Source organism: Rhinopithecus roxellana, chromosome 20, assembly GCF_007565055.1.
Source record: "Rhinopithecus roxellana isolate Shanxi Qingling chromosome 20, ASM756505v1, whole genome shotgun sequence".
In the NCBI taxonomy this organism is placed as follows: Eukaryota; Metazoa; Chordata; class Mammalia; order Primates; family Cercopithecidae; genus Rhinopithecus; species Rhinopithecus roxellana.
Window position 1 is genome coordinate 48,655,852 of NC_044568.1, and position 72,089 is coordinate 48,727,940.

Here is a 72,089-nt window from a genome sequence, read left to right on the forward strand (position 1 = left end):
GGAAGGAAGGAAGAGGGAGGGAGGGAAGGAAGGAAGGAAAGAAGGAAGGAAGGAAGGAAGGGGAAGGGAGGGAGGGATGGAGAGGGAAGGAAGGAAGGGGAAGGGAGGGAGGAGGGAGGGGGAGGGAGGGAAGGAAGGAAGGAAGGAAGGGGAAGGGAGGGATGGAGGGGGGAGGGAGGGAAGGAAGGAAGGAAAGAAGGAAGGAAGGGAAGGAAGGAAGGAAAGAAGGAAGGAAGGGAAGGAAGGAAGGAAGGAAGGGGAAGGGAGGGACGGAGGGGGGAGGGAGGGAGGGAAGGAAGGAAGGAAAGAAGGAAGGAAGGGAAGGAAGGAAGGAAAGAAGGAAGGAAAGAAGGAAGGAAGGGAAGAAGGAAGGAAGGAAGGGGGGAGGGAGGGGGAGGGAGGGAGGGAAGGAAGGAAGGAAGGGGGAGGGAGGAAGGGTAGGGAGGGGGAGGGAGGAAAGATGGAAGGAAGGAAGGAAGGAAGGAAGGAAGGAAGGGAAGGGAGGGAGGGAGGGACGGAGGGGGGAGGGAGAGAAGGAAGGAAGGAAGGAAGGGGAAGGGAGGGAGGGAAAGATGGAAGGAAGGAAGGACGGAAGGAAGGAAGGAAGGAAGGGGGAAGGAGGGAGGGGGAGGGAAGGAAGGAAGGAAGGAAGGGGAAGGGAGGGAGGGAGGGATGGAGTGGGGAGGGAGGGAGGGAAGGAAGGAAGGAAGGAAAGAAGGAAGGAAGGAAGGAAAGAAGGAAGGAAGAAGGAAGAAGAAGGAAGGAAGAGGGAGGGAAGGAAGGAAGGAAGGAAGGAAGGAGGAGGGAGGGAGGAAGGAAGGAAGGAAGGAAGGAAGGAGGGGAGGAGGAAGGAAGGAAAGAAGGAAGGAAGGGAAGGAAGGAAGGAAAGAAGGAAGGAAGGGAAGAAGGAAGGAAGGAAGGGGGAGGGAGGAAGGGAGGGAGGGGGAGGGAGGGAAAGATGGAAGGAAGGAAGGAAGGATGGAAGGAAGGAAGGGGAAGGGAGGGAGGGAGGGATGGAGGGGGAGGGAGAGAAGGAAGGAAGGAAGGAATGGGAAGGGAGGGAGGGAAGGAAGGAAGGAAGGAATGGGAAGGGAGGGAGGGAAGGAAGGAAGGAAAGAAGGAAGGAAGGAAGGGGAAGGGAGGGAGGGAAGGAAAGGAAGGAAGGAAGGAGAAGGGAGGGAGGGAAGGAAAGGAAGGAAGGAAGGAAGGGGAAGGGAGGGAGGGAGGGACGGAGAGGGGAGGGAGGGAGGGACGGAGAGGGGAGGGAGGGAGGGAAGGAAGGAAGGAAGGAAAGAGAAATATGCTCCAGGCAGAGGGAACAGCATGCATGAAGACCCCAGGGTGAGCACAAGCACAGCACAGACTGTCAGTCATCAGTTACAAGAGGAACCAAGCCAAGCTCCACATGACTGACACACAAAGTAAGAGATGCCAACCGGTGGCTTCCATGTTTTCTGTATCTCACTGCCTCCATTCTTTGAGATGGCAAATCGAGGTTGTCTCAGCCTTATGCAAAGCATAATGCAAGTATTGCTTTGAGGCAATGGTGAAATCATAGCTCACTATAACCTCAAAACACCCTGCCTTCTACACAGGAAAACCTGAGCCCCCTCTGCAGAGAGGAAGAGTAGTAAGAGGTGGCGGGCGAGGGGAGCAGCTCATAATGGGTCTTGCAAGCAGGTTAGCTCATTTGGCCTTTTTTGAGCAAATGGCAAATGGCAAATCATTAAATGTGTGGTAATAGGAGACCAGACCAGCTTCTCCTTCTCACTGGAGAACTCTGGGAACAGAGTGACTGCTTGGCTTTAGGTTCCTAGGAAGCCTGTACCAACAAATGCATGCTTCTCAGTTTGGAAATCGTAACTGAGTTCAGACTTGGACCGCTCACTGCTTGACAGCCAGTAAGTTGAGAAACAAGTAGTTAGAGCCCCAACCATCTCCAGCTGCCTCATAAGCCCCCTTCTCCTAATAGAGACCAAGGGGCCCCTGCAGCAGAGATCCCCTAACTTCTTCCTCTCTGCAACCAGATTCTTGAGCATCTTCCTGCTCTCCTTCCAGATCTCATCTCCACTCCAAGAGGAGTATCTCCTCTTTTCCTTTGAGTCTAACTTCTCCACCCTGTGTTGCAAGACTGACTTCCACCTATTGTCCCATCTCTCTTGAGTCTTCAATATTTTTTCATCCTCCCCCTGCCAATGGGCATACTTAAGTTTCCAGAACTAAACGAACAACTCTTTTCTTCATCCTGGCCACCGTCTTTCCTTTTCTCTCTCCCTTTCTCTACTGTCACACTTTTCCCCACAAAAGCAACCTCTGTTCATGGCCCTGCTTCCTCATTCTAGGGAAGTTTGTGTAACATCAACGAGGCTACCACTCCTTAAGCATTCCCTATCTGCCAGTTCTGCGTCACTTTGTATACATCGAGCTCATTCATTTCTAATACAACCATGTGAATTCTGATCATCCTCATTTTACAGATGGGGAAACTGAGGCCCATGTGAGGGACAATGAAAATTGCTTAGTCATACTTCTGGCTCCAAAACCTGCCTCTAGCCACTCTGCTCCACTGCCCTAACGAGCCTCCTATGAGAGTAGCCACCTGTCTTTCCTTGATGTATCCCTAGTATATTTGAGGCACTCAGTAAATATTTAGTGACTGAATGAATGTTCAAATACTTTAATGACTTTTTGCCAGCTTGTCTAGAGGCCTTTCCTGCAAAGTTTTATAATTTAGTCATAAATACATTTGGTTGTAATGTTATATGTATCATGTCTCATGATCCCGAAATTACTTTATGAATTAAATATCTTGAAAAATAGAGTGGAATTCAATACAATTCCGTATCCATCTGCCACATGTCTTCATCCTTGCTGTCAAAATGCCAGTGCCTTCTTAAACAGGGTGAGAACATTGACTACATACTAATTTGGTTTAGCTCATGAAGTGTACTCAGACACGCATAGTACAAAACAAAAAAAAAATCAAGGAGACAAAAATAATCAAAAGGGATGAATTTAGTAAATCCTGCACAAAATGCTGCAGGCCTGAAAATATTTATTGGAAGAAATATACACGTTCAAGAAAGGTTATTCAGCAGACAGAAGAGAGAAAAACCACCACAAAGATAAAGTGGTTCAAATTTGGGAAAATGTTTCATAGAAATAAAAAATTGTTTGAAATTCCTTTAGGCAAAGTGAAGAAAATATACTTTCATTTATATGACCAGGAAACCAAGTGACTGGCTGTAGATAAATGAGCTAGTGTCAATCAGAATGGGTTCAGTCCTATGGCAGGAACAATCTCAAATCTTAGTGGCTTGACACAGTGGGTTATTTCTTGTTCATTTCACATTTCCAGCACAGGTTGATATCTGCTCCATGTTATCTTAATTCCGGGACTCAGGTGGACAGCATATTCTCCACCTAGAATATTACTAAGAGAGGCCCGGCTTGGTGCCTCACACCTATAATCCCAGCACTTTGGGAGGCTAAGGCAGGAGGATCACGAGGTCAGGAGTTCAAGACCAGCCTGGCCAACATAGTGAAACCACATCTCTACTAAAAATACAAAAAAATTAGCCAGGCATGGTGGTGCATGCCTATAGTCCCAGCTACTAGGGAGGCTGAAGCAGGAGAATCACTTGAACCTGGGAAGCAGAGGCTGCAGTGGACTGAGATCAACCCATCGCACTCCAGACTGGGCGACAAAACGAGACTCCATCTCAAAAAAAAAAAAAAAGAATGTTACTAAGAAGTTCTGTTTACTAGCTTTAAATGGTTCTGCTTAGAAGTGACACAAGTCATTTCTGCTTACATTTAATTGACCAAAGCAAGTTTCATAGCTAAACAGGAAGGAGTGGTCTCCTGGCAGTCTCTGCAATATTGTTCTCCCCCTTTCTGCCAGAATCCTGAGTGCGGACACACCTGCCTTCTCCTACCCTCCCTCACTGGCCTTTGTGATGCTACCCTGTCTTGCTATGTCCATCTTTGCATCAAGACTTCTGGGTCTTGGAGACTGGCCTCTCTTCCTCCTCCTTTACCCCGAAGCTGCCTTCTCAGCTTTCTGCTGTCCTTGCCCAAAGGTAATATGTAAGCCATATCCAGCAAAAAAGATGTGTTTTGTTTAGGCCATACAGGTTTGCTCATATTGTTTGTAATTTGTTTCCAATATTTAAAAACCACACTGAATGCTCTTCTGTAATTAATCAGAGGATCTAGCCACACTGGACCACATTCCTTTGTGGACACAGTTAGCTCAGCTGAGTAAAGCTGGCCCGGTCGAGGAAGCAGGTGCTTGCATCTCTCCCTGGGCCCACCTGGTCCACTGATACTGCTTATGTTACTGAATCAGCCACCTGGGAGCTCCAGATTTTCCCCCCGGGAAGGGGGAATCTCCTTTAGTTCGTATCTACATGCAAATGACAATTTAAATCACAGTGTAGTCATGATCTCTTACCTGCATTTCAAGCCTGCGTTTCTAACATCTATTAATCCTTCCTGCTCCCAAGACCATTTCGATGTGGTTCATGATTCTGTCATGTTCAAAACTATGGGCCTCAGGTGAGTTACTTAATCTCTGTAACTCTGTAACTCATATGTAAAAATAAAAAAACAAAGTTACTGTAAGACATATGAACTTCATGACCCCCTGGTAGGATGCACTGAGAGGAACACAACCTCATATCGGTGGTATCCTTGTCTAAAATGCATAACCACAATCTAATCATGAAACAAACCCAGATTGAAAGACATCCTATGAAATAACTGACCAGTGCTCATCAAAAGTACCAAGTCATGAAAGACAAGAAATGGCACAGCCTGGAGGAAACCAAGGAGACATAACAATTAAATGCAATGTGGGCCAGGCTCAGTGGCTCATGCCTATAATCCCAGTACTTTGGGAGGCTGAGGTGGGTGGATCACTTGAGGTCAGGAGTTGGAGACCAGCCTGCTCAATATGGTGAAACTCTCTCTCTACTAAAAATACAAAAAATTAGCCAGGCATGGTGATGCACGCCTGTAATCCCAGCTACTCGGGAGGCTGACGCAGTAGAATCGCTTGAACCCGCGAGGGGAGGTTGCAGTGAGCTGAGATCGCACCACTGCACTCTAGCCTGGGCAACAGAGTAAGACTCCATATGAAAAATTAAAAAAATAAAATAAAATAAAACAAATGCAATGTGGGATCCTGGACTGGATCTTGGAACAGGAAACAAACATTAGGGGAATCAGTGAAATTTTAGTAAGCGCTATTACAATTGGTACAATTCTCTTAAGTAAGCGACTTAGCTGTTTCATAATTTCTTAATATTAATTTCTTGGTTTGGAAAATTGTGCTATGACTATGTAAGATGTTAACATCGGGGGAAGTTGGGTCAAGAGTATACGGGGAACTCTCTACACTATTTTTGAGACTTTTTTGTAAGTCTAAAATTATTTCAAAATAAAAAGTTAAAAGCAAAGTTATTGACCGGGCACGGTGGCTCATGCCTATAATCCCAGCATTTTGGGAGGCTGAGGCAGGCAGATCACCTGAAGTCGGGGGTTCAAGACTAGCCTGACCAACATGGCGAAACCCCGTCTCTGCTAAAAAAATACAAAAATTAGCCAGGCATGGTGGCAGGTGTCTGTAATCCCAGCTACTCAGGAGGCTGAGGCAGGGAGAATTGCTTGAACCTGGGAGGCAGAAGTTGCAGTGAGCCGAGATCATGCCACTGCACTCCAACCTAGGCAACACAGCCAGACTCTGTTTTGGGAAAAAATAGTAATAATAATAAAGTTATTATAAAAAATTTATGTCATGGGATCATAATGATGTGAAGAGATCATATACACAAGGAGCATGGCTCTGCAACTGGTCTGCCTGTCTACTCCTCCCTGCACGGTGGCCTGCTTTCTGCAAGTGGTCTGTAAGTACTCGACGTATTGAATTAGCTTGAGAAGAAGGAAACGGAAAGTAACTGTATATAAGTCACACTGTTTAATTCTTACAATAACTCTCTGAGGAAGGTATTATTATCCTCATTTTACAGATGAGGAAATTGAAGTACAAAAAGGTTTATAGCTCATGCACTTGAGCACAATTTGTTTCTGCCAGGGCTGCGGTGAAATGCTTCTTGCCCACAACACTTCCAACCCAGGGAAGCATCCCTCCATTTTCCCAATGCCCTCAAGCCCACCCTTTCCAGCTTCCCGGTTTGTGCTTACAGCAAACAGGGCCACTTCTGCCAGCTTCCTGCTCCAGCACTTGGATTTCATTAGCAAGCACAATTCTAATTGAACTTTTTTTCACTAGCCTTAGCTTGGCAATTAATCAAGCTTCTCCCAAGCTCAGAGCCCATGTTTACTTCCTTTCATGGAGAGTGAGAGAGGAAAGCAAATCTCAATCCTCATTCCTGGGGCAATGTACCCTGTGCTTGTGCTGGTTTCTCTGTCTCTCTGCGTTCCCAGGACACTGCACACTTAGTAATTTCTAAAGAAGGCTGTTAGATTCAGATGGTAATCTCAGCTCCCTTCTGGTTCATTCCCTGGACTCTTGGCCTCATTAGAAATCCTCTCACTGCCTGCCTCCAGCCTCTCACTTAGAAGTAACTGTTGGCCTCTGTTCTCCTGCCTGCCAGAATATCAGAGCACCTCATTTACTTTTGCCTTAATGTAACATTTATTGTCATTTCCTCCCTGTTCTCTGATTAAAGAAGGAATAAATGTTCATTGCAGAAAAATCGGAAAATGTGAAAAATCACAAAGACGAGACTAAAACTCAATCATAATGCCACCAGCCAGAAATAAACACTGCTAATACATGCAGGTGCAGATGATGCTTGTCCTTCTTAAAGATGGCTTTTGTGCCAATTACATATTATATGTCCAAAGCCCTAATTCAGAGATCCAAAATGCAAGTTAAAAACAAGGCAGGGGGCCGGGTGCGGTGGCTCAAGCCTGTAATCCCAGCACTTTGGGAGGCTGAGGCAGGCGGATCACGAGGTCAGGAGATCGAGACCATCCTGGCTAACATGGTGAAACCCCGTCTCTACTAAAAGTATAAAAAATTAGCTGGGCGTGGTGGCGGGCCCCTGTAATCCCAGCTACTCGGGAAGCTGAGGCAGGAGAATGGTGTGAACCCAGGAGGCGGAGCTTGCAGTGAGCTGAGATTGCGCCACTGCACTCCAGCCTGGGCCACAGAGCGAGACTCCATCTCAAAAAAGAAAAAACAAGTCAGGGTCACTACATTGCACAGTTCCAGAGGGTACCATTCATATTGTAGTCTACGGGAATGGCTTCCTCTGAAGTTATGCAGTGCACGTTCTGTGATGCTGTACTTGGTGGCCGTGTGCAGGGCCCGGGGAAGATAACGCAAAGTGAGTTGTAGGTAAACTAAAGGGCCAGGGAAGCTCCTGAGAACTGTTATAAAGTAGGGATGTGGGACCACCGGTGGCAGAGTCCTGTGATTTTTCAAGAAGGGCTGGAAAACAAACAGACCCAATGATTCCAGGTCCTCCCAGGGCTCTTCTGTCTTGTAGCCCAGTTTTTCCTCTTCCCATCTTCTTTGTTTCTCCCACAGAGTGACCCCAAGAGCCCTCTTATGTAGAAAGCCTTGCTCTGATTGTCCTCTGGTTGGGCAGTGGCAGAGGCCATCAGCAAAGCCCTTCTCATCCCCTGCCACTAAGCCCAGGAGGGAAAGTCGTTTCATCTGCCCCTTCCCTGGCACTCGACAACATAGAGGACCTAAGGTTGGGGGCTACCTAACCATCTGCCTTGGCTCCTGGGGAGAGAGGGAAGACAGTCAGCAAGACCTGGGTAAGGAGAGAGGCTCAGGTCCATTTTCCCATCATCACTTCCAAGGGGAATGGCTGACATATTCTTTTCTTTGAGGGCACATTCATTCATGTGACTATTTCATTAAGATGGGTCCTACTGTACTCGATTGTGAGCTATGTGAGAATAATAAATGAGTCTGAGGCCAGGCGTGTTGGCTCACGCCTGTAATCCCAGCACTTTGGGAGGCCAAGGCAGGAGGATCACAAGGTCAGGAGATCGAAACCATCCTGGCTAACATGGTGGAACCCCGTCCCTACTAAAAATACAAAAACCAACTGGGTGTGGTGGCACACACCTGTAATCCCACTACTCGGGGGGCTGAGGCAGGAGAATCGCTTGAACCTTGGAGGCGGAGGTTGCGGTGAGCCGAGATCACTGCCACTGCACTCCAGCCTGGGCGTTGGAGCGAGACTCCGTCTCAAAAAAAAAAAAAAAAAAAAAGTAAATAAAAAAAAAACGAGTCTGGTTTTGTTCCCCAGCATGTCCCTGTGCTCAGCAGAGGCACTGGCACAGAGCAAGTACACAGTGAATACCACTGAATGGACAGAAGAGGGGCATGCCCTGTACTGTCCACATCCTCCCACAGGGAGGCCCAGGCGGAGCACTGCCAAAGAGTCTCCCCTCCACAGAAGATCTGCAGCAACCATAAGTCAGGATTTTCATTGTTTTTAGCACTGTAAGAATAGGAATACTTTGTCACATGTAAGCCTAGTGCTGAACTTTCAGAGAGCCCACTTTCAAAGACACTTTTAGCAAAACATCATGTATAAAAGGGGAACTTTGTAAATATTCTTTCAATATTTTAAACTATCTCTCCGTGTGTGTAGAATGCTTAATATTTCATAACACCTTTCATACAACCACACATTATATTTTCCTACAGCAATATTCTTCTGTAACATTAGTTTTAACAACTGCACAGAATTCAATTGCATGAATGTACCATAATTATTTCCTGTTGATGAGCATTTAGATTGTTTTCAATTTTTTTGTATTATAAATAAATTAGTGATAATCATCTTTCTCCGGAAAGGTTTGTCTGTATTATAAATTTATTTACTTATTTTATGTTAAACTACCTACTCAAATGGTATGCCAATCTGGATGCACAAGTTGCCCTATATAAAGATTGTACCTAATTTCTTCTTTTTTTTTTTTTTGCTTTTGAAGACTTATTTGACTTTACATAAATACCCATTCTTATTGACTGTTTCAATTTTTTCTCTTTCATCTTTTATTTTAGAATCAGCGAGTACATGTGCAGGTTTATTATAAAGGTATATTGCATGATGCTGTGGTTTGCAGTATGAATGAATCTGTTACCCAGGTAGTGAGCATTATACCCAATAGGTAGTTTTTCAACGGTTGCTCTCCTCCCCACTCTTCTGTCTCTCGTGTACCTTAGTGTCTATTGCTCCTATCTTTATATAAGATTGTAAAAAAATTTCTACATACAGTGTATAAGTGCTCATTTCCTAATCCCATGATCCACTATAGACTTAGTTAGTGCTAGATCACAGGATGAGACACCTAAACAGTCATTTGAAGTATCTAAGTACTTTGAAGTATCACTAAAGTACTCAAATATTACTAAACATTGTATTCACCAAAACTCCTAAGGAACAAATAGATGGTCACTGAACCACTGTCTAAGAAGGATGATAAAAATAACTATAGGAATGTGAGTTTACTCAGTGGGACATTCATGCAAGTTCTGGGTCAGAGTTGAATTGTTGGGGCATCAGTGGAGAGGCTGAAGTCTACTCCTTTCCCACTCTTATTTACCAACACCCAGACACTCTGCTTCATAAGTACTACATAAATGTTTAATGAGCATCAATTTTAATCATATAGAGTATTGTGTATTAATTGGAAGATTATCCATGATAAACTGATAACTGATTAAAGAAAGCTGAAGAATATCTTTTGTACATTCTACTTTTTAAAGGGAAGGGGAAACCTATGTAAGTAGTCATACATTTCTATACGTTTATATAAGCAAAGGAAAATATAGACAGTTACCATACAATAGTTTTAACAGTCTCTATTAGGAATATTAGTCTGGAGAGGGGTAGAAAGTATTATTAATTTTACTTTAGATGCTTCAGTTGCATCCATTTTTTAACTTGTTTCAACAACCACATACAACTTTTATAATTCAAATGTTTAATATTTAAATTAGGTTTGAAGCAGCACCAAATTGTAGTATGCTGACAAGAGCCCACATCTCAGTCATCTTTGACTAGATTTTGTTATCTTTTTAAATATTTATTTACTTATTTATTTATTTATTTAAGACGGAGTCTCACTCTGTTGCTCAGGCTGGAGTACAGTGGTGGGATCTTGGCTCACTGGAACCTCTGCCTCCTGGGTTCAAGCTATTCTCCTGCCTCAGCCTCCCGAGTAGCTGAGACTACAGGCACACATCACCACATTCAGTTGATTTTTGTATTTTTAGTAAAGACAGTGTTTTACTGTGTCAGCCAGGCTGGTCTTGAACTCCTGTCCTCAGGTGATCTGCCCACCTTGGCCTCCCAAAGTGTTGGGGTTATAGGCGTGAGCCACGGTGCTGGGCCCTTTCTGCAATGTTTTCATCAGATTTTGTTGTCAGTTATGCTAGCTTCATAAAACTATTTGAGAAACATTTCAAAATATATATAACATATTTTGCTCTATTCTAGGAGTCTGTAAATAACCTGCTCTTTGCATGTTTAACAAAACTCATCCATAAATTGTCTGAGCATAAAATATTTTGGGGAAGTAGGGTTTTGTTTGTTTGTTTACAACTTTTACTATTTCTTTCAGGGCTACTGTTCTATTTAAACTTCACACTTCTTTCTTTAGTCAATTTTATTCATTTGTATTTTCCTTCAAAAAATCTAGTTCACCTAGATTTTAAAATTCATTTGCATTATCTTGTACTATATCCTTTGTTAATTCTTTTAAAATAGCCTCTAAGTCCATAGTTCTAACTCCTTTTCAAATCTGAATTTTGACTATTTTCTTGTTTGCCAGAGATTTGTCTATCTCACTGGTCTGTTTAAAGAACCAGATCTAGGATGTAGCTATCAATTTTTATTGGTCTTAGGTTTTCAGGTTCAATTTATGATTCTTTAAAGTCCTCCTTCCTGCTTTGCTTAGGTTTATTTTGTTCACCTTCTCCTTCTAATGCTTGAGGTCAAACTCATTTCATTTATTTTCACTTTTTGCTCATCTAATGACTAAAATATTCAAGACAAGTATTTTTCCTGAATTTAGCTTTAGTTTATCCCATAAAATCGAAGATGTTGATTTCATTTCTACTTCCTTTGAAATAGTTTATATCCACAACTGAGTTTGTAAGAGACAGTTTTGTGGTTGTTTTTTAAAGAACTGTTTTAAATATTATTTTAAATTAAAAGTAGGTTCATTATAGAAAAAATAATAAGGGGAAACTCACCCAGTATTCTGCCACTCAGGCGGCTGCATATGTCTTTCCAATCATTTGTGCCTATGGTTATTTCTTTCCTCTTTAAAAAATTGTATTATCTATTTTATCTTAAAGGCCACTTTCCTCCTGAGACATTATACATGCAGTTATTAGGGCCTCTTGCTAGTTTTGAAAGTTGTGACCTTTTGGAGTCCCATAGTAACTTACCTGAACACAGAGATTGTCAGGCAGACTTTAGGAAATTTCATTGATATCTTTTTTCCTTCCTTATGAGAGCCAGAAAGGAGAACTGTGACAAAGATTATATGTGAGAACATATCACCCTGCCTTCATCTGCCTTGAAGAGCCTCATCTCCTTCTCATCAAGCTTGAAGACAAAGAGCATGAAAAGCTTTCCCATTCCCTCCTGTCCAGGACCCCTGGCTCCTCCCTTGCTTTCCATCATTTACATCCATCCTCTACCAACTGGACAAGTCACTTCACTTCTTCTGAGCCTTACTTTCTTCATCTGTACAATGGGGAAAGTACTAGGCCCTGTCTCATAAGGTGGCAGTGTGCTTTAAATAAAACAATGCTTATAAAGCACTTCACACAGAGCCTGGCACATAATAAATACTCACTAAATGATAGTTGTTGTTGTTGTCATTACTCCCACCCCTTTTCAAGCACACAAGATGAATAAAGAGCTCACTTCTCAAGTGAGACTCAGGGAGACCTCAATGCCTGCTACTCATCTGCAGTTTTACAAAAGCAATTAAAGTTTGCCTGTGATCGTGTGTCTCTTGATCGTCCTTGAAGCCGAGGTGCCCTATTGAAAGAGGAAGCCAGTGCCCTTCCCTGCATTCCGGTGCTGTTTATTATTCCAGAAAGGCTGCTCAGGCTCATTACTGCTGCAGAATACAGGCCCCCAGGGGCTGAAGTAGAGCCAGATAATTACCAGCAGATCCCTAATAGGTATGGACTCAATGGAAACAAGTCAATCAGGAACACAGCATTTACGTCTAAACTATTCCCATCCACGCTCAGGGGCACAAGAGACTGCTAATGAGGGCCACACTTCTGAGGCCAAGGGCCATGACCACTAGCTCCACCCTGAGAGCTCTGTGCCTAAAAGAATCCTAACAAGTGGATCCTCTCTGTGTTAGTCTATTTAGTGTTGCTATAAAGGAACGCCTGAGGCTGGGTAAGAGGTTTATTTGGTTTATGATTCTGGTGGCTGGAGAGTTCAAGACTGGACACCTGCATCTGGTGAGGGCCTCAAGCTGTTTCCACTCACGGCAGAAGGTGAAGGGGCTGTACAAAGATCATATGGTGAAAAAAGATGCTAGAGAGAGAGCGAAGGGGGGTACCAGGCTTCCTTTTACAACCAGCTTTTGCAGGAACTAATTTAGTGAGAACTCACTTATCCCCACGGTAGGACGTTAATCTATTCAGGAGGACTCTGCTCCCATGACACAAACACTTCCCATTAGGCCCCACCTCCAAAACCAGGAAAAAAATTTCAGCATGAGGTATGGAAGGGATAAATATTCAAATTATAGCATTGTGCCCCTGGACCCCCAAAACTCATGTCCTCCTCACATGCAAAATACAATCATTCCATCCCAATAATTTCAAAAGTCATAAATCATTTCAGCATCAACTCAAGAGTCCAAAGTCTTATCTGAGACTCAAGGTAAGTTCCTTCCAGCTATGATCCTGTAAAGTCAAAAACAAGTTATTCACTTCCAGTTACAATGGTTGTACAGGCATTGGGCAAATATTCTCATCCCAAAAGGGAAAAATCAGCCAAAAGAAAGGAGTAACAGGCCCAACGCGAGTCTAAAACCCAACAGGGAAGACATTAAATCTTAGAGTTCCAAAGTAATCGCCTTTGACTCCATGCCCTGCATCCTTGGCACACCAGTACAAGGGGTGGGCTCCCAAGGCTTCAGGCAGCCCCATCCTGATGGCTTTGCTTGGCACAGCCTACATGACTTCTCTCATGGAACAAAGTCTAAGCCAGACGCTTTTCCCAGGTGGGGTGGGAAGTGGCCAGTGGCTCTACTATTTTTGGGTCCTGATGGTGGCCCCACTCCTGCAGCTCTGATGTACAGTCTGGGTGGCCAGGCAGGAACCTGCCTCAGTAGTGGAGTCATCATTAAGAGTTCCCACCTAGGCAATGCCTAGTAGAGCTGCATAAGCCTTGCAATGCCTGGTAGAGCTGCATAACAGATTCTGCATAAGCCTTGGTGGCTTCCACCTCTGAAATCTAGATGGAAGACACCAAGGCTTATGGCTTGTGCCCTCCAGAGCAGTGGCTCGAGCAGTACCTGGGCTGTTTGAACCAAGGCTGAAGCAGAAATGGCCTGGATGCAGTGAGCAATATTCTAAGGTGGCACAGGGCAGTAGTACCCCGGGCCTGTCCCCTGAAACCATCCTGTCCTCTTAGTCCTCTGGGCCTGTGATAAGAGGGGGAGGCCTCAAAGTTTTCTGAAATGCCTTCAGGACCTTTTCCTCATTGTCTTGGCTATTAGCACCTGGCTCTTTTTCAGTCATGCAAATTTTTTTAGCAACTTATACTTCCTACCATACCCTTGAATTTCTCTCCTGAAAATGCTTTCCTTTTCTACCACATGGCCAGGCTGTGAACTTTCCAAATTTGTATGCTGTGCTTCCCTTTTAATTATAAAGTCTGCCTTTAGCTCATTCATTTGCTGTTGTAATTCACTGTAAGCTGTTAAAAGTAATCATGTCACTCCTTGTGTGCTTGGCTGTTTGGAAATTTTTTCCACCAGGTACCCTAAGTCATCACTCTTAAGCTCAGCCTTCCACAAAGTCTAAGGGCATGACACAGTGTGGCCTAGTTCTTTGCTACAGAGTAACATGGGTAACCTTTGCTCTAGTTCTCAATAAGTTCTTCATTTCCATGTGAGACCTCTCTGGCATGGTTTTCTTCCTCTCTTCCTTTCTTCCTTTCTTCCTTTCTTCCTTTCTTCCTTCCTTCCTTCCTTCCTTCCTTCCTTCCTTCCTTCCTTCCTTCTTCTTTCTTTTCTTTTCTTTTCTTTTCTTTTTTCTTTTTTCCTTTTTTGACAGAGTCTTGTTCTGTCACCCAAGCTGGAGTGCAGTGACACAATCTCGGCTCACTGCAAGCTCCACCTCCCAGGTTCAAGTGATTCTCTTGCCTCAGCCTCCCTAGTAGCTGGGATTACAGGCACCCGCCACCACACTTAGCTAATTTTTGTATTTTTAGTAGAGGCAGGATTTCACTACATTGGCCAGGCTTGTCATGAACTCCTGACCTCAAATGATCCACCCACCTTGGCCTCCCAAAGTGCTGTGATTACAGGCATGAGCCACCATGCTCAGCCGTATACTGTCTATATTTCTATCAGCATTTTGGTCACAACCACTTAACTAGTCTCTAGGAAGTTCCAAACTTTCCCTTGTCTTCTTCTGAGCCCTCCAAACTCTTCCAGCCTCTCCCCATTACCCAGTTTGAAAGGTACTTCCACAATTTTATGTGTGTTCCCCACTCCTCTCCCCCACTGAGAAGACTTGGTTTTCTGTCTTAGTCCATCTAGTGTTGCTATAAAGGAATACCTGAGGCTCAGTAGGTTATGAGGAAAAGAGGTTTCTTTGGCTCACAATTTTAATGGCTGTAAAGTTCAAAACTGGACATTTGTGTATGCTGAGGCTACATCCACTTATGGTGGAAGGTGAAGGGGAGCTGGCTGTGCAGAGATCACATGGCAAGAAAGGAAGCAAGAGAGGGAGGGGTCGCCAGGTTCTATTTCATAACCAGTATTTGTGGGAACTAATAAAGTGAGAACTCATTCAACCTAAGGGAGGGTATTAATCTATTCATGAGAGATCTGCTTATAAATATGCTCTGCTTCCCTCCATGACCCAAATGCCTCCCCCATTAGGCCCCAACTCTAACACTAAGGATAAAATTGCAACATGAGGTTGACAAACATCCAAACCACAGTACTTCCCAAGGACTGACACCCAGGGTGAACTACAAGGCAAACTGGCTTAATTTGATGTCATAATCTCCTGTGACTTCTGACCTGCTGCCCTCTCTAGTAATAAATCTGCTTCTTTCAGAAATGCCACATTTAAGGGAACTCTGAAGCAAGCCTCCCTCCTGTTCTTCTTTCCTTCCCTCTCCTGCTGAGCTCCACTTCTTTTCCTCCATTCTTATCACAGGTAGTGTCATTTTTAAAATCGGCAGTGACTTCTGAAAGCCATCTCACCTCCACTCACCAATTCTCTTGGGCCGCAGCATTGCCTTGAGCAAATGTGGCTTCATTTCTAATGTTTGCTATCAGTACAGCATGCAGACACACAATTAAATCTAAAAACACAACTGATTAGAATTCCTGACAGATTGCCTCCTCCAGAAGTAAGAATTTCAGGCCACAAATTAGAGGTGAAGTAAACTGAGCCTTCTGGCTGGTTCTATAGCTGATTTTTATTGGTATCCCAAGCTGCATTTGCTCTGAGTGGTAAAAACACAATCTCAGCTGCTCAGGGAGGACCCCCACTTGTTCTCTGTGTGGGAGGGGCAGAGGAACCAAGTGCCAGAGGGTGAACTGGTCCCTTAGCACTGCCTGCTGCCCATGCTGGCATGCCCCAAGCTACCCTGTTCTTTTGCCTTGGCCATCGTCCATCATCCATGCAGGGTCCTTGCTGAGATCTGCTCATCCCCACAGTGAAGTCACACTGGGTCCAGTCGTCCAGCTATTTCCAAACCCTTCTCTCCAAATAGCAAACATTTACCTGCTTCTCTGCTGTACCATCCCTCCTCTGAAGCACTAAAACCCACTAACTCGATGGACAGGAAAAGCAATGACATATGGGGATCCTTGGCTAATATCTAAAAGGATTGCTCCACTCCAAGTGTTACGAAGGGAAAATGGAAAATGGTTGAGAGTCAGTCAAGCCATCTGATAAGGAAGAGCCCTATCACTTGGGAAGCGTCTGTAACACAGGTATGACAATTTTGGACAAAGCTGCTGCTCCTGAAAGGAACATGATAGGGTGAATCAGTAAAGGGATATTACCTATGGATATTAGCGCCAGGGAGGGAGCTTCCTCTGGATTCAGGGGCCAGCAGTGACTTTCTTCATTCCAAAATTCTGTAGAAACATAAAGCACACCCATGAGGAGGGGTAAATAATTCCACAGAGAGAATTAAGCAGCAAGGCTCTTTTTTTCTCACCTAAGGCTATAGTTGCATGTGTGATTATGTGTCACCCAGGTAACAGTTGAGTCCACCATGCAGTTGTGTCCACCATGTACCTGCCCATCCCCACTCCTGGACCGCAGTTTGGTTTTGGAATGAATTATTTTTTTGTCAATACCTACAAATTATGGCAGACCTTGTGCAAACCTCAGAGGCAGCTAGGGCTTCCTGGCCTCCTGCAAATGTATTAGCCTGACCTGGAAACTTGAAGGCAGTTCCTGCTACCAGGCAGCTCTCTGATTCTTGGCCATCTTACAAAATGCAAACAGCTTGGAGAATTTATACTCTGGATCTTTCTCAACCCCACAGTATCCTGAGCTTCTTTCTCATCAACTCTTCCAAATTCACGCGAAAAATAGAAGCCCACGGCATCTGGTCCTATCTCCCTCCCGCCTCATCACTGACATCCAAAACCTCCTCGAGACACTCAGCAGCTTGGGTAATTTCCGTGTCTGAAGAAGACCTGTCCAACCAGAGGCTCCCTGTTCTTTGATGCTGCAACTTTCTCCATCTCAACCAAAGCTATGCCTAGAACTTCTTGGCATCTCCTAGAAGTGTTCCATGCCATAAATGCTCAATTCTCAGCTGCAATATCTTACCCTCCCCACTGCTGCTTCATGTGTCAATGACATTGAAGCCTTTAGGGTCTCGTCCTTCCCTTTTTCTCAGCCTGTGAACTGCTAAGCTTCAAATTCTTCCCTAACCAGCCTAGACTCCACAACCCCCCCATTTCAACTACTTGCTTGCCACCCACACTCTCAATCCCCTTGTCCCTCTGCCACCAACTGCTTAAACCCAGAATTTGTTCAGGCTGCTAAAAACCTCTGCAGAAACTCCTATGCCCAATCAGTTCACTGTCACTACAAATACATGATCTCCAGCATCAGCCTCACTCTTGAGCCTATCTAGGGATCATTTAAAGAAGGAAGTCAAGCATAAGTATGTTTTGGTTTACTTGTCAAGCTCAATTAAACCTTTTAGCTTCCCTGAAATGTTGATCCTTGTACTTAGGAGAACCTGAGACAAAGGTAAGATCAACCTTTGTCTCTGACCCAAGTAGCAACAAGGTTCTTTTTTTAACAGATTCTGCAGGTTACAGCACTGCAGCCATTGTTCCATTTAAGAGACCACCATTCTTGCCACAGGGACAGTTTCAGAGGCTTCTGGAATCAATTCCTCACTACCTTGCAGTGGAGATTGCATTGGAGATTGGTGGTAGCACTTCTCACAGACCCCCTCATTGATCACTGTGTCCTTGCACTGCGACCTATGTAAGCAAAGGGTTGTTCATGCATGCAGAAATCAGCATTCAGGGCAGGGGCAGCTCACATGTCCAGAGGCATTCTAATCTCTAGAGTGAGGACAGGCTCATCTCTTTGACAACAGATCTCCCTATCTTTAAAAACTAAGAGCAAATCAACATCTTTGCTCATGAACAAAACTTACTAGTCTGATCCACGGAAGTGGTACATGAGACATTCATAGAGAGTCAACCTTTTCCTAGTAGGATAAGCACGTATAACCCTTTTTATGCAATGCATGTAAATGCATATGGCTCGTTACATTATAATTCCCTAAACAATGACACAGCCACACTATCTAGATCTAATTTAGCTCTAGCTGTCAGGGCATGAATTATTCCAGCCCTTGGCCCGCATGGCTGCCTTGACAAATGCCTGAACTATGGCCTCACCTTGGCCTGTGTGGCCTGAGTGACAGGGCTTACTTGGCTTGTCTGCCTCTAGAACTCACACTGTGATGTGGTTGCTCACCCATCTCCCTGTCAGCATATCCCAGGCACAGGCAATGGGAAATGAATAGCATGGGAGGGCTCAATCAGGTGCAGTTAGTGGGAATTATACTAATCGATAACCCAGGCCAGAGTTCCAGCCATACTCCTATTTTCCATTTGGAACTAAATGAGATAGCAAATATACAGGATTTAAAACAGGGCCTGGGACATAGCAAATTCTCAGCAATTGCTAGTTGGGCAATAAAGTTAGACAGTGTAGTGTGGTGGCTCAAAGCATGGACTCTGGAGCTAGATTCTTTTGCTCAAAACCCAGCTCTATGGCTTGTAAACTCTGTGACTTTGGTCTAGTTACTTAGCATCTTGTGACTCAGTTTCTCTTCCTTGAAATGGGAATAATAATAGTTACCAACCCATTAGCTTGTTGTGGACAGCACTTAGTACATAGAAAGCACTTGATAAGTGATAGCTGCTTTTATCTAACTGATAGAAATGAAGGGTCTTTTGGAGATTGCCTTATTGTCTTCCATTTTTTTCCCTATTATTTTATCCCCGTCCACCTTGCAATACTCCAACCCAGCATCACTGTACTCTCTGCCATCTCTGCTGGGGCACTGGGGAGACGTTTTTATACTTCTTTAGCTTGGGCTCTGTGATGAATTAGAAATGAATACAAATTCTTTGAAATGTCTCCCTTTGGAAGGTAGAGTTTAATTCCCTTGTTCATGAATCTGGAATGATCTTAATAACTTGCTTGGCCAATGGAATGTGGCAAAAGAGATGTTCTGAGACTTTCAGGACTAGGTCAAAAGCAGCCTTTCCACTTCTGCTTGGATCTTGCAGAAGGCTTGCTCTGGGGATGGACTTTCTGAGAAACCAGCCTCTAGGCTGTGAGAAACCCAAGCCGCATGAATAAACCATGCACAGTCAGCCCCAGAACCAGAGCCAAGTTCCCAAGTGTCACTCAGCATCAACTGCCAGACATACAAGTGAGCCATTTTTTTTTGTCTGGCCCAGTCAAGCCTTAAGATGACAGCAACCCAGCTGCCACCTATCTACAACTGCACAAGAGACCCCAAGTAAAAACCACCTGGCTGAACCAAATCAACCCACAGAACCATGATAGATCATACTAAATAGATGCATCAGCCATTATGTTTTCGGATGGTTCATTACAGCAGAAGTAAATAACCAGAACAGTGTCCAACCTGAAAGAGGTTGTCAGTACTCCTGGATGTTCTCCCACCTGTCTTTGCACCACTCCTTCCTCCTCATCTGAACCTTCACCCCTCGCCACCTGCCTCTCCCTTTGCAGCAGCGCATCTCATGGTACAGATTAGAGTTTAGCCTGCAGAAAAAGCAGGGAAAGGAGGATTGCTTAGAAGGTCTGTGCGGCATTAAGGGTTGCAAATCTCTCAGAAATCCAAGAGCAGGAATCACTCCAGCCAGTGAATGAGGCTGGGAAACGGCAGGTGAACAGAATTCAAGGAAGTGCCAAGTGTTTCTCTTCCCCTGCTGGCATCCACCATTCATTCCAAAAATACTTGCCAAGTGCCCATTCAGGTTTGCTCTCAACTCAATCCTCCAACGTCTGCCTCTCTAGGCTCTTCACTTCTCCTGATGCTTCCCACCAGTGTCTATATCATCTACACTTTATCTTTAGTTTACATTATAAATCATGTTGCTCCGCAACTGCCCCTTGCTCATGACACACACTTCCTCCCTTGCAGGGGCCCTAGTCAATGTGATGACCTCTCAAAATGCAATTTGGCCACTTCAGCTTCAGCTTAATGTCCCAGGCCAAATTCCTGAAAGCAAGAACTGATGGGCCACCCCTTGGGCCAAGTGTCTACCTCTGGTCCGATCAGCACTCAGAAAGCCACACGTGGTTGTGGGGTGGTTCCTAATAGGAAGGGCAGACAGAGTGACAAGGCAGGGGCTTGGAGAGCATAATGGCTCCATCACTAATCTCTGTGATTCTTGGCACAACCAACTTCCCATCTCAGGTTTTTTTGTTTTCTCCTGTGTAGAATGAAATCGTTCCATCAAGTGGGCGGAGGGAGGGATTGCACCTGGTAGATGTTCCAGAATCTAAAAGTAGTTGAAGCCTGTAAAGTTTGGGAAAGGATACCTGCTTTATTTTTCAATCCTCAAACAACCCTATCCAGTAGCAACTGGTATTATCTTCATTTTACAGTTGGGGAAACTGAGGTGTGGGAAGATTAAGTGGCACATTCAACTCATACAGTCAGTAAGTGACTCAGTTGGGACCCAGACACAAATCTGCTTGCCATCAAAGCCTGTGTTCTGATTCATTCGCTGTGCACCCTTTATCTATGCCACAGGCTGTGCCCAGGAGGAAAAAAATGATATAAAATGAAACGAGTTGAGAAATACTAGAACAGTCTGTGATATTTCTTTCAGCACTCCATCTTCCTCTCTTATGCTCTAATATTTTGTTCTGTTAAGCATTTCAGGACACCGGCGGCCTGATAAGTAATAATGAGCTGGATGTAAACCAAAGGCCTCAAGAAGAGATGACTGCTCGCAATGACATCTCCCCCCATGGGACAATTTCATGATATCACATAATACAAGGGTGGGGAGATGCCGCCATCCCTTTCTATTAATACCATTCCGTGAAAATTTTAAAGAAACAGGACTTCATCAGCTGCCGTGGCTGGTAAAGTGGCCAAAGGCCTTAGTCTCTGTAACTCTGAGAGCCCTCCGAGGCTGCGCATTCAGAGCATGTCGGGCCAATGAGCACCCCCATTAGCTGAGCAGCCTCTCTAATTAGCACAGCCCCTGAGGAAGGAGGGCAGAGGCCTGGGTCAATGCAGAGAGGGTCCTGCCCTCTCTGTGGATCACGGTCCGGAGAACAGGTTTCACAGGGTCTCTAATGTGCATTTGAATGTCTTGCTCTGTGCTGTCACGCCCTGGCTTGAATACAGATGAACCCTGCTGAAATGCAGCAGCTGCTACAGGGAGGGGCTGGCTGGAGCCTAATGTCTGCCAGAAGACGGAGAATTCCTCCACCCAGGGGCTCTCAGCTGGGGCTCCCTGAAACTAGAACACACTTAAGATATCAGTAACAGGGGGCTGCACCCAAAACAAGGGAGGAGGGCATGCTTATGGCACTCAGCATTCAGTAATTCCAGAAAAACTTTGTAGAGGTCTTTACATTTACCAATTTTGTTTAAGCAGTTTTTGTTTTAATTACACATGGCATAGGTGGTGGAAATCATCATCTTTCATGATAGTTGTGCTCATGTATAGCGGTTACTATATCCCAGGCACCATTCTGAAAATTCTTAAAATATTAACTCATTTACTGTGTACATGAATGCTGTAAATTACATAATCCATTTTTATAATTTCACAGGTGAGGAAGCTAAGACACAGGCAGGATAAAGAACTTTTCTTTCAGGCTAAACAATTAAATTATGAGGCTGGGATTTAAACCTAAACAAGTGTGCACCATGGTTGTATCAGTTAGCTTCTGCTACGTAACAAACATCCCAAAGCTTAATGGTTTAAAATGGCATGTTTATTATTCTTAATTATTATGTGAGTGACATGGTTCTTCTGGTCTGTGTCATCTCAGCTGATCTCTTTGGTCAGCTAGCAGCTCTGCCAGGGCTGGATGGTCTAGGATGGCCTCATCCATGTGTCTGGTGGGTTGGCTTCAGGTTGGCTGGGGTGCTGGGAATGACTTGGCTGTGTGTCCCTCATCACCCAATAGGCTGTCCTGGATTTATTCACATGCAGGTGCCACAGGGTCCTAAGATGAACAAGAGAGGGAAGATTCTCAATGAGCAAGTGCTTTTAGGGCCTCTGCTTGTGTCACATTTGCCAGTGGTCCATGGGCCAAAGCAAGTTACCAAGCCAGCCCGAGTCAGTGTGGGAGGGGAATGCCCAAGGAATAAATAAGGTCTATTTTTACAATCTCCACAATAGTCTGAAATCTGAACCATTCATTTGTCTGCCTCATAGGCTTCCAGTAGTCCTAACCCAATTCTGATTCTCAGTGGGGCCCAGAGCAGGAATAGTTGAAAGAAAAATCTCAACTATTTTCCAAAAGGGGCCACATACTTCTCACCCATGCCCAAGTCATTCCTGCCTTTCTTCCATTGACCCCACCCAATTATCATCCCCACCACCACCACCACCATTGTGGGGAAATGAAATCTGATTAAGTGCTCATGGATGGAAAAGAAAATGGATTGTGATTCAGGGAATTTGAATTTAGTTACTCGAAACTAGCTGTGGGACCTTGGGCAGGTCACTTCCATTTCTTTCACCCTCAGTGGTTTTTACTTTTTCAATGTAATAGCCCCAATTTTTCTATAAACATGAATTCAGTTCCCACTGTGTGCTAGGCATTGCACTGAACAACACAGATACCGCTGTGGAAACAGACACAGTCCTTGACTTTATGAAGCATATAGCATAATGGGATAAACAGATATTAATCAAATAATCTCCACAATGAGTATATAATTACAGACTGAGATAAGTGCTCTGAAGGACAAGAGCCCAATTCTATAAGAAGTTACTACAAAGGAGTCCGGTGTAGACCATGAGAGAGGAGCATGAAGGAAAGTCCCTGTCAAGTGAAGGACAGTTGAGAGGAAATTAACTGGGAGAACCAAGGCAGATGACATTGAACGCAGAGTTATTGGGAGAAAATTCTCCATAGATCTCTTGCATTTCTGCATGTTTTGAAAGCAGAGGGCCTGTCTGTCTTTGTCTTGGGCTATATTTTCAAGGATATTTGGAAAACAACCTTGAAAGATAGAGATGATATCTTCCTCTACAGCAATGGGTAGGCATGCTCACTGCCCATTGTAGAAGATTCAGGGTCCAGCTGGGTGTGGTGGCTCATGCCTGTAATCCCAGAGCTTTGGGAGGCCAAGGTGGGAGGACTGCTTGAGGCCAGGAGTTCGAGACCAGCCAGGGAAACATAATGAGACTCTGTCTCTAACAAAACAAATTTCTTTTATAATCAACTGGGCATGCACCTGTAGTCCTAGCTACTCACAAAGCAGAGGCAAGAGAATCACATGAGTCCAGGAGTTTGAGGTTATAGTGAACTATGATTGCATCTACCGCACCCTAGCCTGGGCAACAGGGCAAGACCCTGTCTCTAAAAAAAAAAAAAAGAAAGAAAGAAGAAAAAAGAAGATTCAGTTTCCCTCTTCACATCACACTCTTGGAACTGGGGCTTAGAGAACCAACACAAAAATGATGATATTCTGGACTCTGCTATTGCTATGAGTCTTAATTATCCTTTATCTCTGACCCAGGTATCTCAGGTATTTTGCAGCATCCTTGAAGCTAAGGCCAACTAACAGGTTAGCTTGCAAGGAAGTTAAAACTCAGATCCTTCATGGTTCTTAATATTTGCAGGTTCCCTCAAAAAAGTGACATACAAACTGGAGCTTAAAGGATGAATAAAGCAGGAGAACAGAGGGAAGGAACAGAGTTCTAGGCAGTGAATATGTGCAGACTTGGAGGTGATGGAAAGCAAGGACACACCAAACAAAATTTGCTCAATCTAGCAGGACTACAGAACCTGGTGATGAAATGGAAAGAGATGAAGCCAGAGGGGTGGGAAGGAGTGGGAAGATGATGTTTAGCCCTGTTAAGCAGGTAGACTTTATCCTGAAGGCAAGTGTAAACCACCGAAGGCTATTTTGAGCAGATTGGACTCAAAAGCCATCGAGGGAAATTTTGAATGCCCTCTATCACCTTAGCCTCCAGAACTTTTTCTACCTCAGTACCGCCCATGAAATAGCCTTGGTTGCAACGAAGGTTGGCATAGCAACTGATGATGTGGTTGTTTTCACCACAGTTTTATTTTTATTATCTCTAGATTGTCAAGCTGGCCCTAAGTGTTTGGACAATCACAGAGCACTGGATGTGGGGAAGAAAGCTAGAAAACCAACCTCCCCCTGGCTGAAGAGTGAACAGCAAAAAGAAGGTAATTTATTTTGCAAGACTGAGACCACGAACCAGTCCTTTGTGGCCTGAGTAGTGACTGCGTGTTTAAGCCAGTCAGGCCAGGTAAAATAACCTCTTTCCTATAACTTATGCAATACATAGTGAGAGACATTACACCTGGGGCTTCAAAAAGAACTAATTTCCCTTATCTGAGTGTATGTGGGATATACAGTATATTTGAGTGTAGAGTCAGACCACTTGGGTTTAAATCCTGGCTTTATGACTTCAGGCAAATGAATTAATCACACTGTGCCTCAGTGTCCCTACCTGAGAAATGGGACCTAGCTCAACAGGCTGCCATGAAGATTATATATGTAAAGTGTCCAGAACAGTGTGTGGCACCTTATATGCATTCAAGAAATATTGACTATCATTATTAGTGTTTATTTGAAATATATATCCGCACAACTTCTATCGTTCAAAAACTTCAAATATTTATCTCATTCCTAATAGAGCAGGTATAATGCAGCAAATTAATCACCTGTAGCTACCGCATCATTTTTCAAAGAAACTCCGTCTTAGAGTCTGTGGAGATCACTAAGCTTTCATATTCAAAACCTGCCAAAATACCGTTGAATGGCCCTACTTCAACACAATTTGTTGATGGCTCCCAAGTACTTACAAAGTTTTCTTCCTGAGAGAGACCTGGGGCTTGTGGATTAGGGGGTCGTCCACAATTGCCAGTGGAACCCAGAGTCTTTAAACTGGGGAAGATCCACAGAACATGAAAAGCAATAAACTATTATTGTTTTAACCCACTGTTTCAAAGTGGTTAGTTAGGAAGACACAACTGATAGAAGAAACAGATTCCTCGTGACGCTCCCTAAGATTCTGACTCATGAAGTCTAGGGTAGGGCCTGGGTAGTTACTGTTGACTTATGTCTCCAGGTGATTCCAATTTACTTGGTTTCCATCAGGGTTCCCGCCAACCTTTCCTGATGATAAGAATCACCTGGAGATTCCTAGACCCTCACCCAGACCTTTTGAACCAGAAAGTCCAGGGGAGAGCTCTGGGAATTGAGAGACTAAATATACAGGTGAACAAAGGCTTGACCATAATAAAATTGAATTCTGAACCATTCTCTGTAGCAAACCCTCCAGGAAGCCAAACAACAACTCCTGCAGCCATCGGCTCAGAAGAACCAAGACTTAATCAATAACTGACAATTTTCCTAGTTCTTTTGATTTATTATTGTTTTTTGTAAAGACGTAAGTCTTACTATGTTTCCCAGGCTGGTCTCAAACCCCTGGGCTCAAGCGATCCTCCCACCTCAGCCTCCCAAATTGTTGAGAACGTAAGCGCGAGCCACTGCACCTGGCCCAATTTCCTTAATTCTTGGCCTTGTTTCCAATTTAAGACCAACCAGAGAAAGTCAAACATGCCCCCTAACAAATCACATAGGGTTTCCTGCCCCTAGTTAACTTGTCTCTAGCTTCTCCCGGCCAGCAGCCTCCACTCAGGGCCCACCTGAAGTCTCCCCTGGCTTCCCGCCTCTAAAGCCTCCCCACTCCTCCGCCTACCTTTGAGCCTCTACCAAACAGAAGTGACTCCCTTGCTGGAGCAAGCCCCAAATAAATATCCTTTGCTTGTTCTCATTTGGGTGGTCTTTTAAAAATTACAACTGAATTTATATATTTGATAAAAACAAGTGATTCTTATTATCGGGAAAATTTGGAAAACACCCTCCCAGACCTTGCTGCTCAAAATGTGATTCCCAGAACAACAGCAGCAGCATTGAAATGTAGAATCTCAGTCCCCACCCCAGACTTACTGATTTTTAACAAGAACCCAAGAGGTGATCCTCCAGCACATGAAAGTGTAAAAAGCATTAACCAGGAGCATTGATCAAGTCAGTGGGTCTCAACCCTGGGAGCACATTAGAATCTTCTGGGGCTGATTTATTAGTCCTGGGTAGGACTTGCACATCAGTGGTCGTAAAATCTCTCCAGTTGATTCTTATGTGCAGCCAGTGCTGAGAATCACAGATGTAGGACAAGGGTTCCCACACTTTGAGGGTTGTCAGAATCATCTGGAGAACTCACCAGGTGCACAGAAGTCCTGACTTGATAAAAGAGGATGCGCCTGGGCCTTGCTCGTCTTACCAAGCTCCCAGGTGATTCTGAAACTGACCAAAGTATGAAAACTGATCTAGGAGAAGTGCTCTAAGGGAAAGAGTCCCATAGAGACCTCCTTGGAACTCCAAGGAGGGTGAGACGGTTCTTGTTTCTTCCCCATATCTTCTCCTTCCTCAATTCGACTTGGCCAGCACCACGGCTCATAAAGTTTATGGAATGAAAGAACTCAGAACTGCAGGGAACTGAAGGCATCTTCAAGTATGAAAAACAGAGATTTGCCAGCCAAATTCAGCTCATGACTGTCTATTTTTTTATTAGATAGTTTTATGGTTTTTAAGGTTTAAATCCATTGCCAACCTTTTTTTGTTTGGTTTTTTTTTTTTTTTTTTTTTGGAGACAGAGTCTCGCTCTGTTGCCCAGGCTGGAGTTCAGTGGCACGATCTCGGCTCACTGCAATCTCCGCCTCCTGGGTTCAAGTGATTCTCCTGCCTCAGTCTCCCGAGTAGCTGAGACTATAGGCTCCTGCCACCACGCCCGGCTAATTTTTTGTATTAGTAGAGACGGGGTTTCACCATGTCAGCCAGGATGGTCTCAATCTCCTGACCTCGTGATCCACCCGTCTCGGCCTCCTAAAGGGCTAGGATTACAGGCGTGAGCTACCACTCCCGGCCGCCAACATTTTTTAAAAGGAGATTGAATTTTCAGATTCTTCTGGAAGCTCAAAGGACCTGGCAAAGAGGGACAAGGGAGGAAGAGGGAGGGGAAGGACAGAATGGAGAGATGGAGGTGAGGAAGGGGAATAAGAGGGGGCAGAAGGAGGGTGAGGGGGAGATACCTTCTGTGTCTTCTTTTAAATTTTTTTTTCATTTTTGTGGGTACATAGTAGACCACATTCCTACATGACAGCAATTGGCCAGAACAGTCCTTTAAAATGCAGCCTGTGCTCACCAGTTTGCCACAGTCCCTGCCTGATCCACATCACTCATTTTTGTTACCCGCTTGGCTCTGCGAGCATCTAATTTGGAGTCTTTATATATAGAGAGTTCAACCTCGTCTTTTGTGGAAGAAAAAATCGAGCCCTATACTCCAGTGGAAGCTGTTTGTCCAATGTCCCTCACTTATGGCCAGAACCGGGACTTGGATCAAAATTCTGACTGCTTTTTGCTTGTAGGGGGTTGGGGATTCTGTTGGGTTAGCTTCTCCCTTTCTGAGATCCCAGCCAGAGGCCAAAGACCTAGATCTCCTCAGTTCCCACTTAGAATCCAGGGCAAAGCACTTTGAAGTATAGGCAACATCTGCTCTTGGCTTCTGGGCTGTCACCTACTCAGACACACCTGTGCAGCAATTTACTTAGCCTCTCTGCATGTCAACAAACTCATCTACACAATGAGAGTAACAACGGTGCCTGATCTATAGGGTAGTTTTGAGGGTTAAATTACATTGTGTTTGTAAACCATTATTCTGGCACTTGAGACATAGGAAGGGCTCCGTAAGTGAACATTAAATGACATTAATGATTTTTTTTCAACGTATGTGTTCATCTGAGAGCACCACCACTGTCCAGCTTTAAAATGGTGTTCAGTTTCTGCCAGTCTCAAACTGACTCAGAAAGCAATGTGTTGAGAGAGCCACCTATTGGAGAATAGCATTAGGCAAAGCTCTTAAAATGTGCTAAGCCTCAGCTTTTTGTCATCTGTAAAGTAGGGATAATAATAGCACTTACTCCTTAGAGTTGCCATGAAGTTTAAATGAGATAATGCACGTAACAGCGTTGCTTATCAAGTGCCCAGCTCCCAATCAATAGCCTTGGGGTTTTGACTCCTTGAAGCAGAGTCACCACCTAGTGGCATTAAGAGAGTAAGTAACTCCAGGCTTTGCAGGGCATAAGAGAAAAGAATGGCAAAAATACAGTCCCCCATGAGTGGTGGGTACAAAGGTCTGATTTGACTGTGGAAGTCAAATTCAGGAAGTGACTGGTCCCTCCATGAGCTTAGGAGTTGTCCCCAAGTCCATCCCCGGACCACTCTGCCATTGCACTCCATGCTCCATAAACACCCTGGCTTTTCAGCTCGTTTGGGAATTCTCCTCTTGACCTTGGCCATCTGGAGTCTGGAATGAAATTCCTGGCACCTGGGCTTGGTTCATGGTTGTCTCAGTCATTGAGACTGCTATCACAGAGCACCATAGACTGGGTGGCTTAAACAACAAGGTTCTTGAGGCTGGAAGTCTGAGATTAGGGTGCCAGCATGTTGGGTTCTTGGTGAAGGCTCTCTTCTTGGTTATGACCTTACAGGGTCTTTCCTTGGTGAGTGCAACGAGAGAGAGGGACAAGGGAGGAAGAGAGAGGGGAAAGAGGGGGAAGGAGAGAATGGAGAGATGGAGGTGAGGAAGCGGGGATAAGAGGGGACAGAAGGAGAGTGAGGGGGAGATATCTTCTGTGTCTTCTTTTAAATTATTTTTTTCATTTTTGTGAGCACGTAGTAGCTGCATGTTTATGGGATACATGAGATGTTTTGGGATAGGCATGCAATGTGCAATAATCACATAACAGAAAATGGGGAATCCATCCCCTTGCGCATTTATCCTTTTTGTTACAAACAATCCAATTATACTCATGGTTATTTTTAAGTGTGCAGTTAAATTATTTTGACTATAGTCACCCTGTTGTGCTATCATATACTAGGTATTAATAATCGCAGCATGGAAAATGGGGTATTCATCCCCTCAAACATGTATCCTTTGTGATTACAAACAATCCAATTATACTCTTTTAGTTATTTTAAAATGCAAAGTTAAGTTATTATTGTGTGCCTTCCTCTTTTAATAAGAACCCTAACCTCACCATGAGGGCCCCACTCTCATGACCTAATCTAACCCTAATCACCTCCCAAAGCTTGGGAGCCATGGTATTTAACCATTTTCAAATACCATCACACTGGAGGTTAGAGTTTCAACATATTAATTTTGGGGGGTATGAAAACATTCTGTCCGTAACAATGGTTACTTGGCTTACTCTTTGACCACTAGCTTGGTTAAGGTGGCCAGTTTCTGGACCCAACTATTTAGTTCATGGGTAGATCCAAATTTGACTGTGTGCCATTCACATGGCTGAAGCCAGCTGGTCTTCCCCAGCATGGATAAGAGCTGCTCTTCTCCACTTCGCAATGTGGCCAGCTAGAGATGTCCTTGCCCTTCCATAAGAGCCCTGGAAACTGCCCCTGCCCTGCCCAGAAAAACCCAAACCACAGTAAGGTGGCATCATCTACTCACTGTAAGCCACTCATCAGTCTACAAAAGTCCCCTGTGCTGGTTTCTAACAAGGTCACCTGAGGCTCCCCCTCTCTTCCACTATCCTCACCCTGTTTCTTACTTCTCCCCCAAGCAGAAGCCATCATCAAGAGCAAGATATTCTTTCTGCAAAGAGAAAGAGTGCTGTTAGGATGAGTTGAGTTTGAGGATATCTTATTTTTTCCCACCATCCAAAAAAACAGACAGGGAGAGCCATGCCATGTGAATGGTGCCTCTCTCCACCCTTTCTCTTCCTCCCAGTTTCTTTATTAAGACAGATAGAGGGGACTATCCCCATGAAGATGAAAACAGAAATTCATTCATTTCTTTCTTTCAATAAATATATAATACTCACCTACTATGAGACAGGAACTGTTCTAGCCGTTAGAGATCCAGCTGAGAACAAAACAGACAAACATCCATCCTCCCTGGACCTGAATTTCAAAGCAAAGAGATGGACAACAAATCAGATAAATAATGAAAACACATACTGTGTTAGTGATAGGTGCTAAGGAAGACAAAAGCCAGGGAAATGAGGAGGTGACATTTGGATACAGACCTGGAAGTGGCAAAGGAGCCAACCATATGGATATTTGGGAGAAGGACATTCCAAATGGAGGAAAGAGCAAGTGCAAAGCCCTGAGATTAGATTGTGGGTTGTTCCAGGAACAACAAGGAGGCCAGTGTGTCGGGGGTGGGTGAGTCAGTGTAGAACTGTGGTCAAAAGGGGACTGGATGGGCTGGAAGGTGAAGGTCTTGTCACCCTCTGAAATGGGAAGCACTGGGGGGATGATGAACAGAGGAGTGACAATATTAAATTAAGCAAAATTAATTTAAATTAATCTGAATGCTTAATTTAGATTAATTATGCTTAATTTAACTGGAGCCAGAGTGGTAGGCAAATGAGTAGATGGACAGATGGATGAATGGATAGCTAGATGTGTGGATGCATTCATGGAAGGATGAATGAGTGGATGGATGGAGGGATGGATGGATGGATGGATGGATGGATGGATGGATGGATGGATGCATGGATAGATGGATGAATGGATAGTGGATGGATGGATGGATGGATGGATGGATGGATGGATGGATAGATGGATGGATAGATGGATGAACGCATGGATGAATGGATGGATGGATGGATGGATGGATGGATGGATGGATGGATGGATGGATGGATGGATAGATAGACGAATGACAAGGATGGTTTCCCCACTTCCGCTTGTTCAAACTATAGAGTTTTGAATAGTCCATTTTAGAACAATTCATGGAGCTCACCACCCACCTAAGGATATTCCAGCAAAGCCCCAACTTAAAAAAAAGAAAGAAAAGAAAGAAAGAAACGTTGTGTGCATAGCTGAAGCCCCAAGGAGGCAAGGAGCCTCATCAGATGCCTGGGAGAAGCTGGAACTAGAGCCTCCCTTCCTCTTTAGTCCTCCCGACTGAGGTGAGAGACATTCTAAAAACTGAGATTTGGACACTCAGGGGAATTTTTAGTTTGTGTGAAGCATCTGCTCACTTAGAGCTTGGTGCATGGTTCTTTTTGTAAGCATGGTTTACATAACCTTGCATAAAGAGGACTCTCGGGACCATGCCTGTCCCATATATAGTAAGTATTCCCAGGAGTCCAGGGAGAAGGGCTGCCAACCATGGGGAAATACCTGAAGGGCTTGCTGTCTGGGTGACATTGAGAAAAGTTTGTGCCTCATGTGGGTGTTATATCCAAATACTTATCCAAGGACACATTCCTCCTCCACTGCCTCAGGAAACAACCTTTCTGTTGTTAAATGCCCAGGCTCCCAGGGGCACCTAGCCCTGCCCAGACTGTTCTTCTGGCTGTACCTTTCCTATAGCCACAGGAAGACTGGAGAAAGAAAGTTTATCAAAAGTAAAACCCACTTTGACTACTTCAGCAGACGATGCCCCAGGAATGATTAGTCATGCAATTCCAAGTCTAGATTCAGTCTGGCCACAAAAGCTTCTTCTATTCCGCACAGTCATTAGCAACCCTGAAATCAGTAGACTGCCAATGCCAGCCCCAAGAAATGCAAAAACAGTCATAGCCACAGCTCTGGTTAAGCTACTGTGGTGTTTTAGGAGCTCACGGAGGGAGGCGGTGGAGAGAGCGGCAATCAAATGAGTGGATATTTCCCCCATTATCATAAAGATATTTGAATTGCAGGTTATGTATATGTGGCTGTGAGGGTCTTTAATCTCTCTTTCTGTTTCTGTCCCCCTCTATCTATCTATCTCTCTCTCTCTCTCTCTCTCTCTCTCTCTCTCTCTCTCTTCTCTCTCTCTCTCACACACACACACACACACACACACACACACACACAGACACACACACATACATTTAGTCTGTATATCTCTTTTGCTTTTATATATTGCATTGGCAAGCATATACAATGATAATGGTGCCTGAGACTGTTAGTCAAGGAGAGAAAAAAAGTCTGCATGAGGAAAAAACAAAAGATTCACATATGGGACAAAAGTTCAAGGGGGTACCTTAAGTTATGATTAAGATGCAGCAACGAGAAATAATTGCCTGCTTACCATACCAAAAAAAGACAAAAATGCTTACTTTCAAAGTGGAGAAATCAACCCATATATTTTAATTTGTCTGTAAAAAATATTCAACAAAATAAAAACCTCTCATAGAAATCTACAAAGAAATACACAAATAAGTAAATACTTTCATTTATAAAAATATGTTTTAAATGAGTATTTACATTGTTAAGGGAAAAATGAAATAAAATAACATGAGATTTTCATTTCTAATAATCTAATAGGTTGGACATCTTGGGAAAACCCCTGGCACAAAGCATGTAGAAATTCTTCTAAATGAATATACGAACAGCATCCAAATAGCGTAAATCCCCAGATGTCAAAATATGAAATGGCAGCTGAAAAGCAGAGTGACAAGTTGACACTGAGGCTATAGCAAGCCTAGGGGCATTTGCCAATCTCAGTAATCAAGAGGTTTTTTTTTTACAGCTTTACAGATTTTAGCAGTCACATGAGGAGAAATGACCAAAGTCCTAGACCTGCCCATGGTAGGAATATACCTGCACAAGGTCAGGACCCTCAAAGGGCTATTGTTTTGATGAGAGGTTTGCCTAGAAAATAATTCACCCACTGACAAAGGAATAAGACTAAGGATACCTGTTGAAATCAGTTCAATTCAAAAGGAAAAATATTTCCCTGACAGTTCATTACCATAGAGTCATTCTCATGTGGATTTGAGATTCCAATTATACTTTCTACATGGTTTGGAAAACCCCAGCAGAAAAATTAGAAGAGTGAGTCCACACTGGTAGCCCTTCAGAGTACCTAGAAGAAGAAAATGCAAATTCTCCCTGGAGGTACCCACCCTCAACCCAGGTCACCCAGTAATCCACAGATAATACCCTACTAAACATTAGCTCAATAGCCAAAACTAAAAAAATACACAAAAGAATAACCATGAGTGAAAATAAGTAGAAACAATGAAGAACACAAGAACTTTAGACCCCCAAGAACTCTGCAATGTAGAATTGTCAAGTTCAGAATATGAAATATATATTTTTTAAAAGGAGAAAAACTAAAACATTCAAAAACAGAGGTAAGAGTAAAAAATAAACAAATGTAACTCTTGGAAATAAAAAATAATTTAAATTAAAAACCCAGTGAACAAATAAACCAACAGATTGTAAACAAATGAAGATAAAAATAATGGCCTAGAAAATAGACCTGAATAAACTACCTAGAATATTGCACAGAGAGATAAAGAATATAAAATTATGGAGTGGTTAAGAGGCACTGATTCTAGAATACATATTTAATCATATTGCCTAAATAAGGGAATATAATGAAGAAAAACAATCCTTGCAGAGAGAATAAATGAGGATTTTCCAGACTGACAAAGAAATTAACCTTCAGACTCAGAAAGCATACAAACACAAACTGTTTTTTTAAAAAATTAACACCTGTGCACATTGCAGTGAAATTGAAAAATACTCAAACCACTCCCCATTGCCAAAGAAAAAGATACTAAAGGCAGCCTGAAATTAAAGACAAAGCAGTGGAGTTTGAGTAGCAGAAGACTTTCAATAGCAGCAATGGAAACTTGAAGACAATAGAATGAGATCTTAAATGTGCTGAAAGAAAATAACTGTCAACTCAGAATTGTATACCTAGCTAAGCTATCATTCTCTAACAGGAACTAAATAATGCCATTGAAGAAAAATAAAATATCTTCACTAGGGAATTAAAGGAAGTATTTTAGGAAGAAAGAATGTGAATCCCAAAAGAAAGGACCAAATAAAACAAGGAAATGTGCATAGAATCAGGTTTGTGGATTCAGTGGTCTTATGTAAGTTTGGTCAAAATCATAACAGCATAAGACATCTCAATGGTGTCATAAAGTGGAGATAAGCAGTTGCTCCTTTTGCAGATGCTAATGCGTGCAAAAGTTCCCCTGTAATACAAGCTGGTCCAGAAAATCTTTTGCCATCAGTATTTTAGAAAGTTTTTTTCTGAATATGTTGTACAGTTCCTTCCATTGCTCCTAGGGTACTCTTCCTTCTGTATGAACTCAACCTGAAACTTTATCTTCCCTCAAAGCTACAGAGCTGTTAATTTTCCAGATAACCCTTCAAATCCACATGCTAGTTTTCTACTCAATTGATTGCAATTCTGAATAAATCAGCCTGATATCTCAAATGAGGAGAAAGCGTGTTCAAGTAATCTGTTTTGTATTAACCACAATTTCTTTTGCCTTATGAAGACATTTGCTAAGAGAAAAGTAAGGCTGTTGGCAGCTTTCATTAATTTTTTCCCATTGGTCTTTGATTTCATGAATAGAATTGCTAAAGATGAAGGAACTTGAGATAAATTTTCCTGTAATAAGTCATCTAAACAGTCTGCATCTTTATTTCACTACAGGAACAAGAAAAATTAAGACAAGATTGGGGACAGATCAAATCTCTCTCCATTTTTTAAAAAACAAGGTTGTATTATAACCAAGTCCTCTAACTTAGACATTGGTAACTTGATATTCTTCTCCATGAATTGAGTCCATGTCATTCTGCTATTAAAAATAGGAAGAGAAGCATATGCTCATATGCTGAGGACATGGTTGTAATACCCTATACCAAGATTTACTGCCATGAATCTCACGAGACAAGTCACTCTGGTGCTTAACTGCAGTAAAAAGAAATAGCTCGATGTCAGTCTTATAAACCTGAAAATTATTGTCTTGGTAGACATTCCCCAAATTCATTAGATCAATATTAAATGACTCTCTACAGCAAGTTAACATTTTTTAGTACCTGTGAATATTTTGCTGCTAACTCAACCTGGCATACTCATAGGGAGATAGTGCTGTTAAAGTCAAATGTTTTTAAGAAACATGACTGAGATCTTTCTAGTGCATGCAAAAATAATAGTATGAACAAATTCATACAGGTGAGAAAACATAGTTCGTTCAATAACTGTGAATATTGCTACTAAATGAATTTTAGCAGGGGAAGGCAGTACATTAAATTGGAGAAATAAGTAAGAATCCATTCACAAAGACTGTATTAAGCCATGCTGACAAATTGGAACTTTATCTTATAACTAGATTTTCCACCCAAAGAGTTTTGCTCTGGGAAGCAGCAAAAAAACACTGCATGCCAGAAAGTGTGGAATGTATCCAATGCAGTATACAAAGGTAAATTTATAGCCTTAAATAATACTAATGTTTAAAGAGAAGAAAAAACATTTCATCCTAGAATTTTGAAAGGAAAAATAATTATGTTCAAACAAAAATAAAACCAAAGAAATAACTGGGCTCTCAAATCACATTTTATACCTCATGTTTTATCTGTGTCCTAGCTCTCAAAATATTCTTACCCCTTTTTGCCATATGCAAACTCCTACTCATCCCTCATGACTCAAATCCAACATAAGTTTTGTGAAATATGCCCTGATTACATCTATACTACAATTATAACTTGAAATATTATGTATAATATTTCAGTTTTGCCATAATTTTCTATGTGTCTGTCTCCACCTCTAGACTGTGACCCTCTTAAGGACAAGAACTGTTCTTTCTTAATTTTTATCTTTTATATCCCCAGCTCCTGAACAGATTCTGGCATATAGTAGGCATTCATCATACCTATTTCATATTTATTGAATGGATGAATAGCCCCATGGCTCTAGATTTATAAATGAAGTTATCCAACAGATAAAGACTATCCAATCACTAGGTAATCAGGTCCTGCATCAATGTTCTGGATCCTGAGATAAGTCTAACTCACAAAGTGTAAGAGCCCCTAGTAAACGCTTTTCTAATGAACTGGGAAAATGTTATCCACTACAAAGTAAGGAACTAAGCCTTAGTAATATCACTATATTGATGTCCCAGTAGGATCTGGGGTCAAAGATCTGTGGCATGGAAGTAATGCAAAATTGAGCACTGGGGCTGCAAGAAATATCAGAAGATTTCAGACCTTATAAACAACCATGGTCCTAGGGAAATTTATTGAGAAATGTATTTATCAGGGTTGGTGACATCTAGATTTGAATTTTTCTGGCCCCCACCTTTTTTTTTTTTTTTTTTTTTTTTTGCTCAGGTTGGAGTGCAGTGGTGTCATCTCACTCACTGCATCCTCCGCCTCTGGGGTTCAAGCAATTCTCCTGCCTCAGCCTCCCAAGTAGTTGAGATCACAGGGGCCCACCACCACGCCTGGCTAATTTTTGTATTTTTAGCAGAGATGGGGTTTCACCCTATTGGCCAGACTGGTCTCAAACTCCTGACCTCAAGTGATCCACCCTCCTCAGCCTCCCAAAGTGCTGGGATTACAGGCATGAGCCACCATGCCTGGCCTGTCTGCCTCCTCTCTAAGCCACTCATACAGGATGTTTTCTGAGCCTTGATCACTACTGTCTTCTTAGCATATCGTTAATTTCTGTGTAATACAAGGGTCATAGACCATCACTGTGACACAGTAATTCCCCAAATGTAGAGAACTGAATTCTTTACATTTCTGAGCAGAACTGAGAAGATTATGTCTCAAAAACTTATTCAGTGATAACAGGACAGAAAGTATCCTTGAGTGAGAAATGTCATTTTGTAGAGTAGCAAAGAGAATGTAAAAAATTCCAGATGAGGATCTGGTTAAAAAGGTAAATGTCCAGAAAAGGCAAATCTTTAGAGATAGAAGGTAGATTCATGGTGCCTGGGACTGGGGGTGGAGGTAGAGATTAAGTGTAAATGGGCTCAGGGGATCTTCTTGGATAATGGGAATGCTCTAGAACTAGATGTGATGATGAAGTTGAAGTTTTTAAAAAACGCAGTTTTAGAACATCAAGGCAGCAACAGTGTTTGCTCAGAGAGCATTCACAGCCTATTTGGACACAGCCACATCAAGAATTAAGGAGATGGAAATCAGGGAAGACCTAAGAAGGGGTTTATGATAGGATATTCACTGCAGCACAGTTGTTTAATTTTTCATTTAGAAAATGTCAAGCATATAGAGAAGTAGAGAGGATGGCTTAACAAATCTAGCACCCGGCTTCAACAGTTACTCAATTGATGGTTAGTTTTACTTCATCTAAAATCCCACCCATTCCACCCCGCCCCACACACAAGATTATTAAACAGTTTTTAAAAATGTTCTCACTGTGGAAAATGTCAAAAATATACTAGCAAATACAATACAGTACCTATATCCCCATAAGCCTACCTCCCAGTTTCAACAATTATCACTACATGGCTGCTCTTTTTTAAAAAAATATTTTTTCTGAGGGTACACAGTAGGTGTATATTATTTATGGGGTATATGAAATATTTTGGAACAGGCATGCAATTCGTAATAGTCACATCGTGGAGAATGAGGTATCCATCACCTCAAGCATCTAGGCTTTGTGTTCCAAACAATCCATTTATACTCATTTAGTTATTTTTAAATATACAACTATATTCACCCTGTTGTGCTATCAAATACTAGGTCTTAATACTCATATCAATTACAAGGGTGACAGATAATAAGCATATAAACAATCAAAATGCATAGAAGGTCAGATGGTGGTGCCTACAATGAAGAATGGCAGACACAATCCATCAAAAGAAAGGTAAATAAATGAGGCTATAACCCTGCAACAGAATTCATAAAAGTGATGTGATTAATTTACATCGACCAGAAAGATGCAACAAATATTTATTTATTCTTTCTATATTTTTGTACCATTAACCATTCCCCTCCCCGCCCCCCCCCCCCCCCACACCCACTACTACCCTTCCCTGCCTCTGGTAAGCATCCTTCTACTGTCTGTCTTAATGAGTGCAATTGTTTTAATTTTTAGCTCCCACAAATAAGTGGGAACATGTAAAGTTTGTCTTTCTGTGCCTGGCTTATTTCACTTAATGTAATGCCTCTAGTTCTGTCCATGTTGTTGAAAATGACAGGACCTTATTCTTTTTTATGGCTGAATAGTACTCCATTGTGTATATGTACCATGTTTTCTTTATCCAACACATGGCCACTCTTATTTCATCTACATTTTTCTCACTTCTCCCATCCTTGTATTATTGGCAAGCATGCCTCATACATCATATCATTTCATTTGCAAATATTTCATTAAGTATGCCAAAAGGTGAGGACTTTATTCTTTTAACATAGCCACATACCATTATGACATCCCAGCAAATTTCAAATTGTATCATAAATGTCAAAGAAAAAGAAGTTTTTTTAAGAGTTTGTTTATGAGAATCAGAGTCCATCACATGTTGCTATTTGTTGATATGTCTCTCAAGTTTCTTTTAATCCGTAGACCCGCTTTCCCATCACCACTCCCTTCTCTCTTTTTTTCTTGCAATGTCTTTGCTGAAGAAACCAGGTCATTTGTCTGTCAAGTTTTTCACAGTCTAGATTTTGCAGCATTATTTTTAATAACAAAACATTAGAACCAGTAGACACCATCCATCAAAAGAAAGTCAGGTAAATAAATAAGGCTATAACCATGCAACAGAATTCATAAAAGCGATGTGATTAATTTACATCAACCAGAAAGATGCAACAAATACTTATTAAATATATACTATGTGCCAGGTTCAATTCTAGGTGCTAAAGACATAGCTGTGGACTAAACAAAATCCCTGCCGTCTTGGAGTCTGTACTTTAATGGAGGGTGATACACAATAAGCACATAAACAGTCAAAATGCATAGAATGTCAGATGGTAGTGCCTACAATGAAGAATGGTGCAACAGGAAAAAGGAATAAGGAGTCTGAGGAAGTGGGGAACAGAGAGCTGCAATTTCAAACACCAAGGTCAGAGAAGGCTCTAAAGGGGAGATGACATTTGTGCAGACGTGACAGAGGCGATAAGCTAGCAAGTTGTGCAGATAACAGAGGTAAAGAATCCAATGCAGGCTGGGCGCGGTGGCTCAAGCCTGTAATCCCAGCACTTTGGGAGGCTGAGACGGGCGGTTCACGAGGTCAGGAGATCGAGACCATCCTGGCTAACACGGTGAAACCCCGTCTCTACTAAAAAATACAAAAAACTAGCCGGACGAGGTGGCGGGCGCCTGTAGTCCCAGCTACTCGGGAGGCTGAGACAGGACAATGGAGTGAACCCGGGAGGCGGAGCTTGCAGTGAGCCGAGATCCGGCCACTGCACTCCAGCCTGGGCGACAGAGCGAGACTCCGTCTCAAAAAAAAAAAAAAGAATCCAATGCAGCGGGAACAGTCAATGTGCAGGTCCTGGAATGGGAGTGTGCCTGGTGTGTTCAAGGAACAGCAAGGGAGTCCACGGGATTGGAGGGAGTGAGAGAGAGAGGAGCAGGAAATGCGTCCATGCGGTACCCAGGACCAGACTGTGCAGGGCTTGGCAACCCGTCACGCGAACATTGTCTTTCCTGTCCCATACATTGCTCTGAGTACGATGGAGCCACAGGAAAGTTCTGAGCTAAGAGGTGACATGATGTGATAATGCAACATGAATAAAGAAAGTTGCTAAATTTCTGATGTAGCTTGATCCCATTTGTGTTTAATACAGAACTCTATATGCAAGGGAAAAAGTCAGAGCCCTGATGAACTCTTTCCCCGTCACCATCTCAGGTCCTGCATGTGACACCGCATGCTGATGACAGATCATCTTTCACTTATCAGACTTTGGGGGACCAGCTCAAGATGCCCTAAGCCCTTCCACTGAAGCTGGGGACAAAGAGGTGTTGCATGGGTAAAATTCACCAGGAGAAAATTTCCCCAGAAACCTCAATTCTATGGGGGAACCCTGACTTTCTGGACTCTAGCCTGGGTGTTAGCAGTTAGCACTTAGTCTATCTCTCAAAATACTTCTAAAGCAGGAATCAGCAAACTACAGGCTGTGGACAAATTCTGTTTGCTGCCTGATTTTTGTAAACAAAGTTTTATTGGCAGGCAATGATCCCCATTTATTTACATATTGTCCAGGGCTGCTTTTAGTTGTAGAAGAGACCATGTAGCCTCAAAGCCAAATATATTTACTATCTGATCCTCAATGGGAAAAGTTTACCAAGCCCTGTCCTAGCAGAAACCAAGTCTCCCAAAGCTGAGGATTTCCCCAGCAAGGTGGTCCTGGGTCGTTGGAGAGTCACAGCCTGGTTCCACTGTGATTTCACCAATATATCTCCACTACTCTGAGTGGCTTCGTCCATTAGGTCCAGATGAATTTCCTGAGATTGGGTGATACTTACACAGGGTTCCTCTGTGGCTTCCCCTTTTTTATGCTTGGAACTCGGGCAAATGGGCCCTGCCTCCCTTACCAGCCTCCTCCCACACCCAGGGTGAGCCCCACATGTAGTGTGCTGTATCCTCATGGATTCAGACTCATAAAACAAACAGTCCTGGGCCCAAAGCCCAGCTCTGCCACTTACTTGAACACATCACTGAGCCTTGGGTCCCTCAAATGTAAAACAGCTCCTTCAAAGACTGCTGGGTGAATTAAATGCAATCGTGCACATAAAGAGGCTTAGTACAGTGTCCAGCACACACTGTGTTCAATGCATGTTGACTGATATCACATATGCCAGCCTATTAGCCTATATGCTTGGCCAAAGTACAATTCCACCTGTATGCAATTGTGAACACTTTGTCCCTGACAGGCTTTTGCTATCACAAGGTTCTATTGATCTATCTCCATCATGACATCCATGCATTCAGCTTATCACAGGGTCCAGCTGTCACTGGGGAAGCCCTGACCTCTTAGGCACTAATAGACATCTCAAGCTTTCCTGCTCCCTTCTCCCTTCTTTGGATAAAATCATCATGATTTTCCTTTTGGGAAAGCACACCCACTCTCAGTCTATGCGGTCTGAGTAGGGCTGATGACACCCCAAAAAAAGGTCCAGCAGGAATGCTGAGGACACCATGAGATACTCCAGCATACCCACCAACCCAATCCAAGAGCCTCTTCTTCAGCAGTTGGAGAGACTCAGGTATCTCCCCAAAATCAAGCCCATTTCCCAGCAGAGATTTTGCGCTATGTTGGTCAATTTTTGAAATGTCCATACCCATGTTGGCACAAGCTAAAAGCAACTCCTTACTCCTGGTGCCTGCACCATCAGACTCTCAGAGTGTCTGTGGTCATCATGCATACACCATTCCTTTGCTCTCTTTCCTAACCTCCACCTCAGGGACTCGTGTCCATATTCACATCACATTTCCGGTCTTTCATGATCAGAGAGGCTTCTGGGGCTAGAAAAAATCACCATGGGACACAGCACCCTTTCCAGACTCAAACTGAACTACACCTCTAGGTGTGAACAGAAAGTGCTCCTTGTGTCTCCTTAAACAGGAGACAGAAAAAACTTATGTGCTAGGAGGAGGCGGGGAGCTGCAGTGATTAGACTGGGGTCTCCAGGGCCTCCCAGAATAATAGCTGTGCTCCAAAGCTGCCACTCTCAGAGGCAATTGTGCTACTTTTGATTACAAAGTAATGAGAGGAAGCCAATGGAGGGACGATAATCAGAAACATCTCGTGGGAAGGAGGGGGATCCCATCCTTTCCTAAGTCTCATTATTTTATCTAGGATAGGATCCAAAGGAAAGGAAGTGCAACAACACAAGAATCAGCAATCATAAAAGAATGGCCAAGAAAGACTTTGATCTGCCCAGGTCCAACATGTGCAACCTACCATATGATAAAGAATGGGTTTTCTAAGTCTTTGGAGGTATGGAAATGCTGTGATGGATATGTTGTTTTTCTGTGCAGAATACTATCTCCTCTCTTTTGACAAATCCACCACAGTTTTCTTTTGTGAAGCTACCTTTCCTGCCTGCACTCCTTTATCCCCTGAACAAACAATAACTCCATGAGGTTTAGGTGGGGCAGATCCCACCCTCTTTCTCCAGGAATCAGCATGTAGCCCTGGCCAATCAGTGCACTGCATGTCCTTGGTTGTGGTGAGTGGTTCAGAGGTGAGCAGGTGGCCCAAGCTGAACCAATCAGAGTCAACAAGTGTTATTCCTGGGGCTTTAGCTAGAACTGTGGGGCAAGAGGTTCCCTCTAGCAGATGAACGAGGTAGTCAGATGTGAGCTCGCAGCCGTGGAATAGCCATCCTTGCCAAGACTTAGGGAGGGCCTGCCTGAAAATGAAAATATCCCAGACAATTCAACAGAGCCAAGAGACAGAGATGAGTCCCAATGACATTGTCTGAGCCCCTGAATTCAGTCATGTCTAGAGTTAACTGTACTCCTGATCTTTTCAGCTTATAAATTAATACATTTTCTTTTTATATCAACTAAATCAAGATTGCAGCCAGATGCAAATATCTGCCAGCCATCAGGAAGTTAGTAAAAGTTAGTAAAGGATGTTTTAAGCATCTTTTCTTTCTTTCCTCTTCTTCTTTTTTTTTTTTTTTTTTTAGGATGGTGTCTTGCTCTGTCACCAAGGCTGGAGTGCAGTGGTGCAATCTCAGCTCACTGCAACCTCTGCCTCCGGAGTTCAAGTGATTGATTCTCCTGCCTCAGCCTCCCAAGTAGCTGGGATTTCAGGCATGCACCACCATGCCTGGCTAATTTTTGTATTTTTAGTGAGAGACAGGATTTCACTATGGTGGTCAGGCTGGTCTCAAACTCCTGACCTTAAGTGGCCCATCCACCTTGGCCTCCCAAAGTGCTGAGATTATAGGCTTTTCTTTTTTTTTAACGAGACAGGGTCTCACTCTGTCACTCAGGCTGGAGTGCAGCGGCACAATCAGCTCATTGCAGCCTCAAACTCCTGGCCTCAAGGGATTCTCCCACCTCAGCCTCCTGAATAGCTGGGACTACAGATGTGTGCCTCATGTCTAGATAATTATTTTATATTGCCCAGGGTGGTCGCAAACTCCTGTGCTCAAGCAATCCTTCCACCTCAGCCTCCCAAAATGCTGTGATCACAGGTGTGAACCACCAAGCCCACCCTCTTTCTTTTTCTTTTCTTTTTTTTGCACTGAAAATTCAGTATACTACATATTTTCCTTCCTCTTTGGCATTCTCTAATAAAATGAAAAATGAGCCAGAGGAAAACATTCCTTGACTTGGGTCAAATGAAGGTCTATATTATCTAAATAGTTCACTGAGTTTGATAAGTAATGCAACAAAATCCCAATAGAGACATGGAGGAAAGGCAGAAAAACTTTATGCAAATGTCAGGCAGAGAGAAGAAAATACAAATGGCCAAGCATTCCTTTTGAACTGTGATTCCCCTCAATCAGCCCGACACCACTCAGCAACACTATACCTCAGAGGGTTCCTGAGTCCACAAGAAGACAGCTCCCCAGGTGACGCTGCTAAGGAAAAACATCTCCAAACTGGGAAGGAGATTTCCTCAGTCACCTTGCTTCTCATACCTCTCCTGAGAGCATCCCTGCCACTGTTCACAGGATGTGGGCTGTTATGGAGATGGTGGAGAGGGCTGGAGAATGGACTGGGAAAGAATTGTGAACATTTTCCAATGTGAGGATGATTGCTTGCTAATATGGTTTGGCTCTGTGACCCCACCCGAATCTCATCTCGAATTGTAGTTCCCCCATGTTGAGGGAGGGACCTGGTGAGAGGTGATTAAATTGTGGGGGTGATTTACCTCATGCTGTTTTCATGATAGTGAGGGAGTTCTCACGAGATCTGATGGTTTCAAAGTGGCAGTTTCCCTGCACACACTCTCTTTCCCGCTACCATGTGAAGACATGCTTCTTCCCCTCCACCTTCTGCCATAATTGTAAGTTTCCTGAGGCCTCGCCAGCCATATGGAACTATAAGTCAGTTAACCCTCCTTTCTTTATAAATTACCCAGTCTCAGGTAGTACCTTTAAAGCAGTGTGAGAAGCAACTAATACACTTGCTTTACATAAGTTTTACGTTAAATATATCTATTTGAGTGAAGCTTGCAGTTTGGGCACCTGCACTTCCCATTTCCTTGATGCCAGAAGTCACTATGAGGCCCATAACATTTGCTATAATTCTTTAAGCCAGAGCTGTCTCTGCCCTTCTCCATTTGACCCTGAGGGCTAGGGAGCCCCCTTTGCTATGAAGGGGAAGGTCCCCATAGAAATAGCTCACAGCAGGCTGGTGAACATCACTTAGCTGGTCCAAATCTCTCCTATTTCTCTTGCCCTCTCACTCAGAATTGGTTACTGAAGTAAGGTGCACTTGGATGACTGACTTCCATGGACTGAGCTCCAGTCTCACCACTCCAAAACTGTGTATCAGTTTCTCCCCCAGAGATGGACAATCCTTGGGAGCTCACCTTCCTACGGATAAGGAAGTCATTATACATAAACCTATCATCTACACAGGCACAAATGCAAAAATAATTTATTCACACAGTAGCAACAACAAACTTCGTAATAATATAACATAATAATACTAATCCGTGCAACAACAAACTTTTTTGAGCATCTACTTGTGGCAGCACCAACTTAGGCATGGAGAATACAAATATAAACCAAACTTGGTCCTTGCCCTCGAGGAGTTTGCGGAAAAACTAAGCAAATATTAAAAGGATGCCACCCAATGAAATCATCAGCTGTGAACAGGATTCCATAAGATGTTTATTGTTCAGTTTGTCCACCTGTCTCTTTTCACCCCTCTGTGTTCCCCCCGAGTGCTCTGTCATTGTCTGACTCTTCTCTGCCCCCAGCCCTGACTCTTCCACCCATCCACTCTTTCTTCCATTTGCAGTTTGGATTAGTTCCATTTCCCCCAGGACCTGAACCAATCTTGACAAAGCCTTCCCTCCTCTGGCTCTGAGTGTGGTTGACTTTTTCTGAACTGAAGGTCTTCAGCAGCCTCTACCTTTCTCTCCTGCACCCACTCCTTTTCCCCTTAGAATACAGCCTTAGTCACAGATTCAGACTTGGGACCTAGGTACCCCAGTGCTCAATCCCAGGCTGTCCCCCTATATCTCATCTCTTTTCCTGCTACTTTCATCTGAAATAAGGAGCCAAGGATAACCGCTGGATGCTGTGTCATGCCCTGAATCGCACCCTCCTGGTGTTTATCCGCAGCACCTCATCCTTCCTCTCTTGACCTTGCATCATCCAAGGAATAGAAGCATTTCCCTGAGTCCTGCCTGAAGCCCATGTCAAGAAAGGACTTCTTCTACAGAGACAAACAGGGTTGTCCCATGAGTAATCCTAGAGGTTCAGACTTCCTGGCAGTGGGCTAGAGGAATCAGAGTTTCCATCTCTCCCAGAGGTGGGGCTGCAGCTCACATCCAACTTCCACAAGGCTTCCAGGTGCAAGAAGCCGGCAAAGTCTTGTGCAATTTCTACACAACTTCCATCTAAACCTAGATTCCTGAGCCAGAGGCTTATTTTTCCCACATCCAAGGCTACATTCATGCTTGCACTATACCAGGGTAAAGGAGAGGGGCAGGGCTCTTCCCTGGAGCACAGGCCCACATTGTGTCCAGCAATGGGGTAGGGTGCAACGTGCTCATCTTGGTGGCTCTTGGCTTATGAGTTTTCCTAATAAAGTCTGCTCCTCACCACATGATGTGGGTGGATTTGCCCTCACGCACTTGGCCACAATTTTTCTCGGTGAGGGTGTATTGGTTTCTACGGCTGTAGGTACAGAGGGGCCTCAACTTATGATGAGGTCATGTCTTGATAAGCCCATCATAAGTTGAAACTATTCTAACTAAAAAATGCATTTAGTACACGTACCGAACATTATAGTTTAGCCTAGCCTACTTTATTTTTTAAATTTTTTTTAAATTTTTATTTTAAGTTTAGGGGAATATGTTCAGATTTGTTATATACGTAAACGTCGGTCATCAGGGCTTGTTGTAAAGATTATGCCATCATCCAGGTATTAAGCCTAATACTCACTGGTTGTTTTTTCCTGATCCTCTCCCTCTTCCCACCCTCCACCCTCCACCCTCCAAAAGGCCCCACTGTGTGTTGTTCCCCTCCGTGTGTCCATGTGTTCTCAGCATTTAGCTTCCACTTATAAGTGAGAACATGCGGTATTTGGTTTTCTGTTCCTGTGTTAGTTTGCCAAGGATGATGGCCTGCAGCCTACTTTAAATGTGCTCACAACACTTATGTCAGCCTACAGTTGGGCAAAACCAAAGCCTATTTTATAATAAAGTGTTGAGTATCCCATGTGATTTATTGAAAACTGCACTAACAGTGAAAAACAGAATGGTTGTTTGGGTACTTGAAGTATGGTTTCTGCTGAATGTGTATGGCTTTGGCACCATTGTAAAGTCGAAAAATCAGAAATTGAACCACCATAAGTAGGGATCTGCCTGTACCCACAACTGCGTGGGTTAAAACAACAGAAATGTATTGTCTCGTAGTTCTGAAGTTTGGACGTTCAAAATCAAGGTGTCAGCAGGTATATGCTCTCTCCCCGGCTCTAGGGGAGAATCCCTCCTGGCCTCTGCTGGCTTCTGGTGTTTGCTGGCAATCCTTGGTGCTCTTTGGGTCACAGCTGCGTGACTCCAGACAAAGGCCATCTTCTCCCTGTGTGTCCTATCATCGTCTTCCCTGTGTGTGTGTCTGCCTCTGTGTCCAAATCTCCCCTTCTTAGAAGGACACCAGTCATATTGGATGAGGGCCCACCCTGATGCCATCATTTTAGCTTGATTACCTCTGCAAAGATCTTATTTCCAAATAAGTTTACACTCGGAAGTACTGAGGGCTAAAATTTCAACATATCTTTTTTGGGGGACAAAACTCAACCCATAATAGAGTCTCCCTGAGAAGACCCATCTGCTTCCAAATGACCTGTCTAGTATCATCAGATCTGTCTTTATGACCACATGCAGAGCCCCACAACTTTATGTGAGATGTCCCAGAGCACACACTTAGGCCCACAGAGCCTGCCCTGCCTTGGAACACTTAGTGCCTGGGAAACTTACCCATCCCATTGTCAATCTTCATAATCTGTTTAGATTCCAGTTGCGTATTTGTCTAATGTATTATTGCTATGTAGACATAGTGAGGCTGTTGGGTCCAAGCTGCTGAATAAGCCCTGGAACCTTCTAATAAACTGTCCAATATACTCAGCATATGCTGAATGTCGTAAGTCACTAAGATCTCAAAAACAGGAAATACAAAGAAATCATGCAAACCCATCATGTACATGAAATTTGCTTAAACGGCCTCTTTTGATGAATAGGGTCCCTCCCAGACACTTGACACAATAGTAGGTCATTAAGATGACGAGAAGAATGGCGGGATTGGTTGGTGATTTACTAAACACTGTTCAAATGCATGTAACTCCCTTGAGTTTGCTGGGGACATCCAGAGTCTTGTTCCCATACTGTGGGAAGTATCATGACAATAATACAATTTCAAAGGTTTTGTGGATCTCACTCTTGTCTCTGCTTTTCTGTGTTTAACCCAGGAGTCCAAAGGGATGCAGTCACAGCAGTTTGTCACATTCCAAGTAGATTGTTCCCTCTCTGCATTCCAGGTGCTCCTCCAATTCCTAAGTCAATAGGACCCTTCCTGCTATTGCCCTTGCACCTTATATTGTCTTTATCCAGCTAGAATAGGACTGGTAAAACCCCAAGAGCTGCAAGTCTAGGAGACAGGCATGCAAGAGACATAAGCCATTCTAGCTGGGTGGAGAGTCTGGAACCAAGAAGGATCTGAAATAGTTGAACCCTAAATTTATAATCCTTGTCAAGAGCCTATGTTTGGCATCCCCTGTTTTATCCTGTCCACTTATTCGCCCATTAGAATAACACATCAATTTTTTTTACTAAATAGGGTTGTAACTCTAGAAACCCATTATTTTTCTTAATTATTCCCCTTTCTTCTGGTTCCTTTCTCCAGTCTATGTATTCTAGGTATCGTGTCTGGAAGGAATGCAGCAAAATATACTGAATTTTCCAACAAATTTCCATTTTATAAAAGCACTGACACACGATAATGTTGTGGGCCAGGAGACCAGATCAGTGGTGCTCAGCATTTGCTTGTAGTCTGCTTTTCAGGTAGAGAAAGTCACCTGGCTTCATAGCTAAGAGTCTTTGCAATTTATTCATTTAGTACAAGATTGCTCACTCCCATGCCTACATTTCTGGGAGCTTATCTGTGGTCTGCCATCTCTAACCCAAAGAGAGTTTCCATTACCCATTTTGTGGAGTCTACCCTGAGAATTTCCCACACATAAAGGGAATTGTTAGCTATAATTTCTTTCTGTTAAATTAAACTCAGACATCACTTACAAAACACTTTTCATGGGTTGAGCATTATGGAGGTCATGATAATGGGGGAAATCTTTGTTCCTGTTCTCTCTAGGGACTGATAAATCGACAGGAAGAGGTAGACATACATAAATAAATAAATACTACAAGGCACATTTTGTTAAATACTATGCATGGGGTGTGTAGTGGACTCCATCTTGGCTGCCCAGACCTTCCTTTTGTGACCCCATTCCCCCAGCTACCAGGGGTGCTGGTTGTCATTAGCTCACAGTTGTATCCTTCTCAGAGCGGCCTTCAACTGAAGGAATCTTCCTTGAGTAAGGTCATGCCTTCTCCTAGGACAGCCTAATCCAATAGCCATCTGACATGGGGCTACAAGAACCTTACCTAATTAAGGAAATCTCTGCAGGGCCATCTCAGCTATGAAGTCTCCCCGGATCAGCCGATGTCTCTCTCTTGCAACTCCTTCTTGCTGCAACCTCTGTCTCTGCCCATTCTTGCTTCTCTGGCTCCCTCATGGGCGTTTTGTACCTAAGAGCTGTGCCCGGCACATTTCCTACTTGCCAATCTCTGCCTCAGTCTTTCTCTAGAACGTAACCTATGACAGAGTACTAAGAGAAAAGGAATTTGTTTGGACTAGAAGATATGGAAAGGCTCTTAAATACTTATTCAACTGTTTATTGAATGTCTATTCTGACTTGGTACTGACTAGGTACTGGGGGGTGCAGCAGCTAACACGGCAGATCTGGCCACTGCTCTCAAGCAAGTTTTAAAAAAAGTATTCTTAGCCAGTGATAAGTGGAAAGAGAAAGGAGAAAGCAAACATGCAAGCAAGAAGGAAGGAAGGAGAAAGTAAAAAAGGAAGGAAGGAAAGAAGGAAGGAAGAAGAAAGTAAAGAAGGAAGGAAGGAAGGAAGGAAGGAAGAGAAAGAAAGACAGAAAGAAAGAGAGAAAGAGAGAGAGAAGAGGAGAGGACAGGAGAGGTTATTAGCTAATAATAAGATAGAAAGGGATAGCAAAGGGCTCCCTCTTTGGGGGTAGGGTGATCTCCCAAAATGTCAAAGTGGTCGGCCATGTACAGATCTGGGTGTAAAAAGTCCAAATGGAGAAAATGGCAAGTGCAAGGTCCTGAGACAGGAATGAGCTGGGTGTGTTGAAGAAACAGAATAAGGGACAGGTGTGGTGGCTCACCCCCCCTCCCCCCGTAATCCCAGCACTTTGGTAGGGTGAGGTGGGAGGATCAGCTGAAGCCAGGAGTGCAAGACCAGCTTGGGCAACACAGTGAGATTCTGCCTCTACAAAAACTTTAAAAATTAGCCCAGCATCGTGGTGCATGCCTGTAGTCTGAGTCACTCAGGAGGCTGAGGCAGGAGGATCACTTGAGCCCAGGAGTTGGAGGCTGCTGTGAGCTGTGATCACATCACTGCACTCCAGCCTGGGAAATAGAGTAAATTCCGTCTATTAAAAAGGAAAGAACAGAATGAACACCTCCATGACAAAATGAGAGTCAACATGGAAGAAAGATAAGTAGGGCTCAGATCATGTAAGGCCTTAAAAATTAAAAAGTTTGAATTTTATTCCAAGTACAAGGGAAAGGCAAGGCGGGATTTAAAGCTCAGGAGTGATATGTTCCACAGTTTAGAAAGATGATTCCAGATGTCCAGTGAAGAAAGGATGGAAGCAGGGAGGTCTTGTCAGAAAGTTTCATCATAGTGCAGTTGAGAGGTGACAGTGCCTTGGACTAAGGAGGTTTCAGAGGAGATAGAATTGGACGGATCATGAATAATGTTGGAGACAGAGGCAGCAGGACTTGCTGATGTATTAGATATGAATCAGAGAAAGCAGCGTAGCATAGATGACTTCCTGATTTGGGGCTTCCACAACAGAAAGGCCATTGGTGCCATTTATTGGAAAGGGGAAGGGGGAAGAGTAGGCAATTTATGGGAAGACATTAGACAAAAAAAAATTCCAGGTGCAGGTTAATAATAAAGCCATCGAGACAGGAAAATCCAGCATGCATTTGAGAATCTGCTCTCAGTCTAATGGGGTTGGAGTGAAGGTACGTGGGGGTGTGAAGAAGTCGTTCAACAGGACGAGACACACAGGGAAAATCGGGTTTGAGAGGAATATAATTGAGTCTGCGTTGGGCATATTAAGTTGGAGATGATGAAGTGGTGCTTGGTGGAAAGAACTTTTTGCAATTAAAAGTGCTTATCTGCAGTTCCAGAGAGAACTAAAGGCCCCAGACAGCTGGCTGGTGGTTGAAGTTATGAGCATGGCAGGCAGACTTGAGTGATAAGAATGACTGAGAGTGGGGTCCTGAAAAACAGTGTTTCAGGGTAGGGAAAGAAGGAAATGTGAAAGGATTCTTCTGGGTCAGGGAAAATCAGGACAGCACAAGATCATGAAAGCCAGAAGAGGAGGGAAAGACTTTTGCAAAGTACAACCTTCTATTATTAAGAATAGTGATTGGGGCACAGTGACTCACACCTGTGCTCATCCCAGCACTTTGGGAGGCCAAGGCAGGAGGACTGCTTGAGGCCAGGAGTTTGAGACCAGCCCGGACAACATAGTAAAATTCTGTCTCTACAAAAAAAATTTAAAATTAACCCAGCACAGTGGCAAGCCTGTAGTCCCAGTCACTCAGGAGGCTGAGGTGGGAGGATTGCTTGAGCCCAGGAGTTTGAGGCTGCAGTGAGTGAGCTATGATTGTGCCACTGCACTCCCGCCTGGGCAATCCAGTGAGGCCTTACCTCTAAATAAAAAAGGCCTGGTGTGGTGGCTCATGCCTGTAATCCCAGCACTTTGAGAGGCCGAGGCAGGTGGATCGTGAGGTCAAGAGATCGAGACCATCCTGGCCAACATGACGAAACTCCATCTCTACTAAAAATACAACAATTAGCCGGGCATGGTGGTGGGTGTCTGTAGTCCCAGCTACTCAGGAGGCCGAGGCAGGAGAATCACTTGAACCCAGGAGGCAGAGGTTGCAGTGAGCCGCGATCGTGCCATTGCACTCCAGCCTGTGCAGCAGAGCAAGACTCCATTTCAGAAAAAAGAAAAAAGGAAAAAAAATAGCCACTCACCCTCTTCCTTTGCATGTTGAATCTTCCAGAGAGGGGTGTGGCCTCTGGAGTCTGCTCCTACCTCTAGGTCCCGGTGGCCAGAGAGCAGCCTCAGCACATCAATGCCTCTCTCCCCAGACCCCATTGCTTCTGTTTTGTCTTCCTCCTTTCCATCATTTCTCACAACGGCAAGCGGTGGCTTGGTAACATCGCTGCCTGGAGCTAGGGTTAATGTAAAAGCACTTTAAGATGGTGGTTCCCAAACTTTGCATGCAGGGAAATCACCAGAGAGCTTGTTAAGCTGCAACCCCCACTCCTGAGATTCTGATTCAGAAGGTAGAGCCCATGAATCTGCGTTTCTTTTTCAAATTGTTTTATTTCAATAGTTTTTGAGTTTTGGTTTTGGTTACATGGATGAGTTCTTCAGTGGTGATTTCTGAGATTTTAGTGCACCCGTCACCCGAACAGTGTACACTGAAACGAATATGTAGTCTTTTATCCCTAACCCCCCTCCAAACCTTCCTCCCCACAAGTCCCCAGAGCCTATTATATTATTCTTATGCCTTTGCATTCTCTTAGCTTAGCTCCCACTTATAAGTGAGAACAGACCATATTTGATTTTCCAATCCTGAGTTACTTCACTCAGAATAATGACCTCCAGCTCCATTCAAGTTGCTGCATAAAGCATTATTTTGTTGCTTTTAATGATTGAGTAGTATTCCATGCCATATGTATACCACCTTTTCTTTATCCACTTGTTAGTCGATGGGAACTTAAGTTGGTTCCATATCTTTGCAAATGCAAATTGTGCTGCTATAAGCACATGTATGCATGTCTTTTTTAGATAATGACTTATTTCCCTTTGGGTAGATACCCAGTAGTGGGTTTGCTGGATCAAATGGTAGTTCTACTTTTAGTTCTTTAAGGAATCTCCATATTGTTTTCCACAGTAGTTGTACTAATTTACAGTGTAAAAGTGTTCCCTTTTTACCACATCCACACCAACATCTACTGTTTTTTTTTTTTTTTTTTTTTTTTTGACTTTTTAAATTATGGTCAATGAATCTGCATTTCTTTTTTTTTTTTTTTTTTTTTTTTTTGAGGCGGAGTCTCGCTCTGTCGCCCGGACTGGAGTGCAGTGGCGGGATCTCAGCTCACTGCAAGCTCCGCCTCCCGGGTTTGCGCCATTCTCCCGCCTCAGCCTCCCGAGTAGCTGGGACTACAGGCGCCCGCCACCTCGCCCGGCTAGTTTTTTTTGTATTTTTAGTAGAGACGGGGTTTCACTGTGTTAGCCAGGATGGTCTCGATCTCCTGACCTCGTGATCCGCCCGTCTCGGCCTCCCAAAGTGCTGGGATTACAGGCTTGAGCCACCGCGCCCGGCCGAATCTGCATTTCTAACAAGCTTCCAGCTGATGCTGACACTGTGGGGTCTACAGACCCCACTTTGAGTTGCACTGTCTCAGGCCATCCTGGATTGAAAAGCTGACTTCTTGTAAGCCGGGCTCTGGAGTTGAACTAAGATAACAAAAATAACAGTGAATCTTTATTGAGCTTTTACTATGTGCTAGTCACTGCCAAGTGCTTCCTAGGCATTATCTTATTTAATCCTAACATAATGCTGTGAGGGAGGCACAATTATTAGTCCCATTTGTTCTCAGAGAGAATAAGTAATTTGCCAAATGTTACATAGCTTTGGCATCCCTGGAGTTCCAACACAAGCTGTCCTCTTTCTAGCCTGAGATCTCAGCCAGTGTTGCTCTCAGCTGCCCACACAGGTGGGACTTGCCCAGAATGCAGCACCTTGAGAATTATGCCAGCCCCACTAAGTGTCCCTGAGACCTCTCATGATGGAAAATGGCCACCTGTCCCCTGCAACAATGGTTCTCAGTCATTTCCTTCCGTTGACACACACCAGATGGAATTCACAGTATTCCTCCACTGACACAACAAAATTTCTACGTTGCCCATGGGTGAAATGTAAAAGAAACTTGAAGCAACTGTAAATTGCAACTCACAAGCAGTACAATAATTCCCAACTCTCACAGGTAAGAAAACAATGGAACAGTAACAACTGATCATTATGAGCTATCATCAAGACAAGATCATCTGCAGGTACATGTAATTCTTAACACACTAACTGTGATGCAACGGAGTGAGAGCAAAGAATTGTGAACACTTTCTTTCTTCTTTCTTTCTTTCTTTCTTTTTTTTTTTTTTTGAGACAGTCTCACTTTGTGGCCCAGGCTGGAATGTAGTAGCACAATCATGGCTCACTGTAGCCTTGACCTCCCTGGGCTCAGGTGATCCTCCCAGCTCAGCCTCCCAAGTAGCTGGGACTAAAGGCACGTGCCACCATGCCAGGCTAATTTTTGTATCTTTTGTAGAGACAGCGGTATCACTATGTTTCCCAGGCTGGCCTCAAACTCCCAGGCTCAGGTGATCCGCCCACCTCGGCTAGTTACTGTTTAATCCCAAAGTGCCGGGATTACAGACAAGCATGAGCCACTGTGCCCAGCCAAATGTAATCTTAAACCCATTCTAATTTGGGGAGTTGGAAAGTAAATCAGTTGAAGACCTCATCTCTCTCCACCTGGTTGACGTCTGTTTTTGCATCCCTGGCATTCATTCCACCTCCAATTTTGCCTGAGAAATAAGTTCTCCCTCCTTCTAATGTGTTTTGGGAAGAGCTAACTCCAGTCCTGGTGCTGGAGATAAGCATTCAACCCACACTTGGCTAATCAAACCATGATATGCCCCTAGCCAGACTATTGCTTCCAGGTTGGGAATCTGACTCCATCAGAGCCTGTCAGGCTCAGTTTGGAGACTCTTATCAGAGACTCTGTCTCTTGCTCTTACAGCTGGGAGGATGTGGGCCCAGAACTACTGAGATCCACACAGAGAGACTGGGTGGCCATATAATGTATCATCCAAATCAGGACACTTGTGAGAGCAAAAGGGAAACTATTAATTACGCTGGACAGCAGACAAAAATTGGAACTGTGTCAGGCAAACTGGAGTGACTGGCAGTTCTGCCCATGAGATTTGCTGACAGCAAGTAAGTCAGAGCTCAAAAGTAGAAACTTTATTTGCAATAGCCAAAAGGTGGGATCAATTTAAGTGTCCATCAGTGGATGGATGGATAAACAAAATGTGGTCTACCCACACAATGGAACATTATTCAGCCTTAAAAAGGAATGGAATCCTGACACATGCTGCAACATGGATGAAAATTCAGTACCTTATGCTGCATGAAAGAAGCCAGTCACAAAAGGACAAATACTGGATGATTCCACTTAGATGAGGTACCTAGAGTAGTCACACTCATAAAGACAGAAAATAGAATGGTGCTTGCCAGGGGCTGGAGGAAGGGGAAATAGAGAGTTATTGTTTAATGAGTATAGAGTTTCAATTTGGGAAGATGAAATTGTTCTCAAGATGGATGGTGGTGATGGTTGCACAACAATGTGAATGTACTTAATGCCACTGAACTGTGCACTTAAAATAGTTAAAATCACAAATTTTGTTTTATGTGTGTTTTACCACAATTAAAAATGTTAAAGATAGTAAAAAGATTAGCATATATTTTTCCTAATAAAAATACAGGTTTTAAAAAATAGAAACTGGGTCTTGATGATAGTTTTTAAAATTAGCTATTTTGAAACAATGTTAGAGTTACAGAAAAGTTGCAGAGAAATCACACGGAGTTCCCTGACACCCCTCATCCTGTTTTCACTATTGTTAATATCTTACATTACCACAGCACACTCATTACAACTAAGACACCAACATTGGTGGATTGCAATTAAATAAACCCACACTTTCTTCAAATTTCACTCGCTTTTCCACTAATGACACTTTCCGTTATGGGAGCCAACCCCGGAGACCACATTGCATTTAGTTGTCACATATTGGTCTGCAACAGTTTCTCAGCCTTTCCTTGTTTTCAAGGCATTGAGAGTTTTATAGAATCCTGATCACGTAGTAAGTGAACTTTCCCTCAATTTGGATTTGTCTGATGTCTTTCTCATGATTAGACCTGGAGTTATTGGCATGGGGAAGAACACTACAGAAGTGAAGTGCCCTCCTCATCACATTATAGCAGGGGCTGCATGTTATCAAAATGATTTATCACTGGTGACGTTAACCTTCCTCACCTGGCCAATGTTGGCCAGGTTTCTCAACTATAAATTACTTTGGTTTTTTTCCCTTCCCATACCATTCTTTGGAAGCAAGTCCCCAGATCCCGTGCTCAAGGGAGGGGGGGTAATTAAACTCCACATTTTGGTTAATGAGAGCTTTGAGTCCCTGGATCCACCTACACCTGAAGCCAAGCACTTCCAGCCTTCTCAGTTACCTGAATCAGTATGTTCTTTCATTTTAATGCGTTTAAAATGAAAGACTCCTAACTCTTGTTTCCTTCCAGTCCATCTTCCATGCAGAAGCCAGCATGATTTTTTAAGTGAATATATGACAAGTTCTCGGAACTACCACTAGATCATAGCCTATCTGTACAGTCTACATGATGAACATCCTTTGAGCTCTCTAACTAATGTAGCCCTGAGGCTTCAACCCTATCTGTCTCTCTGGGTAATATATTCTGTTGACCCAACCCTGTCAGGAAAGTAGTCTATTTAGACTTGCTGTTTTATCACATTTGAAGAGCTTAAATGCCCAGAAGTATTTATAGACATGATCTCTATCAAGGGAGAAAGGGGGACACTTTGTCAATCTCAGTGACCCAAATTTGAGGTTAATGATCTTGCTGGGCTGTTAAATTCAATCTTGCAAGTCTGTGCATTTCACAGTTATGAGAGGAGTCCTGAAATATTGGAACATCCAATTCCTTGATTTGTCCATCCATCCATCCAACCATCCATCTATCCATCCATCCATTCAGTGAATATTCACTGAGTTTCTATTATGTGTCAGGGACTATGCCAGGCTCAGGGAAAGCAATAGTGAATAAAACAAAGTCGCTACCCTCGTGGATCTTATTGCTAGTGGGTAAACAGCTGATAAAGCAGTAAACAAGAAAATAAACTAGATAGTTTTGGATAATGCCACAAGGAAAATAACACAGAGAATTGATAAGAGAGTAAGTGATGAGGGAGGCGAAAATACAGTTTTACATGGGATTTCAAGGGAAGATGTCTCTAAAAAGCAAAAGGAGGAAAGGAACCAATCATGAAAAACACCAGGGGAAGATCTTTCCAAGCAGATGGAACCACAATGCAAAAGCCAGAAGGCAAGAAAGAACTTGGTATGCTCAGAAAATAAGCAAGAAGCCAGTGAGGCTGTAGCACAGTGAGTAGGGAGAAGGGTAGTGAAAGATTATGGTGAAGAAGTAAGCAAGGGTCAGATCATGTAGGACCTTTGTAGCCATGGAAACAAGTAGTTGCAAGAAAGGGAGTGACATGATCCCATTTATATTTTTTAAAGACCTCTCTGGCTGCTCAGTAGAAAATGAATTGTGAGGTGTCAGAATGAAAACAAGGAAGACCAGCTAGCTGTCTCTGTAGCCCAGGCAAGACATGATGGGGACTAGATCCAGGGTGGTGGTTATAGACTAGAAGAGAAGTAGGCAGATTTTAGATTCATTTTGGATAAAAGGACTTTGTATTAGTTCATTCTCACACTGCTATAAAGAACTACCTGAGATTGGGTCATTTATAAAGAAAAGAGATTTAATTGACTCACAGTTCTGCATGGCTGGGGAGGTCTTAGGGAACTTACACTCGTGTCAGAAGGGCAAAGGGGAAGCAAGCACCTCTTCACGTTGGTGGCAAGAGAGAGAGAAAATGAAAGGAGAAGTATGACACACTTTCAAACAACCAGATCTCGTGAGAACTGTATCATGAGACAACACTAGAGGGATAGTGCTAAACCATTAGAAACCACCCCCATGATCGAATGATCTCCCAGAAGGCCTCACCTCCAACACCTTGGATCACAATTCGACATGAGATTTGGGTGGGGAAGCAGAGCCAAACCACATGAGACTTGTTGTTAAATTAGAAGTGAAGAAATAATTAAGACTGAGTCAGGTTTTTGCTTTGGTGATGGCACCACTACCTGCATTGAATGGACTAGGGGGTGCAGAGCTTCATTTTGGGTATATTTGTGACATCTGCAAGTGAAGAATGAAGCCAGGGCATCTGCTGCAAGTAGAGGTCAGGGAAGGAAGGGATGAAGAAGATTTGAGAAGAGACAAAAATATATGAAATAATAATCTCAGAGAGGAGAAAAGCAAATTTAACCAGATAAATGTGTTAAGTTTCTGGGGAGCATTATATGTCCATTTGAAATGTGTGACCATGAAGTAAAAGTGAAGCAAGGCTTCACACACCAGAAAATCCAGATGTGTGATTTTCTGCTGTAATATTCCATTGCATGGGTACAGACCAATGGTTTGGTCCGAACAGTAATGAGTTTTTTTCTGGATGAAAAAGTAAAGAGTGGAGGACACTCTTGGAATACTATGATGATAGTAATGGGATATGGAATCTACACTGGATAAGAATGAATAGAAGGACATTGGACAGGATAGATGAAACCTAATTAAATCAACGGAATACAACTTCTCTGTCCAATACGATAGCCACTAGCTACATTGAACACTTCACATGTGGCTACTCTGGATTGAGATGTGCTGGAAGTATAAAGTACGTGGATTTCAAAGACTTAGTATAAAAAGAATAAAATGTAAAATATCTCATGAATAATTCAATATTGATTATACATTGATAATATTTTGGATCTATTAAGTTAAATAAATTATATTATTAAATTAATTTTAATTGTTTATTTTACATTTCTTTTTTTTTTTTTTTTTTTTTTTTTTTGAGACAGAAGTTCACTCTGTCACCCAGGCTGGAGTGCAGTTGCACGATCTCGACTCACTGCAAGCTCCACCTCCCGGGTTCACACCATTCTTCTGCCTCAGCCTCCCTAGTAGCTGGGACCACAGGTGCCAACCACCACGCCCGGTTAATTTTTTGTATTTTTCGTAGAGACGGGGTTTCACCGTGTTAGCCAGGATGGTCTCGATCTCCTGACCTCGTGATCCACCTGCCTCGGCCTACTAGAAAAATTTAAATGACCTGTGTGGCATGCATTATATTATTGGCTAAGGCTGAACTAAATGTCTTACTGGGTTAGGGAAATGTTTAGGGTGAAGACTGTCACAGAAGGAGAGTGGTCAAAGAGTGGGAGACTTGAAATCCAGATTTCAGGGGTTGTACAGTTACCACCAATGGCGAGGTCCAGGATGTGGCTACGGAAAGAGTGGGCTGGTCGGGGAAAGATTATGGCTGAGTGGGAAGGCCCAAGGATGGAGAAATCAAAGGGTTACATGAGTTATCTGTGTAAATGTTGAAATCATCAAGAATGATGAGCAACATGGAGTGGGAAGAAAGGTGGTGATGAGGTAGGCATCAGAGGCTTTAATAACTGAGGCGATGATAGATGACCACTTTAAGGAGGAGCAGCTGATGCCATGAACCACTCTGAGGAGAAGCAGCTGATGCTATAGCTGTTCTGTCCAATTTGGCAGCCACTGGACCACTTTGAGGAGGATCAGCTGATACTATAGCTATTCTGTCCAATATGGCAGCCACTGGCCATTAAGCACTTGAGATGCAGCTGGTCTGAATTGAGATGAATCTGAGGACTTTACTTGAAAGGGTCTGAGATTTTATTTTTTAGGTAAAATGGGAAGAAATGTCTTGAAAGTGGCAAAAGGGATGCCTGAGGTACATGGGGTGAGGAGAAAAGCAACCTACACTTGGGAAGGCTGACCTTAAGCCAGTAAGAAGGATAGGGGACTACTAGGTTTAAGCTAAGACAAGAAATGAAACAAAATGTTTGGAGAAGACATGAGGAATGTAAGGATGTTTCCTGGTTATAGATTGGGAATTCCAGTGGTGGTGGAGGAAGTAACTGGGGAGGGAAGTGAGGGGAGGCAAGAGGAGTGAGGCAATCAGGATGTAGAGAGCACCATGGGTCTAAGATTCTGAGTGATGACAGAGGCCCTAGGAGACTTCCATCCATTGCTTCTGGAGGTGAGCAATGTTATCAGATATGTGTGGCATGAGGCTGTTGGTCCTGGCATTCTCCTAGAAACAAGTGGGTAATCAGCTGAAGCCATAGTCCTGACTATTTAGTGTGGCGGTTTGGAAGTAAAGTGACGGTCTCCAGGCATCTGCCATCCTCATTGATTCTGAGGGATGTTTTAAAGCAACAGTAATTAGTAATAATAAAGAAAGAATAATTATTGTAATGAGAAGTACCAGGAATAATTAGAACTTGCAATGATGTTGCTGTTGTGGAGAAGAGTTAGAAAAGACTTCTCATTAAACTAGATCAATGAGGAAGGATATTGGAAACAATGAGTGACAATGTCTGTGAATGCATGTCAGAAAAATGCTGCCGATGGAGAATCTAAGAATTCTTACCCAGGAAAATTTGCTTACATAGAGATTTCTTTCTTTTTTGGTACTATTTTAGTGATAGGTGTAGGTTAGTTTATTCACAGAAAAGAATCTGTAGGAATCTACCCTAGTTAACTAGCTAACTGAGGCCACAAATAGGAATTAAGTTAAAAGGGGATGGTCCCTATTGTCACTATGTATTTCTGTGATGTTAACACTTTTATAACAAATTCATATTACTTTTGTAAACAGAAAATATATACCTGTAAACTTTGAAACTGTACATTTTCAAAAAAGGAAATATGCATATACTGTATAAACGTTGAAACTATATGTAAGTCCTTTCAAAATAAATTGAAATTTGTGATAAATACAGGGGTTGGCAAACGGTAAAGGCCCAGATAGTAAATATTTTAGGTTTTAAAGGCCACACAGTCCTGTTGCAGCTATTCAACCCTGCCACTGTGGCATGAAAACAGCCATAAATAAATGATTAAATATTTATTATTACAGAGGCATAGAAATTATTAATATATGTTTATATGTATACAATTACATATATGATATGTAAATTAATGACCATGGCTGTGTTCCAATGAAAGCTTTTTTTTACAAAAACAGGCAGCGAGCCCAGATTCAGCCCATAAGCCATAGTTTGCCAACACCTGAAATAATATAATAAACACATAGAATGAACTAGTAACCAAATGAAGGGAAATCAAAAGACAAAAACCTAAGCATTTTTCATGTATGTTGGTTAAGAGTAGTTTAACATAATTCTAGTGCAATTTGCACCATAAGTTAAAATTTCTAAAGAGAAAAACGTAAAAAGCAAGGTAGAGGCAATGAAACAATTATTTCATACAACCTATACTGACAGCTGCTACTGACATTACCCATAAACTTACCTTGGAGCTACTTTGAGGCCAAGGCAAAGAGGGAAACATGAAAGCTTTCAAAACTGCCATGAGAAGATGAAAGGAAACACCCCAATCTGCAGAAAAATGTAATTTTTTTTAACTTTTTGAGCTTCAAGAGAATATTGTTTTTCTTTGGGTCTTTATTTATGGTAGAGTGACGAACTCATCTCCCTTTTCCTGGGACAGTCTCTTATCCTGGGAAATCCCTCCATCTCAGGTTTGGGTTTTGTTTGTTTGTTTGTTGTTGTTGCTGTTGTTGTTTGACACAGGGTCTCTCTCTCTGTCACCCAGGCCGGAGTGTAGTGGTGCGATCTCGGTCCACTGCAACTCACTGCCTTCTAGTCTCAAGTGATTCTCCCACCTCAGCCTCCCAAGTAGCTGGGACTACAGGCACATGCCACCATGCTCAGCTAAGTTTTAAATTTTCTGTAGAGACAAGATCTCTCTATATTGCCCAGGCTGGTTTCAAACTCCTGGGCTCAAGCGATTCTCCTGACTCGACCTCCCAAAGTGTTGGCATTACAAGTGTGAGCCACCATGCCTGGCTCCATCTCAGCTTTAAAACTATAAATCCTGCATCCCAAGAACTCCTTTAGTCCTGAGAAAATTGGTATGGTTGGCCACCCTAACTAATTAAGGGACTTGAGCAATGCAAGGGATGAGTCCTTTAATAATAGTGATTACAAAATGTACAAAGTTATTTTACTTATGTCCGTTTCTTATACTATCAAAAAATAATGGCCAATGCATCATGTGTCCAACCCTCAAATATTTATAGAGTGCCTACCATGTACCAGGTATTTTAGATACAAAGGTAAATAAAATATTTATTTATTTTTTCTGTCCAGAGCCAGATACTAAGTCCTAGGAAGTGGAACAGGAGCCTGCACAGTTGCCTGAGTCAATGAGACCACGTGAAGGATAAGAAAGAAAAAATACTGGATTCAGGAGAAACAATCAATTAAATTGAACAGTGAGCTTCTAACATGCACAGCAGAAAGGGCAATGGGATTATTGTCATCATCACAATGGAAGGGGAACTCTCAAGGAGCAGACACAAGATTCCCTCTGCTGAAATCTAAAAGGTGCTTTTGAAGAAGAACTTCTGAATTGGGAGCCCTGAGATGCAGAGGCCACCTTCACGCCCAGAATTTTTCTTGGTTCAAGCTGGGGGTGGAGCATCCGAAAGACAATTCAACAAGGACAATCCGGAAGGCCACGAACGGCCATGGACCATCAACAACTTCACATCCATCACCCCATTAGAGGTCCTTACATTTTTAAAAATGACTTAAATTTTAAATTACTCAGATTTTTAGAAATCTGAAAGTTTCAGAAGGTAATCTGAATTGTGTTAAAAACCAGAAAACCTGACAATTTGTCCCCCATGGCATAATCAGCTGGACTGAGTACTGGCGACCCCCTTAGAGAGGTGTCCACGCTCCTGTTTAGTCCCTGATTAATCCCTGATACTGAGGCCCTGGGCCAGTTGCCATTTGCCAACACACTTGCCAGGTTCTTTAGTTTACATACAGCCTGTTTCTCATATTTATGTTAAATTCCAGCCCTAGTATGCGTGTCTACTCAAGTTAGTAACCCCTAGACTGAGCGAATGAGCTAAGACATGGTTTACTTGTGATCCGCGGGACCTGAGGAGAACTCAGGATTCTTAGAGGACTTGGAGCTCTGTAGACCAGATTATAATGGTTGAGGCTCTAACTTCACTGGGAGATGGTGTGTTTCCCATTCCAACAGAAGCTGTACTTCAATCTATGTCAATCCCTGCTCACTTTCTCCTTTCTGACATTCTTGCCTCAGTTTTCCTCCCATGGAACCCTCTACTTCTGCTTGAGGAACATTCATTACCCTTAATATCAGCTCCCCACCAGACCATAAGCTCCAAGAGGGCATGGGCTATCTCTTTTCTGTTCCCTGTCAGTTCCTGAGCAATTGGGTTTATCAATAATGCCTGGCTCCCAGGAAGCAGGTTGTGTGAAATCTAAAAGCTAACATACTTTGGGTTGAGATTTCACTGTTGTCAAATGATGAAGCCAGGATTTCAACACAGGCAACACGATCCCCAGTCTGTGGCCTAAGCCACCATGGCCCACGACCTCTCCAGGGGTAATCACTGATGGCATTTACTAAATCATAATGTAATTGTGACTATAATACGTGAGCCACCTCAGGAAGTACCCAGGAAGAATGCTCAGGGGTCATAAGGGAGGCCGCAGGAATTCACAACCAAAGCAAGCTCTCCAGGGCCACCTCCTTCTGTCCCCAACCCTGAGCAAGGCCAGACACTCAGTACTGAAGAGACCATCTCAGCAGTTATCATTGCCGAGTCCTTCAATTGATCCCAACAGATGGAAAGGGGTAGGAGGCAGGAATGAAGCTGGGGCCTCAGAGAACACTGAATAATGGTGCAGGAGTGTTACAGCCATGGCAGAGGTGATTTCAGCTTGGTTAGCTTTTTAGGACACTGCAAAGAAATTGTATGCAGAGGGGGCAGGTGTGGAGGCAGTGGATGGGTCTGGAAAGCTGCCATGCCACCTGCAATGTGAGAGAGCAAAGGAGGAAGCTCATTAACCGTCCTGGATCATTAACTCAGTGTCCCCAGGGGCACAGTCACTGAGTTTGCACTTTGCATTTTGTCAGTTTTTTGTCAGTTTCTTTTCCAGGGTCTCTGGGGACTCCAGTCTGGGATGGGGCTCTCAACTCAGGAAGAAGGTGGCACAAGCAACTCTCCTAGACAGAGAAGCCTGGTAACCATTGTTTGGCCAGAATAACAATGGCTGCTGCTTACTGATTGCATCCTTTACTCAGGTAGGGAAACAGCTCAGAGAAGCTAATTAATTTGCCCAGGGTACTCAGTTGAAAGTGACAGGGTCAGAGATCGAAGCAAGTCAATCTACATCCCGAATCCATATTCATATTCTCTCCCTTTTTTTATTTTTTAGAGACAAAGTCTCTGTCACCCAGGCTGGAGTTCAGTGGCACAATCAAAGTTCACCGCAGCTTTGAACTCCTGGGCTCACGTGATCCTCCTTCCTCAGCCTCCCAAGCATCTGGGACTACAGGTGTGTGCCACTGAGTCCAGCTAATTTTTTTTTATTGTTTGTAGAAACAAGGTCTTACTATGTTGCCCAGTTTTGGTCTTGAACTTCTGGATTCAAGCAATCCTCTCATTTTGCCCCCCTCCCTGCCCCCAAAGTGCTGGCATTACAGGTGTGAGCCACATGCTGGCCCCCAGTCCATATTCTTAACCATTGCATTGCCCTGAGTCTTGCAGGATATATGACAACAGCCATCCATGGCTAGCAAGAGTATCCGAGAATGCATTAAACAGGTAAGCTGGTCAGAGTGTGTGGGTTATTCAAGTATGCATCAACAGTCCCTTGTTCAGTAAATAAATCCATTTATTTGTTTTTGAGACAGGGTCTCACTCTGTCACTCAGACTGAAGTGCAGTGGTGCAATCATGGCTCACTGCAGTGTCGAACTCCTGAGCTCAAGCAGCATTCCTCCTGCCTCAGCCTCCCAAAGTGCTGGGATTACAGGTGTGAGTCACTGCGCCCAGCTCACTGGTATTTTTTGAATGCCTCCTATTTGTCTGACTCTGGGGATGGTGGAGTGAAGAAGAAAAACTGAATCTTGGCTCTCATGGAGAGGATCGGGGAGAGTGTTAGCACCAGCACCAACGACCTCAAACAGTGAGGGTACTAGGAAGGAAATAAAAGAGGCAACACAGAGTGATGGTGACACAGGAGAGTGGCCTGGAAAGGCCGTCCTAAGGAGGAGAGATTTGGCTCAGCCCTGAATGGCGAGAACATACTTTTGGAAAAATCTGGGGAAAGCAGCTCCAAGGCACGGGAACAGCAAAAGCCCTGAAGCAAGAACAGACTTGGTATCTTTGAGACCTGGAAAAAAAAGAGGTCATTGAGTTGGGAGGGAGTAGGATGAGAGAACATCAAACAGATAGGTGGTACTCTGCTCCCACCCCCTCCCCAGGCTGGGTTAGATGCCCCTCCTCTGTCTCTCATACTTGGCAAATTCTAATTTTCTCTGTCGAGTCTGCTGATCAGTTTCTGGTGTCCAGGACAAGTTAAGGGACAGAAGTGATGCTTAACTGGTGTTCACCAAACAGATCTGGCCTGACCCCACAAGGAGAATGTAGTAACTTGGCAGTTTGAGTGACAGCTCCTGTAGCCACCCAGCAACAGACAGCAAGTCAAATTTTGCTGCTGACAAGGAGATGAGAGGGATGGCCTAGCACGGCTTCCTCTGGATTTGGGGGAAAGCCTCAGAGCTTTGTACCTAAGGATCGGGGTCCTGCGTCTTGGCTGTTCCAGGGTTAGGTACATTTCTGTCCCCTCTGCCTGGACCCTCTTCTTCCAGGGCCATGTGGACTCACTCACCTCTTTCAGGACTTAACTCTTACATTCCAGGAAGCCTTCCTTGATCTCTCCTCTCCCATATCTGGAACTTCTATTCCCCTTTCCACCTTAGTTTTTCTCCAGAGCACTTATCACTTCTTACCATATATTCTCTATATTTGCTTTATTTACTGTCTGTCTCCCCACCACTAGGATGGGGAGAAGCAAAGATGTTTGCCTTTTTGTTAACTGCTGTGCCAACCTCATTAAACATTGTTACATGAACAAATGAATGAATGAATGACACCAGAGCCAGAATATTTATAAGGCAGAACAAGCATCATCATGGCACACCAGCTAAGCTGTGGCACCCTCAAAATAAGACTGTTTCTGGTTCAATAAATGTATTCAGCATTTGACAATTAACACATCCACATCTAGAAGGAAGCTATTTCAACATGTACACTTGTGTTTTATGCCTTAGTTTTGTTTTTATTCTGCATTAATATCGGCAGGTCTGGGGAACACCATAATCTTTTCAATGCTTAAAGCCTTTAAATCCAGCCTTAAATACTGCAGCTGTCTGTGCTGCTAAACCTTAGCTGTGAGACAGAGCCACCTAGTGAAAATTTCAACTTCCATTGCCTATGTATTTTGTAATCTTTCCTCTAAAATTTAGCATCTAAATCAGTAACTCAACCTCTCCTGTGAATACGTTTTACCAGGCTAGGATAAGGTTTGGGAAAATGCAGATTCCTGGGCCCAGCAAATCTGGGGATGATGATAAGTCATCACAGTGGGACACCAGCTTAGCAACAGCACCCCCAAAATAAGACTGCTTCCAGTTCAATAAACCGCTATGAAGAGGCTATTAGTGTTGGTATCCATCTGGACCTGCGGCCATAGAGAAGAGACCCAAGCACAGTGGTTACTAAAAAGCCCACATCCTTCAAAAATTATAAGTAGATATTATAAATTCCAAAATGATGAAGAGTTCAGGATGAGAAGATGGGGACTCACCCAGAACAAAGCAGCACATTGATTTATCCTTTGTCTCCTGACAGCATTCCTTCCCCCACTGGTCATCCCGCCCAGTCGCACATACGACAAGTTGTAGCGCTGTATAAAAGGATACTCGAAATTGGAAAGATTACTCAATGTCGCCCTGAAAGGTGTTTCCTGTGGCCTATGAAACTCATGCAAAATCATCCGCTTGGAGAAAAGCTTGGGACAAGTAGCTAGATACCTGAAAATAGTAAACTCCTCCAAATTACTGCTAGCCAAGTGAGTCTTTCACATCATCTTTGAAACTGCCCCAGAACCCACACAAACTCAAAATACTGAAAAAAAAAAAAAAAAAGGGCTGTCAGCGAAGTAATTGGCCACACATTGCGCACTTTTGCTTCTAAGACATTCCCATGTATTATATCATTGCCTCTTTCCTGCAGGCACCTGAGTCCCGGAGCTCTGGTGGTTTTGCCCAAGGCCAGCCAGATAAGAGAGTGTGGTAGAGTGCTCCTCAAGGCATTTGTGACCTGCTCTCCTCAGCTCAGACAAAGCCAGGGTGGCGTTTGAGGGAACAACCTCAGCTCCAAGGGGGACGCTGCCAGAAGGGGCAGGCCCAACCCTGGGCAGGTTCCGACCTCAGCGCCCACAAGAGATCAGGCAAGCTCAGGCTAGGACCACAGGAGTGGGAGTAGGAGCAATGGAGTAACAGCTCATCTCCGTGCTCCCAGCATCTACTCCCTCATCCTCTGGTATGTAAACACCCAACTTTTCTTTGGGGATGGGCTCCTCTCCTACTCTCAGTCCATGCAGTTTGAATAGAGTTGACCATTAACCCAGGACCTCCCCAGGGAGGCCATTATTATTTCTCCTACCTTTCTTTACAATGATTGGCTCAGAGCTGAGCACATGACCCAGGCCTGGCCAATCAACAAATAATATTCCATTTCCTTCCTTTCTCTACAGTGATTGGTTCAGAGCTGACCACATGACCCAGGCCAACTAGTATCTAGCTGTCTAACTGCCTTAAGCCATCAAAACTCCCAAATCAAATATTGTTGACCTGGCTTGTGTCAAGTGCCCATCACTGAATTAGTCACTATGGCCAGGAGGAGATGAGTCCTCACTAGACAACTGGTCTGTGGCCACCCATGGAGCCTGGGGTGAGGACAGTTCCACCTGAACACAGAGAGTGGCAGAGGCAAAGTTTCCTGACGTAGACGTTCCTGTTCCATTTGTCCCGCAAACGTTTAAACATCACACATACTTGGTTAACGTAGAAAACAAAATCCAGCCTTTGTTCACTCTCTCTTTCTCTCTCTCTCTCTCTTTTTTTTTTTTCTGAGATGGATTTTCACTCTTGTCGCCCAGGCTAAAGAGCAGTGGCGAGATCTCGGCTCACTGCACCCTCCGCCTCCTGGATTCAAGCCATTCTGCCAGCTCAGCCTCCCAAGTAGCTGAGATTACAGACGTGTGTCACTGCGCCCGGCTAATTTTTTGTATTTTTTCTTTAGTAGAGACAGGATTTCACCATGTTGGACAGGCTGGTTTTGAACTCCTGGCCTCAAGCAATCCACTCGTCTCGACCTCCCAAAGTGCTAGGATTACAGGCGGGAGTCACCACGCCTGGACTGTTCACCATCTCAGAGACATTCACCATTGCTACTGAGTGTGGACAGAAGCATGGACACCAGGGTTCAATTTCTAGCTATTCTACTCTGGCTGTTTGTCCTTGGAAGTTATTTAGCATTCTGTGACACTGTTTGCTCATCTGGAAAATGAAGATAACATTCGTATCTGCCTCACCCGTTTAAAAGAATCAACGTTCTTAGGACAGCACCTGGCAAGAGTAACTGCTGTTGTTTTGGTTTGAGATTCTGAGAACCACTCTTCTGGATCATTCGCACATGCTGTAGTTTGGGTGGGGGTCATTAGAGGAGTATCGCTATTAGATAATAGAAAATTGTTTCAATAGTCCTTTCAGAACTAAAGGTTCTCTCTCTTTCCCAATGTCTGTGTTAATTCCTGTAGAAGGACTCAGACCCGATATGGCTCCCAGCCCTCCTGGACCCATCCTCAGTCTTGTGGCACTGATGGATTCAGCCCTCACATGCCCCACTCTGACTGTAAGAGCATGGGTCTTGTAATCTGTAAGAGCCCAGGCTCAAGACATCCCAAAAGATTCCTGTCTTGCTCTGAGTCTGTGCTACTGGGAGGCGAGCAGAATGCAGTGACATGGAAAAGAAATGAATGGAGCAGACAGGAAGTGGAAGAGCAGAGTGAGAGGACCTTGGGTTGAAGTAGGAGGGATGGGGGTGGCCAATAGGCGGAGAGAGGAGGGAGTTGGGATGGGATAGGATGAAGGGAGGAAGAGAGAAGTGGTGAAGTGGGGTAAGATGGGACTTATCTCCTGACCAAGCACACCTCTACCCCTGACATAGTCATCTAAATATGGCATCAGGGGATGATTTGTGGAGGGGACCTCAAGGTTGTCCTCCTTGGTAAGATCAACAAGAGGGAAGAGAAGAGCCACTGTACAGGTGCAAATATGGGTCCCTCTGAGTGTACCTTTTGGTGCTTACCTACTCAAAACTCACCAAGCCTTGTGCTTCCCTGTTCCTCAACCTGCAGAGCATCTCCCAGAACCCAGCCATGCCCTTCAATATTCCCCGAAGACCTTAGTGAAGTGCTATTCTTTCATGCTTTGTTTTCATCCAGTCATTAGTGACAGAGGCCACCTGGCTCCCACAGTGAGCCTTCATCAGTGGGAGTCAAATTCCAGGCATCAGGTGAGGACACTGGTGATTAGGTGACTTCCTTCTGTCCCACAGCCAGTGTCAGAACCTTGGTGACAATCTACATATTCAGATTCCCAATTTAAATCATGTTGGAGATGGGCTGACAACTGAAGTGGTAAATAGACTCCAAGAATAAAAAAGAAGTCTGTAAATCAGTGCCTTGCTACTCCTCAGCCCAGGGGAGCTACTCCCATGTCAGGACATGCCCTACCTTTCCCTCTCCCCAGACAGAGCTCAGGGCACCCCACAGAGGATCTCTGAAGAGGGAATCCCAGATTGGAATCCTCAAATATGTGGGGAGCTGGCCAGGTCTTGGCATTCCAGGGTCATAGATTCACTAATGACTCCTGTTGTTAAGCAGAGCTTGGACTGGTGGACAGAGTGCTAGGAGGCATAATAGCAAGCAGGGTGGGCCAGGCATAGTGGCTGAAATCTGCAATCCCAGCACTTTGAGAGGCCAACGCAAGTGGATCACCTGAAGTCAGGAATTCAAGACCACCCTGGCCAACATGGTGAAACCCAACTCTACTAAAAATACAAAAGTTAGCCAGATGTGGTGGCGTGCACCTGTAGTCCCAGCTAGTCAGGAGGCTGAGATATACCAAGCAATTCAAGAGAATCGCTTGAACCCAGGAGGCAGAGATATACCTAAGAAGTCCAGAAGTGGGTGCTTTAGATATAAATATAGGTAGGTGATATAGAAAAAATATCCAGACAAGGAGATGTCAATGCTCATGTTTCATCATCAGGTTTCTGCCTCTCTTCCTCCATCTGTGGCCTCTGATTTTCTTATTTAACTTATTCTCAGGCACACTACTTCTATGTGGTGGGGAAAATGGCACTGGGAAAATTCAGTTTCAATGGTCTTTTCAGAACTACAGCATCTCTCTCTCTCTCAATGTCTGTGTTAATTCCTCTAAAATGACTCAGACCTGACATGGCTCCCAGCCTTCTTGGACCCCTCCTATCTGTGGGACTGATGGGTACAGAGCTCACATATCCCACCCTGGGTGTGAGTAGGACCAAGGGCCTTGTAATCTTGGCTCATATGGAGAGAGGAAGGGGAAATTCCAGAAGTGAAGGTCATAGCAGTTTTCTATCAGATGGGGTGGTGGCTCAAAGCAGAGGTTATGATCCTGAGTGTGTAGCTCCATCATCCAGTGTGAACTTTGGCAAGTCCTTACCTTCTCCCCTCTGCACCCTCTCCATCCACTTCCCTCACTGACATTCCAAAACACACACACACACTCACACACACGTATGTTTAATATTTTAAGACAATTGTTGATTCACATGCAGTTTTAAGAAATACTAGAGATCACAGACCAGGCACAGTGGCTCATGCCTGTAATCCAGGCACTTTGGGAGGTCAAGGCAGGCAGATCACTTGAGGTCAGGAGTTCAAGACTAGCCTCCCCAACGTGGCGAAACCCCATCTCTACTAAAAGTACAAAAATTAGCCAGGAGTGTTGGCGTGCACCTGTCATCCCAGCTACTCAAGAGGCTGAGGCAGAAGAATCGCTTGAACATGGGAGGCAGAGGTTGCAGTGAGCCAAGATTGCACCACTTCACTCCAGCCTGGGCAACAGAGTGAGACTCTGTCTCAAAAAAAAAAAAAAAAAAAAAAAAAGATAGAAAGAAAGAAAGAAAGAAAGAAAGAAAGAAAGAAAGAAAGAAAGAAAGAAAGAAAGAAAGAAAGAAAGAAAGAAAAGTAATAATAGAGATCACAGAACCCTTTACTCAATTTTCCCCATAGTAACATCTTGCATAAATGTAGTACAATATCACAACCAGGAAATTGACATTGATACCATCCACCAACTTTAGATTTTGCCAGTTTTACATGCACTCATGTGAGCTTGTTTGTGTGTTTAGTTCTATGTAGTTTTATTTATCATGTGCATAGATTGGTGTGGCCACCACCACAGTCAAGATCTACCACCACGAGGTCCCTTGTACTGTCCTTGCATTGCAACATCTACCTGCCTCCCTCCCCTACTCTCTGATCTGCAGCGATCATTAATCTGGTCTTCATTTATAATTTTGTAATTTCGAGAATGCTATAGAAACTGGAATCACACAGTAGGTAACCTTTCAGGCCTGGCTTTTTCTTTCACTCAGCATAATTCCCTTGAGATCCATCCAAAGGGTTGCATGTATCAATAGTCTGTTCCTTTTTATTGTTGACTAGCAATTCATAGTATGGATGTTCCACTGTTTAACTGTCTGCTTTTTGAAGGACATTTGGATTGTTTCCAATTATTGGCTTTTATGAATAAAGTTGCTATGAACATTCAGGTACAGGCTTTCGTGTGAATGTTAAGTTTTCATTTCTCTGGGACAAATGCCCAAGATTATAATTGCTGGGTTGTACGGCAAACATATATTTAATTTCATAAGAAACTGACATATCTTTTTCAGAATGGCTGTTATATTTAAATTGCCACCAACAGTGATTGAGTGATCCCAGTCCTCCACATCCTCACCAGCATTTGGCATTATCCCTATTTTTTTATTTTTACTGTACCAATAGATGTGTAATGGTATCTCATTGTAGTTTAACTTGCATTTCCCAATAGCTAATAATGTTGAACATCTTTTCACGTGGCTCTCACCACTTTTGTAGGGAGGTAAATCTTGAGAATGTTTTCTCACCTGATAAATGGAGAGAACAATAGGACAATATCTACCATCCAGAGATGTTGTGAAAGTTCTCCTAAGACCTAGCAAATTAGTATTCAAGAAACATTAGGGTATGGTGGCTCATGCTTGTAATCCCAGAACTCTGGGAGGTTGAAGCAGGAGAATCACTTGAGTCCAGGAGTTTCAGACCAGCCTGGGTAACATAGTGAGACACCGACTCTACAAAAAATTTAAAAAATTAGCCAGGCATAGTGGCACATGCCTGTAGTCCCAGCTACTTGGAAGACTGAGGTGGGAGTATTGCTTGAGCCTAGGAGGTTGAGGCTGTAGTGAGCTATGATTGCACCACTGCACTCCAGCCCGGGGTGATAAAACAAGACCCTGTCTCTCAAAAAAGAAAAGAAAAGAAAAAAAGGCTGGGCATGGTGGTTTATGCCTGTAATCTCGGCACTTTGGGAAGCCGAGACAGGTGGATCACTTGAGGTCAGGAATTCGAGACCAGCCTGGCCAATACAGTGAAATCTCATCTCTGCCAAAAATACAAAAATTAACCAGGCATGGTGTCCCACACCTGTAATTCCAGCTACTTGGGAGGCTGAGGCAGGA

At 43.5% G+C, this 72,089-nt stretch overlaps 1 long non-coding RNA gene across 1 annotated transcript; it reads right to left on the bottom strand.

The window, feature by feature from the left end:
* Nucleotides 1-21,774: 21,774 nt before the first annotated feature.
* LOC115895151 lies at nt 21,775-57,089 on the bottom strand. Its single transcript, XR_004055306.1, has 3 exons — nt 57,011-57,089; nt 29,951-30,029; nt 21,775-22,009 (listed from the first exon to the last, which is right to left on the bottom strand). It is a non-coding gene; the product is annotated as an uncharacterized LOC115895151 (long non-coding RNA).
* Nucleotides 57,090-72,089: the final 15,000 nt, after the last annotated feature.